Genomic DNA, 60,948 nt, shown 5'->3' with positions numbered 1-60,948 from the left:
TTCTAATAACATTTTGTACATTTTAGACATCACTTTAACATTAGAATTTAACAGGTCTCTCTCTAATTGTGATAGTTGTTCCTCAATCCCCCGCTTCATATCCTTTTAAAATGTTTCCTTCAAATGATGATATTGTAACCATGTTGTTAACATTCCTGGTAAATCCTTAAACTCTTTTAATTTAAATTCTCCACCTTTCTCTCTTAGTAAATTTCTAAAAGTTGCCCAACTTTCCACCATATTTTTCTTTTTCATTACTATGGCTTCCAAAGGTGAAAGCTAAAGTGGTATTTTAGTTTCCAGTAATTTTTTATATTTATCCCATATGCTATACCATTTTTTCACAATTATATGGTTTGTAAAACCTTCATGTACTTTCACCTTTTCATACCACAAAGAAGCATGCCTACCAAAAATATTATTGTGAGCTTCTAAATCTAAACAATGCAGATTCTACATCAGCAACCGTTCCTTCAACCAGCACAGACAAGATGCTTCATAATATAATCTCATATCTGGCAGGGAGAAACCTCCTCTCTCTTTCGTGTCTATCAGTATTTTATATTTTATTCTTGTTTTTCCCCCCTTGCCAGATATAGTTAGAAATATCTTTTTGCCATTTGCTGAAGCAATCTGTCTTGCCAATTGGCAGTATTGATTGAAACAAAATTAACATTCTTGGTAATATATTCATCTTTATAGCCGACACTCTACCCAGCAACAAATGTTTAATTCTACCCCATATTTGCAAATTTCTTTTGATATTTTCCCAGGTATTTTAAAAAAACATCTTTATATAGATTTATTTTCTTTGCTGTTAACCATGCACCTAAATACTTAACCTTCTTTTTGATCTTTAGACCTGATATATTTTGTAATTTATTTTTACTTTCATCATTCATGTTCTTTACCAGGAGCTTGGTTTTATCTTTATTAATTTTAAGCCTTGCTATTTCTCCATTTTTAAAATCTCTTCTAATGCTTTCAGAATCGACTCTATTGGTTCTTCTACAGATATGACCACGTCATCTGCAAATGCTTTTAATTTGTATTGTCTCTGTCCCACCCTTTCCCCTTTAATTTATTGATTACATCTTATTCTTTGCACTAAAACTTCTAAAGCTAATATAAACAATAAAGGTGACAGTAGACAACCTTGTCTAGTACCTTCAGTAATCTTACAATAGTCAGTATGTTATTTACTATCGATTTTGCTGTGATTCTATATATATATTGCTTTAACTCCTTTTATAAAAGTGTCTCCACAGCTCATATAGTCCAAAACTTTAAACATATAAAATCCCAGGAGACATTATCAAATGCTTTTTCTGCATCTAAAAACATTAATGCTGCTTATTTTTCATTTCTCACTGCTAAATATTCTACTACATCAATTTTATTTCTGATATTATCTTTCATTTGTCTTCCTGGCAAGAATCTGGCCTGATCTTGATGGATTACCTTTTAATACATCTTACAACCTGTTGGTTAATATAACTACAAAAAGTTTATAATCATTATTCAACAAAGATATAGGTCAATAGTTTTTAACCAGCTCTGGATCGCTATCTTGCGTAGGGATCAAAGTTATATAAGGACGCTTCTAGGATTCTGGCAGCTCCCCTGTATTTCAGGTCATATTCATAATTTCCTTTAAATTATTAATTAGTATTAATTAATATTCATAATTAATTAATTATTATTAATACATTTCCCCCCTTTCTTTATTTGCCATACTAGTAGTTTCCCTGGCTTATTAGCCTGTTCAAATTGTTTCTGTTTTAAATATTTAATTTTCCATTCTGTTTCCTGTTTTATTATAATTGAATATTGTGTTTGCAATATATTAATGTCCTGTTTCACTATCTCTTTTCATGGGGAAATTATTAATTCTTTGTCTTTTCTTTTTATTTCTTGTAAAATTTCTTCTTTTTTATCTCTCTTATCTTTCTTTGGTACACTCTTTGTTGTATAAAGAAACCCCGCATTACCGCTTTACTCGTCTCCCAAACCACCTTTAAATCTGCCTCTTGGTATACCTTAATTTCAAAGTAATCCTTTAATTTTTTTGCCCCTTTCCCTAATATTTCTTGACCATTTAATAAATTTTCATTTAGTCTCCATCTCATTGGGAAACTTCCCTGTTCTTAATTCCACTATTATAGAGTTGTGGTCAGACAATGTTCGTGGTAGAAAAATCTCTAGATTTTAAGTCCTTTTACCGTATCCAGATTGGTCCCAAATCCTTTTCTTTTAGAGAGGTTGCCGCTTTAATGACGGATCTCAAGGCTTCTTGCTGTAGGGTCTCGGTCATGCCATGTGTCTGTGCTCAATCTCGGAGCCTCCCACAGCTCTTGCTGGAGCTTCAGGAACTCCGTGAGAACATCTACCGACACCGCTGGACACTCCAGAACCCGAACTAAAAACCTTTGGACTTTTTTTAGAGAAGATGTGTTGCCCTCGCTACTTTCCTATCTCCTCACAGCAAGCGGGTCACTCAGTGCGAGCAATCTCTGCCATGTGCCATTGCCCACGACAGATCCGGAAGTCCTAAAGCAGTGTGATTTAAATACGCAACAACTCCCTCCAAGAAAAGCACATCAGGATGTGCAATCCACGCGCTTGTATCAGAGTGAGTGTACTGCCATTTCAGCTTTTAGGAAACTCTTCAATCACATTTCTCTGAACTACCTTGACCACAGTGGGGTGTCAAGGTTTTCTTTCAAATAATGGAAACAGATTATCCTAATGAGCTGATCACAAATCTTGCTTTCACAAAATCTCAACGTTTGAAAAGCCTTTCATTATGTTGTCAGACTCTTCATATCCATCGCTTTCTTTAGAGCTTTGCAGATTAAACAAAAGGGCAAAAAGGTTCTTTCTTCATGCTGGAGTGTTTGGAAAGAAAAAAAACCCCTCAACGTTTTGAAGCAATGAATGATTAGGCCTGAAGTTATGCTTAGAAAGACACATTTTCTATTTAGCTGCAGGTCTGCTTTAGGATTTGTATGTACTATATATACTAGGGACAAGGGTTGTGTTCCCCGTGACTCTTAACACCCCCTCCTTGCACAATTACACAGCCACACATAAGGGACACAAAACAAATAATGGCATCTGTTAATATGGGGAAGTGCTTCTCTTTTCTGCCATAAGAGGGAGCCAGGCCCACGCAGAAGTCTGTGACATGGGAAGTTCGTGAACACAGTGAACTGCAAAGAGAAAGTGGTGATGTATAGTGGGGGGTGGGGGGAGAGAGAAAGGAGGACCAGAAATAAACCAGCAGGAAAAAGATGAGGTGAGCGTTGATCTTTCAGCTGGGAGCAACAGCCACTACACTCTGCAACAGCCACGACACGGTGGTATAAATGACTTCTCTATGTTGGTAGGTCCATGCCAGAGGGCAAAGATGAGTTTCAGATCTTGGTGTCAGCTTGGATTATGTGTGTGTTTTCGTTCGTGGGAGCTGGGGTTCGTGGCAAGGCGGCAGAGTTCATTTGTGGTGTCTGCTTGTTATTTCTATAGCGCTCTGGTTTTAAATACAGAGGGTGACTTAGGAGAATTGAAATGCCTACATTCTTTTGTGCTCGGTATGTTTTAGATTATCTTTCAATATTCATAGACATGTGTGGCTGTGCACAGTCACATATAAAAGTGTATATGTATGCCAAATGGCATTGCTAATCAGGCATCTCCCGAGTCTTAGGTCTCAGGGGCTCGCTTGGTGTGCACTTTCATGGACTATTCCAAAATAATTTAATTTGTCACCTATGTCCGTTTACTGTCAGGATAAATCAGCACTCCTTGACTTTTGGGATGATTGTGAGATAGTGCTCCTGAGAGCAAGGTAGTATTGGAGAGTTTAAATTAATAGAGCATGCTCAAAATCTGAATATTTGGGTAATTAATCTCCCGGTGCTTCCTGTTGTGGCTGCCTGGAGAGTATGGGGAAGGAGTTTTGTGTTTTCCTCCATCCTCTCTACAGGGGAGGCTGCTTTAATTTTAAGGGCAGGCAATCTGAGGGGCTCCTACTTGTCAGTTTCTCTGCCTCATGCTTGGCTTTCCCTCCTCTGTGATTTAGGAAAGAAAGCTCGAATATACAGATCTTTTCTTGCATGGCAATGTTGCTGCTTGCCACCCTGGGCAGGAAGGATCGTGTGCCGTCAGGGTCCCTGGCTCAGCATGCTGAAGAAAGAGCACCTGGGATCAGAGATGTAAACCCGGAGGTGGAGAACAGACGACCCTGAGGAAGCTGCTGTTCCTGGATGTGTTTTTAAGGGAGAGGGACTGGCTATGATCTGATCTCTGGGATGCCACAATCTTGAGCTGTAGGGAGAAGGTGGATGCTCCTCAGAGAAACAAGAGAAAGTCACCCAACAGTGAAGGACCTCAGCTTCTTAACAAACTCCAATTGCACATAAGAGTCGGTGGCTGGGAAACTACATCAAGGGCCAAAGGGATCTGCACTCAGGTCTTTTCCCCTACTCCTTCCTTCCCTCCCTCCCTTCCTCCAATGACGGCTACAAGACAAGCTGAACTTTTCCCAGATCTTTGCCAGATAATTGGAAATATTGTGCCTTTGCTTGGGATGATTTCATCCTGATGGGCCACTTCGACGGGATGTACAAAACGTGACTTGGGTGATGAGCACCCAAACAGGGACTGACTTGATGCACAGAGTTTACACATGAATCGCAAGGGAGCGCTGAAAAGGAAGGAGCTTGTCCACATCCTCAGAAGACTAATTTAGAAGGAGAGACCTCGAAAGTTAGGGCTGGTGGATTTTGCTAATAATAATAATAAAATGCACACCTGCAGGTCCACATACCTGCCTACCCTACATAACGTCAGAAGATTATACCTGATGCAATGCAGCCCGGCAGCTGCGATTGTTGTCTTTTTTGCTTTGCTATGCAATTCAAATTCTCAATAAAGTAGAAAGGAAAATGTTCTTCCCTGGACAACACTAGAGCATCAACAGTCAAAAAGGTAGGACTTGGAAAATTTCTACTTTTTTATTTTTTTAAAAAGACAAATAAATTGTGATCTCTTAGGTACTGAATGTCTTAAAATGTAAATTTATTTTCTTTGCCTCTAGGACTGTGAATCTTAAAAACAATGTGGAACAGTATGAGGAGCTGATTTCTGAATCTACTTGTAAAGACAGAACTGACATTTTAAATTTTGGTAGCAGAAAGGGACAAAGTCTGAAAGAGTATGTATATAAAAATGTCCCGCCAATGGAAGGGATGGAAAATTAAATCGGAAACAAAAGCACCTAATGTGTTCTGCTTCAATAGAGCTGAAGGGCTAGTTAAATGGACACTGGACAAACTGAATCAATAGCCTATTTAAGGGAGAATCCACGTAGGCTGGAGAGTGATTGTGCCCCTGGGATGCTGAGTTTATTTGTACAGGACTCTGAGGATTTTTGTACTGGCCTGTTCTGCTTAAGAGTATTCCATTTTAGGCTGAAATTCAGGAAGGATTACTGGAGGGGGAAAACCATGACTGTGACAGTCAGTTTCAGATACTTGCCACAGAATGCCTGATGTTTCTTAATGAGATTCCTAAGGATGATGGGATCCCTCCCGAGAGCGAAGAGACTTTAGCACAATCCTTAGTGGGGGTCTGCCTGGTGGTGAGTAATTAATGGACACCTGATGTCTCTTTTGCAAGCTCTGCAAGGACATGAGCTGATGTCATCGCAAGCCCCCATGATATGATCTTGCCTTGGGAGGAAACATGATTTGGAACAACACCACTATGGACGGGGAAGGGATGCTTGTGAAAAGGGATTCCTGCTTTCGGATCCTCACCGGCTGCTTCCTTTCCTTGCTGATTCTTTCCACGCTCCTAGGGAACACACTGGTCTGTGCTGCGGTCATCAGGTTCCGCCACCTGAGGTCCAAGGTGACCAACTTCTTTGTGATCTCTCTGGCAGTCTCAGACTTGTTAGTAGCCGTCTTGGTCATGCCTTGGAAAGCCGTGGCGGAGATAGCTGGATTCTGGCCTTTTGGGTCCTTCTGTAATATTTGGGTGGCATTTGATATCATGTGTTCCACAGCCTCCATCTTAAACCTGTGTGTCATCAGTGTGGACAGATATTGGGCCATCTCCAGCCCATTTAGGTATGAGAGGAAAATGACCCCAAGGGCAGCCTTCATTATGATCAGTGTGGCATGGACTTTGTCTGTGCTGATCTCCTTCATCCCTGTGCAGCTGAACTGGCACAAGGCTAAAACCACCAGCTTCTTAGACCTGAACTCCACTTTCCAAGGGGTAGCTATGGACAACTGCGACTCCAGCTTAAACAGGATGTACGCCATCTCTTCCTCCCTCATCAGCTTCTACATCCCAGTGGCCATCATGATAGTCACCTATACGAGGATATACAGGATTGCTCAGAAGCAAATCAGGCGCATTTCCGCCTTGGAAAGAGCAGCCGTGCACGCTAAAAACTGCCAAACCCCCGCCGGCAATGGAAGCAGCATGGATTGCCAGCAGCCGGAAAGTTCCTTCAAAATGTCCTTCAAGAGAGAAACTAAAGTCTTGAAGACTTTGTCGGTGATCATGGGGGTGTTTGTGTGCTGCTGGTTACCCTTTTTCATACTGAACTGCATGGTGCCCTTCTGTGAGCCCACCATACAATCCAAGGGAGCAGAACCATTTTGTATTAGTTCTGCCACTTTTGACGTCTTTGTTTGGTTCGGATGGGCCAACTCTTCGCTGAACCCAATCATCTATGCCTTCAACGCAGACTTCCGCAAGGCATTCTCTACTCTCTTGGGATGCTACAGACTCTGTCCCGCTTCCATCAATGCGATAGAGACGGTTAGTATTAACAACAATGGGGGCATAGCCTTTTCCAGTCAGCTTGAGCCCAGAGGGTCCAGCCCCAAAGAATGCAATTTAGTCTATCTGATCCCCCATGCTGTTATATGCCCAGAAGAAGACGACGTGGCAAAAAAGGAAGAGGAGGGGGAACTGTCTAAAACGTTGGAGAAAATTTCTCCAGCCCTATCAGGTATCTTGGATTTTGAAGCTGACGTTTCTTTGGAAAAGATCAACCCCATCACACAAAATGGTCAGCATAAAACCTGAGGTGTGAAAGAGCTAGCAGCCCATCAAAATGCAGAAGGAAGATTTGTAAGGTGTTTCTCTCTCTTTTTCTTTTGTAAGAAAGTGTGCTATCGCGAGAGTTTAAAGCCATCACACAAAAGCCCAGAGCTCAGTTAGCTGCTGTTTGACAGAAGCATCCAATTTAAAACAAAGAATTCCAACTTGCATAACATTGTATTTAGAGATTGTTCTATGTTGTTCATCCTGAATTTGAAACAGATCTAAATTGTAGATACTGCACAGCTGCGAAGGAAATGGAAAATCAGCTTGTTAAATGTTTGCAGAAACAGAACTGGGGGGAGGCTAATGAATTTTATTTATGAACAAAATGTATTAAGCTAAGTATGGGGTTCCTGTTTGACTTGCATAGTTGTATTTGAGTGTTCATAGGTTGCAAGTAAAGTTTGGTGACTTTTGCCAGGTTAGGTGGAGGCCTTTCTAAATGATTTCTGAACATCAATAGAGCCTTATAACAAGAGTGGAATATTTTTAATAGTAGGAAGACAATGTGTCAATACTGGCTTTATTTATTTATTATTTAAATGGCTATTTTTTCATATGTTAAGAAATCTAGCTTTATTTATCTTATTTTATATATGTCTAAATAACGGGATATTTCTGGGGTCTCATTCACTGCATTTTTGACAAGTTTACTAGTCAGCACTTTATAAAAAAAACAAAGGAACAATTTTGGGAGTGAGCTTTGCCTGGATAACTATGTAACACGTAGTTGTTCGAAACACAGGAGAAGCTGAAGAATCGACAAAGTTGTGTGATGGTGATGATGCAGTGTTCTTGTGGGGCTTTCTGTACCAAAAATATAGGACCAGAGTTGACTGAATGGCAAGATACAAAAGTTGTGCCCTTATAAGAAATGAAACAAATTGCCATAAATTTATTTTGGAATTTCCTGTTATGTTGACTTTGCTTGAACGTCAGCATGTGAAACTGTATATAGTCCACCTTATATATGAATACAACTTATAAGATGAATTGAGCTAAGAAGAAAACCATCTTAGTTAACCAACCGTGGGTATTTGTCATTTTGTAAGATAAACCACCCCTCTCGGACTTTTTTTTTAATGTCAGATTTTGACTATTGTTTCTTGGGGGGCGGGGCGGAGAACTCCCCCTCCCATGTAACCAGTGAAATGGAGAATAGATCTATCAATAGCTATTATCCATGTCAGCTAGAGCCTCCATTTTCCGAGGCAGTATACCTCTAAATAAATACCAGATGCTGTTGAAGAACCACGAGGGAGGGCTCTTGCCCTTGGGCCTTGCACATGGACTTCTTGGAAGCATCTGTTTGGCCACCATGGGAAACATCCCACCCTCACCCTGGTCTGGCCTGTTGAGGTTTCCTTTGCTCTTATGAAACTGGTAATAAAAAATGAAGAGATAAATAAATATTGATGTCATCTGAAGCTGCACGATTTGCTACTGTACCCATTCAGATTGTCGGAAGTGAGATACTGCGATATAAATTTTAGCTGTCTTGGTTGGCTTCCCTCATGTAGAAAATAGTGCCTCATTCCTATTCTGGATGCCGACACAGTGAATGGAGAAGCAAAATCCCCCACTAACCCACAAGTTCCCCAATATTTCTTTTTGACTACCTACGTAGAAACCAAAATTCCTGTGACATTCCCTTGAAGATATAAACTAAAAACAATGATGATGCCAATCCCACCAACAGACACCAGCATTGACATACAAACACATTCCAAGAGAATAATCTGGGGGGTTCCTTTTGAGAGGGGAAGGGTAAGAATGTTAGCAAAACCCAGACTTTTGCAGAAACATACTCCTTATTATAGCATTCATCCCGAAGTGTAGTACGCAAAAGAGGACTGGGAGAGATCAAGTAGAAGCCTAATGAAAATATACACCCTGAATCAGGTCTGTGTTATTTAAGTATTGTGAATGTTTTCATAATTCTTATTGCCTGTAAGCTGCTTTCATACATATAATAAAAATTATTTTGTGAACATAAGGTCAAATAAAGCAATTTACATTACGTTTATTAGATAAATCATTGTGTTTTATTTGTCATTGTGTTTTTAATAAGAACAACAATCTCTTTCCTCCTTTTTTGCCTTTGTAACCTCTTGCTGCAACAACTATTGAGACATTTAACTGATGGCGTCAGATTGGAACATATCCCATTGAAATGTTTATTTGTTTGGTGCCCGTGGAAACTTGAATTCAGATTGGACTGATTTCTATCCTCCTTGAAATGGTGTGAGAATAGTGGCAGAGGATCTACTTTGTATGCACAAGGTCCCAAGGTCAGTCCCCAGCTTTTCCAGGTAGGGCGGGGAGAGACCCCTACCTGAAATTTTGGAGAGTTTCTGTCAGTCAGTATGGACAATACTGAGCTACATGGACCATTGATCCGACCTGGTATAAGGCAATTTCCTAGGTTCTAAATAAGAAGAAACCCTATGGGTTTGGCAGAAAGAGCTGTTTGTGGTTTCTTCTCCCACAGTTATTTATTATTGCAATTATATCTATAAGCGAAAGAGTAAGCACAAAAACACCTTTAAGGTGGTCATTTAAGATGTCCACACTTTTATGCCATCACCAGTGTTTATAATCCAGCCACTGCTTCATCTCTTTGCTTGGAAACTTCTCCCATTTTGTGGTTTCTGGTCTGTAATATCTCAGAGGTGGAGAATAAATGAAGAATGGCTTCATTTTTTCAGAACCTGATTGCCAATGCCAATTAAATGGATGCTGAATTTCATCTTCCAGTGGGTCAATCTTGTAATTCCAAGATTCATAATCATAGAGGGCATTCTGAATATGTGATTGGTTGTATAGTTTAGGTGTCTCAAGCAATGGACAAATCTGACCTCCCCCTGAGAGTCTTCTTTTGTTGGAGTTGAATTGAGAAATGCTGTGTACTTCTGTTAACCTGTGATCCACTGAAGTATCAGTGCTGTTGAAGAATATTTGAGTCCTTTGAAACATTGCTTTGATGTTAGTGGGAGAACTAGTTGAAACCTGCAAAAACCTTGTTGTCATCGTCATGGAGGCTGTAGTCTTAAGAAGTTTGCTATCACAACATGTGAATATGACCACTAGCTGAAGGTATCTTTAAAAGGGGATTAGACGTGCCCATGGAGGATAAGGCTACCCATGGCTACTGGTTAGGATGGCTATATATTTCACTCCATATCAGAGACAGTGTGCTTCCGAATACCAGTCACTAGGGATCATGGGTAGGAGAGTGCTGTTGTGTATATGTGGACTTCTCATAGCCATCTTGTTGGCTGTTGCTGGGAAAGAATGATGGACTTGATATAGACCTTTCATCTGATCTAGTAGTTTTTGTTATGTTCTTATGTCTTTAGTGCCTTTCCCTGACAGTTAAAATACAGTAATAACAAATTAAAACAATAACAATTTGTTACCCTTTAATGACACCCAAAATCAGGCAGTTGATTTTGCCTAATGGTAGGGCTGGTCCTGAGTGAGCCCTGCTTGCTCCTCAGGCATCTGGTTGGCCAGTACTGTATGGGATTCTTCAAGAGGATGACTACCTGCACACCCCTACTGAGCAGCAAGCCCAAGTTTACCTTGGTGTACAATGTGAATAACATCTTTTCCCTGTTACTCCTAACTATAGGCAATACTAGCTAGATGGCTATAAATACGGTATCAGAGGTGGTATGCAATTGTGGGATTTTCTGCCTCAGGAGCCAGTTTACTTGGCCAGTCTTGGGTGGGGATTTGGTATTCTGCCTCAGGCAGCAAAATATCTTGGGCTGGACCCTATTTGTAGTCCTTTCCCTATGTGTCTTGAGATTAACTTGTGAACAGAGCTCATGCGTGTATGACCTGTTTGTGCATAGGCTCTGTACGTGTGGCAGGACCTTGCTTTCCACAGTTTCTGATCAGATGGGGCCTACAGATGGAGAGTTTAGATCACATAGGGTCTGTCCAGATTTCATACTAAATACCTGTATGAAGAAGAGGTTGCTCTCTAAGGTAGTGCACCAAGTTTGTTCAGGCACAGCCCTGCTGCAGTCAGTCATTTTTGACCATACAATAGGATACTTGTCTGGCACCCATATCTGACATTATATTGTGGAAATAATAACACAGCAGTGGGATTTCCTGGCTGGCTTTTAGAGTTCTTGAGCTTTGGCTGGGTCACCAGCTCAGTCATTAATGAAGGGAAAGAGCCTGGCTACTTTGCCATGTTCTACCTCCACTCTCAGAAGCAGTATACTTCTGCATACCATTGAGTTGCGCTCAAATCCTGCTGGCAGGCTGCCCATAGACATCTGGTTAGCCACTGTGAGAACAGGATGATGGACCATTGGTCTGATTCAGCAGGGCTCGGTCTTCTGCCCCTAATCTTTTGGGCACCACTCAAAGACCTTTATTTCATTCTGTATTGGATTTGAAAATGTTTGTCTATAGTACCTGGAATTGTTTTTTATTGTATATATGGAACATTTGCCAATGTTTTTACCATGAAATATTTTATGGGAAGTGATTAATAAATGGAATTGATCAGTAAAACGAACAAGCAATAGGCTAGAATAGATTACTGTCAAGCACTCTTTATGGGTCTGCTCTTGACAAGTATTTGCAGTTCAGTAGCTGCAGCAGGTCCAGAACATGGCTGCCAGAAATTGGAATGGTTTAGTCAGCAGGAACCTCACAACACCAAGTCCAGAGAGTCTACAAAGCCTAATTCAAAGTGTCCACATTGACATATAAGTCACTAAATGACTTGGGATTCAATTATCTGAAGGAACACCTATCTCTGTGCCATCCTGCCAGGGCTTTAAAACCGGCTGGCAAGGTATTTCTTGTTATACCATCTCCAGGTAAAGCATGTTGCTCACTTACCTCAGAGAGGGCCTTCTCAGTGGTGGCACCCTGGTCTTGGAATTCTCCCCCCACCAGCTCAAGTGTGACTGACACTTTCTTTACTCTGTTTTAGGTGCCAGTGAAAACTCAACTCATTACTCAGGCTTTTGGTGGGGAGGGACCTTGAGCAGGGACAGCCAGTACTGGTTATGTTGCTGTAGAAAAAATTAGGTATTTTGTAGGGAATTCAGTTTCATTTGTGTGATATGATAGATATGTATAGCGTGCATTGATTTTATTATGTGATCCACCACCGCTGTGCGATGAACAGCAGCATAGAAATTCAATGAATAAAGAAATGAAGAAATATAATTGTGATGGCTATGTTTTACCTCAATTGTTAGAGATAGTATGCTTCTGAATGTTGGTTCTCATGGAGAAAGAATGCTTAAGCCCTGCTTTGGGGCTTCCCATAGGCATCTGGTCGGCTACTGTGAGAACAAGATGCTGGACTATATGGGTCATTGGCCTGATCTAGCAAGTTCTTCTTATGTTCTACTTTATTTCCTATTGTGCTAGATGTTGGAGAGCTGAGTAGGCAGTACGGATGGAGGAGAAATTTGCTTCAGTACCATATTTAAAGCTGAATATGTCAACTTGGCACTTTCCAAAATGCCACCACCATTCAAAATTTGCAGGTATTTCCTTCAAGCAAACGATGCTTACAAAATTACATATATTTGGGGAAAGAGTGCATAAAAATGAAAATATTACACACAGAAATACATTATATTAGGGGAAATTGCTTGTAGAAACGAGTACATTAGTCAAAGCTGCACAGAAAAATGTGTGTGTTGGGAGAAAGTTGCACTGAAATGCTGATAAATTTTCAAGAGGATTTTTCATTAAAAAATGAAGATGTGCAAAATGTGGAGATTTGAATGTAAAAATGAGAAATGGAGAAAAATGAAACTCCTGGTAGGGAGTGAAGGACTCTTGGCTTAAACAGAATAAAAGGGGTTCAGCTCCACTTGGTTTTCTCTCTTCTCCTTCCTGGCTTACTTTTCAGCCTCGTCGTTGAGTTTTGAGGGAACCTTCCCTGGCCTGGTTGCCTCAAATCTTTAAATGCTGCCTTCCAACCAAACCTAAAATCTTTATCTCTCCCACAGCTTCATTTGAAGGGATGGTTTTGGTTCCTTGTTTGGGCTAAGGAAGAAACAGAAAGTTGAGTTTCAGAAGCAGGAATGGATGTCAAGAGTCATCCAGCAAGTTAGGCTGGTATAAACCACCGCTGAATATTTTTCTGACCATAATCACAATGTGTTTCTAGGGCTTCTGCGTATGCTATGTTGAGCCTAATTGATTTATTTTCTTTTTTGTGGAAAAAAAAGTGAAATGTATTTTGCTTCATTAACATGTAGTCTACAGTGATAAAAATAGAAGGAGTCACTTTGTGGATGGTTAGTGTTAATTTTATGACTGGCAGCGCTATTGCATCCCCAAAAAGCAGAGAAGGAAATGCTTCTTGGCTGTGATATGCCATTTTACAGGCCATGGCCAAACTGTCACCCCTCCCATGAAGACCAGAAGGCTCTTGGCCATTCTTCTATTCTGCACTGCAGCCTGTGAGTAACCAGCTTTGACGTCACTTGTGACAGGTGAAGCTGTGTTAAGCATAGGCGATTCCAAGTGGAAGCGGAAGAATGGCAACAAACCTTGGATTCAGCCTTCATCATGTGAATATATGTGACTGGAGTCAAATGCAGTGTTTTGGTTCAATCTTTTTCGAGAAACAGGGTCAGCTTTTGTAAAGGAAAGATAACACACAAGGTCAATAGCTGATAGTTTGAGGGCAATAGTTAGGGCTAAGCTAGGCAAGGTCCCACTCATGAAATTAGCAATCTTCTATTGCTGTGCCTTAATTCTGAGCTACTTTGAGGACATCTATGTGTAATGAATGAATGAATAATAATAATAGATTGCAAATTATTACAGCTGTTGTATATTTATAATTATTTTTATTGTTATGTTCTTCTTTGGTTGATTTTTTGTGATTCTTGTGCATCAGAGTTCATGGAAGCAATAGCGACGTCAAAGATTACTTGAATGTGCAGAAACCAAGAAACTGGAGCAGTTTGTGTTTCCTGTTCCCTGCACTTCTTTGTAATGTGATGAAAAAACTGAGAAAAACCAAAATTGCCATATTGCCCACCACTTTGCTGAAGCTGAGTAGCTTTGGGTATGGGCAGGAAAACCCCCTGAGAACAACATGCATGGCACCTTGGGTTCCATGACGAAAGAACGATGGGATATAAATGTAAGAAAACAAGTCAATACCTATAATTTGCTTTTGGACCGTTCTCTAATCTTGTGGCTAAAAGTGAGAAGGTAATAAATTGGAGATCGGAACAATTTCTTCGTGAGGTAGGAAGTGGAAGATTCACTTGAACAAGGCTGTGATGACTCCTTAGATTATTTATTAGAGATTGATATAAATAGCATATTATCTTCTTTGTTATCCTTCCATTGTTGGAGGAAGAATGTTTCTCAGTACCAGTTGCTGTGAATCCCACGTGGGGTGAGCCATGGTTCATTTAAGTCCTACGGTTGGGCTTCCCATTGGCTTCTGGTTAGCCATTGTGAGAAAAGGAAGCTGAACTAGATAATTCTTTACTATGACCCAGCAGTGCTGTTCTAATGTTTCGGCATACATGAGGTTTCCAGGTGGTCATTCATCCCGACCATAACCCTCCTTAACTTAAACCAAGTGACTACATCCTATGTCCTTAGACATGTCCTGGGGGTAAACGTATGATTTAGACACAATTTGCTCAGTTCTTAGCCAATCTTATGATTCTGCATATCTTGCTATTTCCTCTCAACCTCTCTCTTAACATATAATGAATTTTATCACCTTGCTCTAATGTTGCCTTCCTTGACGCTATAAAAAATATTTATTGCCTGATCCAAATATGCACTTATTAAAGAGCCAATAACATATTTATGGTGCAATTATTCCACACAAACCCCAGCTCTGCTTTTTCTAAAAACGACTCTTAAAAATCATCATGATACATTGTCTGTTTATTCAGGTCTTCATTTAAACCAGGGAGATGTAAATTACAGCCCACATATTAAAGTTTGGTACATAAACTGAAGAGGTTACTTAATATATGTAGTGCAGTTCCCAGTGATTTTCCTAGATTAAAAAACAAATGAAACACAGCATCCTAAGAGTCAAATATGATGCACTTTGTTTAAGCCTCGCCATAGGGAAACTGGAAGGCATATTTAGCATGCTTAAATGTAATGTAATGAGGCTAGACTATGATTTTCCCTAACCATTGTTTAAAATGGTCAGGATTAATAAGCCTCTTTACTCGGGATGTCAGATCAGATCAGTTTTGTTTTTTGTTTTGTTTTTTACTAAGTGATCCAGTGTTTTTGATAGCTGTAAAACAACAACAAATTCCATAGATGAAACTCTCTCTCTTCATCCCCCCCCCCCTCTTCGGAATGGAAATGCAGGGAGGAAAAAGCCAGACAAAATCCTTAACAACAGCTGCCAGAATGACCTTGTGGTGGTTCCTGATAAGGGAAGGAAGAGCTGTTTAACTTGAAACTGTTAGGAAGAGTAAAACCATCCTTTTAAAAGCTGATTTTTCACCTGCTTTTACTGAACAAGGAAAGGGGGGGGGGTGAACTAAGAAGGTAGAGCTGAAAGGCAAATATCTCCCGACTGCAGAAACACATAAGTTCTTGAACTTTTGTGAGAATCGAGTGCTTACTTTTTAGAGGGATTCTCACCCTAAAAATTATGTGGCAAGAACATGACCGAAGGCTCCTTCCCGGGCCCCATTCAGTACCAACCCTCTTAGAAACAAGGGCAATGCTTGTCTGGGAAGAAGCTATAGTGCAGGCTCCTCTCAAGGGCTTTCCTGACATTAGCCCAAGAGGGAGCCATGCTGCAGAAACTCCAAAGGAGGGTGTCCATGTGTCCTACTATTTCAGAGTGGACATGATCCCTGTTTTGAGGCATCCTGTATTTGAAAGGCTGTCTGGTCCAAGAGTTTAGAGAGAAGGAAAGAAGCCTAGGAAGGGAGAGCAGGAGCCCATCAACAGTTTGCCTCATGACAACAGGCACACACAACCTTCCCCACCATAGTGAGATATGCAGCATTTCTGACCCGTGATCCTCGGATGAAGGGTGGCATAGGAATTTAATAATTAATAATTACAATAACTTCTACTGAATTTATAATCATTTTAAAATGTGCTTCTGTGCATAGGGACCAGCGTATGCAGAATTCATGCTGTTGTATAAGTGGCCATCTTAGACTGCAAAGGTCCCTTCATGACTTTGCAAAGGGAATCCACTGTGTGAGGAAAGGCTCTGATACAGGAATGTGAAGACACATGGCAAGAGCTGGGGGGGAAAATGCTGGATATGTAGGAGAGAATAAGATCCCTGTGCAAAGGTGCTGCTTAAAATACAAGACCAGATCATTCCCATATTTACTGGAGCATAGGTTTTTCTCATGGTTGCTTTTATTCATTTAGAGAACTGAAATCAGGCCACTAATATTGCCAGAAGCCATCCTTTCCCCTGGTTTAAATACACAGACTATATATTTTTAATGATGCACTCTGCCAGTGGGGCTGTGGAACTCTTGTCCCAGTTTTGGAGCAATGCACAGCAGGCAGGGGGAAAAGAACAACAAATAGTAATAAAACAAACAAATGAACAAAAAAGAGAGCAACATTCAGGGCACACACACACACACTGTGTGGGAGTTTTTTCAGGACGGCATGGAGTTGGAACAAATGATAGGGTGAATATGGGTTCACTTGTGATGGAATTGAAATGTGACATCATAAGCTAGTGACGATTTTACATCATCGTATTTCAGTTCAGAAAATAACCTTATGTATTTATTTTTAGGGTCTTTGCATTTTCTTTGTAACTATCAGAGCCAAATTTTGGGTAGTCTCTTGAATAGCTGACAGATATGCAAAAACAAACAAACAAACAAACAAACAAACAAACAAACAAACAAACAAAAAAACCCAACAACAACAAAAACATGAATCTGTTTCAGTTTACAATTTTCCGTTCTGGAGTATCTTTTTGGAATCCATGGATGTTTGAGTAGGAATGTCACTGGCAAGTTTCTATGATGTTGCCACTTTACCTTAAACTATAGCTGCATTTTCATGAGGTTTGTATTTCAATGAAAAAGTAGCCATTTTATGGTTGTGCTGGTGGTAAACCCCCTATCTTCCACTCTTTTATTCGCTTTTGTGCCTATTTGCAGCTCTTGTTTCCCTCACAGTGGCCAACCAGATGTCCACAAGAAGCCCTCCAGCAGGACATGAGTGCAAAAGAACTCAATCCACCTGTGTTCTTCAGCAACTGGTGTTTATACTGAAGTTGGTACACAGAAATCATGACCAGTAGCCATTGATGGCCTTGTCCTTTGTCTAATTCCCCCTTTTAAAGCCATCCATGTTGGTGACAAATCACCGTGGTGGCAAATTCCATATTTTAGCTATGCACCGTGTGAAGAAGTACTTCTTTCTGTCTGTCCTGAGTTTCCAACTTTCCAACTCATCAGATGAGCCTAGGTTCTAGTATTCAAAGAAACAGAGAAATGCTTCTCCCAATCTGCTTCTTGTTCACAAGGTTATCCTAGCTAATCAGGAATCACATGACATCACAAACCACATTGAAATGCGGCAGCATCATTGTGGACAGACAAAGCCACTTCCATTTTCCATATTCTGAAAGAGTGGTGGTAAAGAGGCAACCTCATTTCCTCCTTGTGCTGCCCAGCAGAACTGGAACCAGCTGTGGCCCTCTGTCACATCCAAATACACAGTCAAAGGAACATCCCATTAAATGTAATGCATCGCAGATGGGTTACCTCATCACCTAGATGATATTCTGTTGCTCTGCATTACTTTCTCTACAGTTCTGAATGTGCATTGCCATTGGCAATGTTTGTAAAATAACACTGCTCCCCCAAATTTTGGGCTGGCTGTATTTTGACACACCACTATTATTGTGATGCTGTTCTGTGTCCAAGTAGAGGGCATCCCTGGAATACAAATGCCCTTCCATAAGAAGGGTTTATAACTTGTCCCAGAGGTGCCACTCAAACCCTCTCAAAATGTGAAATAGAAAAAGGAAAGTGCAGCCATTATTTTGATGGATTTTTTAAAACAAGAAACCTACTCTTATATTGACAGATCTTCCGCAGTAGCTCTGAGGTATTTTACATTGCTGATGAAAGAAATATGGCATTTAACTCTGCTCAACCTCCCTGCTTAGGAGTTGGCTGCACATCATGATTCTCCAATCAGAGCAACAAGGTTAGAGATGCGGATTAGAGATTAACAGCTCTGTCTGTGAATCATAAACCCAGCTGGGAATATGATAAGCTAAACTGTGAAAATAATACCTGGTGTATTTTTCTGTTCACTAAAGTAAATGAAATCCATTCATTCAAATCGAAAAAGATATGTATGATATAGCCATATTCAGAAGGTTGCTTCCACCTTTTTTTTGGGGGGGGGGGAGACCACTATGGTTGCTCTTGCCCATGAATCAAGAGTGTGGTGTTTCTGTCCTGACAGCTGCAAAATGTCCCCAAAAGGGAGCCTCTTTGTGGACAGATGTGCGTATGTGTGCAGGCTTCTGTTTTCAGTCACATCACCACATAAATGGGCATCAAGGGGGAAAGGATAGTGGGGTTTGGAAAGTTGGAGTGGGGCCAGCCGGCATTCCCCCCCCCCCTCCGCCCCGTTAGTGTATGAATGGAATTGACCTTCCGTAAAGGCTTGTGTCCTTAAATGTTCAGTTCTGCTGCCTGGGAGCCAGCTTTCACTAAAAAAAAACCCCACACCCCTCAAAGTCATGGTATGATAATGTCTTTATTAGAATGAACCGAAACATCCCAATCCTGAGGAAGCTTTTGAGTTCTCTGGAAATAAACGAGGGAACGGAGCGGGGAAGAAAAAGCTGGGCAAGGTGTCGTTTGCTTGAAGCTTTGTCGTTTATATAAACAGTCTTAAAAATGGAACACAGAGGAAGTTGTGCAGACATAATTGGATTAGCATCGCTAGGTGCAAGACAGATTGCAGGATGCACCCAGGGGTGCTGGGACAAAGAAGACGTCATGGCTATTCTCCCATTTGTTTATTTTTTTCAAAACCCCCACATGAAATATAGTAAAAGCTAGAAATTTTGTAAAATACAAAAATACAGCTTTTATTAAAAACAACAACAGTTGGTCCTACCCAGATGCTTAGAAAGGCTGGTGTGAATTTTAATCTGTTTTAGTATTTTAACTCTTGTATGTTTTAATGTACCATTATTTTTTCCTGATGTTAGAGTGTGTGTGTTTTTTCCTAAACTGCTTTGAGGGTTTTTTGTTTTTGATTTTTTACAATCAAGCAGTGTATAAATCTTATGAAAGAAGTAAATAAATAAACGTTTTTGCTCTCTGCCTAACCAGGGACCTATGTTTCACTTAAGGCATAGGGCAGGCCTGAGAAATAATGTGGCTTTGCTTTCAAAATTCCTTCTTTATGCTGGAATACCAGGTGGGTAATCTGAGCTTTATTCAGCTTGCAATACGCACCTTGGAACTGGGGGTAAAAATTGATCTTACGGCTGCAGCATCCAGACTAATTTTTGTATCCCCCCCCCTTATTTTTCTTCATTTTCCCACTCCCTGCTTGCCTGAGGAGCAATTATGGAGACCTCCACTATTTTCTGACATTTCGCTTGGTCCCAATAAAAGTATTGTCTAGTGGCAGCTGGGTGGAGCTGCCTTGCTCTCCCAGCTTCTTAACACTGCATGCAGCTGCTACGTACTGGGAGGGGGAGAGGCAAGGCAGCAGGAAACTCAGCACAGAGTGGGTGCAGACTGATTCTGCCCCAAGCCCACACCTGCCAAGCTCTGAGCTGTCTTGCCCCTTCCACCTCTTCCTCCCTGTAAGCAGCTGTGATATGTGTTGTTGGGAAGCCAGGAGAGCAATGCAGACCCATCTGCACTGCCCCACGGGCTGCTGCAGGAATTACCCAATTGTGGTATTTGAAGTTGTCGTCCCCCCCCCCCCATGGACCACAATGATTATCTGCGCTCATCATATATATAGCAACCTGGAAAAAATTGACAGAGGAAGATTTTTATTAGGGATAGGGACAGTTTCAGGTGGCACCAAACCATGATGATGGGTCAGTGGAAGATGCTTCCATACAGTTTGTTTTGGACTTGGAACTACTCCTGCATGGTTTCCAACATGACATTGTCCTCCTCAAATTGGTATCCCATATTATTTTACCATTTAATTCAGGATTCACCCTTTTCATAGAAAATATGCCAAGTAACATGGAGATAAATTGGTAAATAGGAATTAAATGGGGGGGGGGGATGATGTCATGTGGATGCTGCACAAAGCTCAAATCCATTGCAAACTGTTGCATGGAAGTATCTGCTGTCATGGACCATCAGTGTGATTTGAAGTGCAAAACCTGTATACATACTGTATGTAACACCAAATCCAAAGCAAATTGTCGTATGGAAGTTCCCTGTGAGGATGGCTATGGCTTGGAGGGGTGTATTTAAAAAGACCATTGATGCTTAGTGCTTCTTTTTCAGTGCTGTAAAAAGTGGATTGGGGGAATGGAGGAGTGCTGCAGGACTCTGTTCGACTTTCTGTGTCTAGCATGCTGAGTTCGCTGAAGCACCACCATCTTCTTTGTTCCGTACTGCAGTTAAAGGCAGTATAAAGGCTCTGCATGCCTGGATGGTTATCATAAAATACTTCTTATATCTGTAAGAACAGATGGAAGATGGAAAAAATGATAGGGTAAGCTGAAAACTGAGTCCACCTGGGCTTTTAAAAGAGAAATCTTATAAACTGCAAGTCCAAGAAAGCTGACTGGTGTTATTGATTGGCCTCTTTATCAACTGTGGTCACAGGATTTCTCTTGCTCTTGTGAGAAGCCATTCAATGGCAGGAAGTTGGAGTGAATGGGTTATGTCACAAGAGCATCAATTTCGCCATATGTGATTTTTTTAAAAAAAGCATAAAGAAGATTCTATGTTTGCAAAAATACCCTCTACGCCCCACCCCCCAAATAAATTATGTAAAAAAGACGCAATGTTCTCAAATCAGGCAAGATATTGCAGTTAAGAAGTTTTGCAATAAAAGCACAGGCCGGTAATGACCTGCAGCAACAAATTCAGTTGCTTACACATCTTGCTCCTTTGGAGAAGCCCAAATAATCATGAATCTATACAGTACTACCAAATTTCCAGGTCCTCTGTGGATGTGAAGCTACAGAAGATGCTCAGTCACAGAGTATGTTTATGAAGATGATAAACCAAGGACAGTATTTTGGAAATGGTTTACTAGTTACTAGTTATTGAATGCAAAGAAAGCCGCCTTCTATCAAGTCAGTATTGCCTACCCTCTCTACAGAATTGCCGACACTGACTAGCAGTGGCTCTTCTGGGTTTCAGACAGGATTGTTTTCCTGGCCCTACATGCTATTTAACTCCAGTGCTATTCAACATCTATATGAAGCTATGGGGAGCAATTATCAGGAGGTTTGGGACACAATCTGCTGATGACTCTAAGTTCCACTTTTCTGTTAGATCTGAGTCAGGCAGGCTGTGCATAAAATGAACTGGTGCCTGGATGCAATGGTGGAGTGGATGAGGGTCAACAAACTGAAGCTAAATCCCATCAGTACTGGCATTCTGCTGGCTCCTGGAGCCATATGACCTGTTTAAGCAAGCAATTCCCAGAACCTGAACTTCTCACCTTACTGTTTCAACTATTTTAACTGCTTTCTCATGCTGTTCAGCTGCCTTGTTTTACTGTACATTTTAATTAAGGATGCTTTAATGCTCTGGGAGAAATATTATTGTGTGTTTTAATTACGTATGCATTTTATAATTGATTTTATTGTTATATGCGCTTAGAAGTCATTTTGGCATATAAGAGGTACAAGAACTGAACCAGGGACCATTTGCATCTAATGGACCTTTGTTTCTCCCTTTGTTTCTTCAAAACCTGTGGCCAGGAGGTATGGTGAACACTGTTGGAACTAGAAGATTGTTGATTAAATCATTGCTGTTTTTCTTAATGTACATCAATTGATGTAGGCACCAATGAACTCACCTTCTGCCAGTAGTGGTCTCTGGGGCTGTGCTGTTTAACTGACTCCCAACCCTAAGGTTTCTGCTGGTTACCATAAGGGAGAGGGAGGTTGGCACAGTGCAAACTCAGTGGCAGGAGGCTCTGGCTTGGTTCCACCACTACACCTGCACCTGACCTTCTCTCCTCCTCAGTAACTGGTGGCCTGCCTGGGGCTGGGAAGCCAGGTAAGGAGTGCAACCCCACACTGCCTTATCCCCCGACTGCTACTGCCCTCTGCCCTATGCACATGTCTGACCCTGCTTAAAGCAGATGGCATTCTGTCCTCAGGTGGAAGCCACTATCAAGGGGCAGAATCTAAGAAAGCTTTGTATTAATTGCCTGTGATCAGCTTCATGAAGTCCTGAAAGACAGATAGGGAAAATCCATTACTTCTTACCTCTCAAGACCCAGAGCTAATGGAAGCAAGACCTGGGATTAAGATGCATCACTATTCACTAGCAATACCACACAATGCAAGCATATCAACACTAAACTACACCCTTTCAACAATTCCAGACCTCACCCCTAAGAGTCCTCATGAGAAAGAATAGTGTGTTATACAGAGAACGGAAGCAGCAGCAAGATGCATTTACCTTGAGGAAAGCTTTTTAAGCACTTATGGCTTGTTTTAACACAGATGCTTTAAAAGGGCTCTCGTCTCTAGTGGTTTCTATCGAAGCCTGAAAATGAACAACACTGACTTTCTAACTCTGTCAATTGGCTCAGGTCCCGGCTTCTCAGCCTTCTACTCCTCACATTGCAGTAATGAATAGAACTGATGGCTTTACATTGTGAACAGGATACCCCCCCCCCCGCGGCAGTCACTAGCTAGACAGGCAAAGAGTCTGCAGAAGTATTTCCATTCAAGTTAACATAGTGTGGAAAGAGAAACAAAGTAAATGGAAAAACAACCCCCCACCAACCAACCAACCAACCAACCAACCAATAAACCCCCAAACCAAATTGAAACTGGAGGAAGACTGCAGTTTGCTGATGTTGATGTACAACCTATTCTATATTCTTTCTTAGGTGACTCATAAATTGAATAAAATAAATGAGTTATTCCATTCTTTACCAGAAGAGGCACACAACCCTGAACACAGTCTCATGTAGCTCACTAGATGAAACTGCAACCTTGGGTCATGAGGTGGCTGGTTCAGATCCCAGAGTCCCTGACAATGCAGTTTTGGGCTCAAAGGCATTCTTTAGATCTTTGCTTCCACTATCACAGCCACCTTTTTCACTGAACTGTGACATTTTTATCCTCCCATGACAGTGGCTAAGCTTCAGTGAAGCATCCAGTACTTGCATCAGGACAACTCATTGTATTGCTAAAAATTACACCCACTTACCATTGAACCCAATAAGACTTCTGAATTGTTATAAAGAGTATGGCACCCCTTCCTCACTGTTAGCGTCACTGGAACAAATGACACTGCCAAGCCAGCCCTCCCTACCAGTTCATGTCAAAATTCTCCTTGAGATGAGATCAACTAGTCCACATCTGCTCTAGATCATTGGGTATTCTAAACAAAATTTGCATTATTCTTCCCTATAAAGCCACCAAGTGCTGGGAATGATGCTAGAAAACAAATTCAATCTACTGCAAGGAGCTGAAATTTAGAAAACTGGAATCATGTGGCATCTTTGAACTATGGATCTCTCGGGGAGCCAATTAATCAGTCAATGTGATTTACAGCAGTCCTTGATAGGACTCTGGAGTTACTGATTTTTATTCTCCATTCAGTGACTTTGTAAAAGAAAGGTTGGGAAATCATTCACTGGGTGAGAGTTTTGATTCATCATTCATTCATTCATTCATTCATTCATTCATTCATTCATTCATTTCATTTCATTTTTGTCCCGCCCTTCATCCCATATGATGTCAGGGTATTTTTCAAAAGCAATCAAATAAAATGCAACATAGCACAGAGTATTTTTTTTTGAAATCTTCAAACCAAATACTTCACAACTATAGATAGTTCTAGAGAAGCACAAAGAAAATATTTATTGTTGGCCTCCAGGGGTCTCATCTCCCAAAGGCCCCAAAGGACAAATGAGTATTTAGCTGTCACTGTAAAGTTGTCAACAAAGGTGATAGGTGACAATTCATCCTAATTCATCCTACTTACAGCCTCATTCTAGAGTGTCACCATTCCCATCCACATAATTCTCAGATCCACTGTTGGTGATAATGTTGGCCTCAACTTTGCCAGCTCTTCGATGACATTCAGATATAGGGAAGCTCCCTTCTCATAAAAGAAATGAAGCCCATTTACCTTGTCCTTCATCCTGGATTATTGATGGCAAAGCTGCATTGCTTGCTTTGTCTCCAGAGAAGACTGAGGAAAAGGCAATCCAGTCTTCTGGGTCCAGGAGATCACACAAGTCCAGTCTGAGAAGTCCAATATTTAATATCAACCACAGCAGTGTATCCCACCCCCAGTGGGTTACCTTTCATGGGTACCAGGGCAGGACTTTCCTCTCCCCTGTTCTAAAGAGATTTCTATAGCTCCTTCACACACACTGTAGCTGTGGTAGCAGGACTGGGGAACCTCAGGCCTGGGTGCCATGTGTGGCCCTCTGTCTGGTGCTTGGGATTGCACTCTGGCTACACCCTCTCTTCCCAGAACACACCCCTCATCGAGCTTGAGTATATTTACTTGGGTGGAATGTGCCCTTGAACTCCTGCTTGCCTGGATTGAAAATAGAAAGGAGAGTGTGTGTAGAAACTAGCTTACACTTCAATGGCAAAAATTTACATTAATTGTTCCACCTAGTTTTACCTCACCATGGGCATGTGGCCCCTGGAAGGTGGCCCAGAAGGGAATGTGGCCCTTAGGCTGCAAAGGTTCCTCACCCCTGCATTTTGTAAGATCAGCCATCTAAACATCATGTTCTTCCTTTTCACTTACACTAACAAGCTTTGACCAGGGACTAATGAGTTCTGCTTGCAACTTAGCACACACTCCCAGGACCAAACTATATGTGATGTGACAGATCTATTATCTAATCTCTTTGATTTTGATTTTTTTACTTAAATGTGGCTGCAGGGGCTTGCAGCTCCAAACTGGACCATAGCTGTGGTTCTGGTCACCCTCACTCTGTGATGTTTTCCTGATCTGAAGCTTCTTCCCCAAGGTTTGTCCAAAGAAGAGGAAGGGGGAAATCAGGTGAAATCTGTTTCCCCTCCTTGACCCCACACAGCTAACTCTTGGAATGGATTTAGCTCAGAGAAACGGTGAGACAAACTTACTTGGCTACGAGCGATCGCCAAAGAAGAAGGAAAGGATTTTAAAGGGTTCCCTCTTCCAAAAGTGCCATTTGGAACCCGTGCAGCTGCTTTTCAGAAAAACACATTAAAATGTTGGGTGATGTGATTCCATGCACACTGGCCTTAACTCAACAAACTCTTCGACTCGCTCACTTGACATATTCATCCATCAAAATGAAATGCAATGTAATATAATGGAACAAATGTTGCAGCCCACATTCATTCTGCCTCTCTACAGTAAGTATTCTGCCTATCCCAAAGATTCGGCAAATGAAATGCTGTGTTCTGCTAGCATCCATTCCAGCCCCCTAATGTGATTCACTAAGTTGTAGCCAGTGCTAGCCCTGTTCAGAGCAAACCCAATGAAAGCAATGGTCACGACGAATTTGGGCCCATTCATTCCCATGGGTCTACTCTGTGGAAGATTTACCTGGAGGCAACCCACTGTTTGCAATGTTCAGTGCCAACAATGTACCCATAGGCAGCCTGCTGCTATGGCTTCAGAATTTGGCACCATCAGGCATCTTGCCAACCCAAAATTGTTGCTACAGATGTCAGGGCCTGGCACTCTTCTCCATTCCAGGAGATGCTGTTTCCCCTTCACCTCATTCTGGAATCTAGGTTGAGGTTGGCTGCAGCCAGCATTTTAAACAACAGTTCTACTGCACTGCCCCTCCTACTTTGATGCTTCGACTATAGTGAGGTTGGCTAAAAACAAACAAACACCTGCCCTACCCCAAGTCACACGTAACCACCAAGGTCATGGAAGGGAGGGAGAAATGTGATTCAGTTTGCATTTAAAGGTCAACCTAGATCCAGTGGAGGGCGAGAGAGGAGGTCCCCCTGGCTGCGTCACAGATTAAATTTCATGTGGCCACACCCCCTACTGGCGGTGATTGGTCAGCGAGGTCACCCCTGGGTGGGATCTTGGCCTGCACCAATGATGCAGCTGGGATGGCACAAGGGGGGTGTCAATCTCCACCCCCCAGGTGGATCACTGCAGTGGCCAACGCCGCCCAACAGAAATGGTGAGCGGTCTTATTTGACTTTTCCAGTGCACTTCTCCAGTCAACTAATGTGTACAAAATGCATACAGTAGGACAAACTGTGCACAAAATGCACATTTCCATAAAAAAATGTATTTCTAAAAACACATTGTTTTAGGGAAAACTGCTTGCAAAAAAATGTTTATATTAGCCAAAACTGCATACAAAAATGTATATTAGGGGGAAATCACACAAAAATTCTGGCAAATTTTTAGGAGGATTGTGAATTGTTGCAGAAATGTGGATAGTTTTATTTTAGATTGGGGGAAAATAGGAATCTGGGAGAACTTAAACTGGCAGATTTGTCCATCCCTTGACTAACCTGGAGCTGGCCTGGCTGTGACTCTCCTCAGTTTAGACCCATGAAAACAGGTAACGAGAGACAGAGAAACCGAATGGTGCTTGGAGTGGTAAGTAGACTGCTTTTTGGTTATGAAGGTGTGGAGCTGCAGATACAGTAGAACTGACAGCCAGCAGATGGTTGGAATGTCACCTCATAAAATGGAAATAACATAGTATGAACCTAATGGATGATTTAGGAAGTCAAAAGGGAAGATTTCCAATATTTCCATAGTTCTAAGGATCAGCAGAGGCACCGTTCTGGATTCCAGCATTTGCTACTTAATCTTAACTAGGAGGGCTTCTCATGCACAAGTTCTCCCATTATATATATGTATAGCTGCTCAGGTCACAAAGCTGAAACAAAGAATCTCCCACTGTTAGTTAACCTTTGCTCTCCCAATTAAATAATAATGAAGCTGCTCTGCTTTTTACCTTCTTCAGATAGATTGCTCTTTTAATAAGAAGGAATGGGCTGCCTTTAGCACTGCAGACTCCAGCAACAAAATAAATGATCAAAAGAAGTAAAAGCCCTACCATGAAATATCGCTAAAGGCGCAGTCAATGGTGCATGAAGTTTAATTTTCCTCACCAGCCCTTGGTTGAACAACTCAGAGCCAGACCCTCAGCTGATTTTGCTGACGTAGTGCCAGCTCACTCTGTCTGAACATCTGATCCTCAAGGGGGCATCTGCACCAGCAGAAAACCGCAAGTTGGCTTAACATTAGCTGCGCAGTGCATTAATAAGATCATTTTCAGTCAATGGTTGGTCATGCACTGGTTTGAAAGCAAATCACTGTGTGAGGGTCTGGGCAGCTTATAAGAGCGGGATGATAATGGTGACCCCCTCAGTAGAATTCAAGGGCATTAATTAATTAATTAATTAATTAATTAACTAATTACATTGATAGGGATCATATTTACAGATGGCATGCTTAAGTCAGGGCATCTGAGGCACCACAGATGTTTTGGATTTAGGAGTTCCAAGAAAGTGGTTTCAAATGGTAATAGCAATCTTATTCCTTTACATCTGTACCTGCTGTTTTCATGTGGATAGTCCTAGTGTTCCTTATCACAATATGAAACTTTACACAGACCCTTGTATGGGCATAAGAGGCGTTCTGTGAGCAAGGCACTTAATTTCCTTTAGCTCATCCTTTGCCATTATGAATGCCAAATGGGGTCCAGTGGTATTTTGAATGCTAACCCCTGCCAATCATCTTTTTGACTCTACGTTCAGATTTCTGTTTCTTGACTCCTTTCTCATTTTGTAAGCCTTTTAACACTTTTCAAGCCATCAATCTATTATTTAGGTTGCTGTAGTGCCCAAGGTGCACTCCTCTCACCTATTTCTTTCAGGTCTATTGATTTCTTGAAGAAGCTTACTTAGGGCTGGAAATGGCAAATTCTGCTATGCTCTCAACAAAAGATGCAGAAAAATCAATACGAGGCTGGTGTGCGGAACCCTGAACAAGGGAGACAAGCCTGGAGCATAATGTACTGTTTAGAATTCTAAGCCTGCTTTGTTCAAAAGTATTTTGATTAATGCAGAGTATGCAATCAACCTCATGTATCTGAATGAAGGATGGGGGAAGGATGGAGAACATCGGCAATGTTGAGATAATTAGATGTTCACATAAATCAAAGTGATGCTAACACAGAGTTAGGTCAGACATTTGCCATTGGGATGCCATTGGGGGAGAAATGGTCTCCACATGGCGGGGCAGTGATAACACTGTAGAGTTAACTTACCCTGCATTTTTTCACTGGCATCTGATGATGAAATGTAACATTTACTTAGGCATATCGTTAGGAAACCTTTATGAGAAATGGGGGTTCCAGAACAACTCAATTCAGCTGTGTTGGTATTACTATGATTGATATTATTTTCATTCATTCATTTATGAATTGCTTCCGATGAAGCATCTCAGAGAGATTTCGCAATAAAAACTGTATACAAAACAACTGCATGTAAAAGAACAATTAAAACATTTTCAAATATATGCAGAAACCACAGGAATAAAAAAGCTATGCTATTTAGAAAGCTTGTTGGAAAAGTTGTAAGCAGACAGTGAAAAGACTGTAAAGATGGCACCTGCTTGATACGTAATGGGAATGCGGTCCATAGGGTGGGCCTCACAACTTGGCCACCACAGTAAAGGCCAAGTTGTGAGGTTGTGTGGAATGGTCCCTCCTGGTAAAATGGTATCTGCAGGTTGCCCTCTCCTGCAGAAAGCATTGATTGGTTGGGTATATAAGGGAGAAGGCAAAATTTTATGGTGTATTATTATTATTCCTTATCAGGGCAGAAATATACACTATTAAACACTAATGCAACAATAAAAGCAATGAACAGTACAGTACAGTGGTGGCTCGCAAGACGAAATTAATTCGTTCCGCAAGTTTTTTCTTCTTGCGAGTTTTTCGTCTTGCAAAGCACGGTTTCCCATAGGAATGCATTGAAAATCAATCAATGCATTCCTATGGAGACCGTCCGGGGACAGAGGGGAAGCGCCGCGCGCCTTCCCCTCTGTCCCCGGACCTGTTTTAAAACAAGGGAAGGGGCAGCGGGGAGAATCTGTCCCCTCTGTCCCCTCTTTTGAAGCAAGGGGCGGAGGGGAGAAGATCGCTTCTCCCCGTTGCCGCCCCTTGGTTCAAAAGGGGTCTGGAGACAGAGATTGCGGGGCTGGCAACGGGGAGAAGCGATCTTCTCCCCGCCGCCCCTTGCTTCAAAAGAGGTCCGGGGACAGCGGGGAAGACGCGCTGCGCTTCCCCGCTATCCCCGGAGCTTGCGGGGCAAGCTTCGTTTTGCGAAGCAAGCCCATAGGTAAATGCATCTTGCGAAGCGGCTAAGAAAACGAAAAACTCCTTCGTCTAGCGAGTTTTTCGTCTTCCGAGGCGTTCGTCTTGTGGGGTACCACTGTATTGCACAGGTTTATTGTATTCACTGGGGCTTACTTCCCAGAAAGAGTGCATAGGTTGCAGCCACTGCAGGCTATAATAGTAGTAGCAAGAAGACATTTTCACCCCTTGATGCAAAAAAAAAATCACAATGGGATGTCTTCTCTAGTGCAGAATTAGCTCATTTTAAACAAAGAAACAAGAGGCTGGAGACAGCGTGGAAACAGTGACTCCTTGAATCTGCTGCCTGAAGCAACTGTTTCACATTGCTTCATGGAAAGGGCACTCCTGACCTCTTAGGACATTTAGTTTTTCATGCAAGCGGAGAGGTGATTTTACAAGAGATTTCACGCCAGCTTAAACTGGGTTTCTGAACTTTAAAACGATTCTCTTTGCAGAGAAAGCTCTGTATAAGAAGATGAAATTTACCAGGAGGAAAGGTTTTCTCCTGAGGTATAAATAGCAAAGAACAAACTACAAATGTGTCAGTTGTGAGGGACATATTTGTTTATTGTCACAGTCACAAATATGCCAAATGTGCTTTCCCAGCATGTTGGCATGGTTCATGGAGCGTACATACCATCTTCAGACAACAGGCGGAAGCTTCAGCAGTTGAAGCAATTGTCGCAGAATGTCTCCAAACTGTTCTCTAGCAGTTTGTCTAATCGCAATATGTGATAGGAGTTCTGCTCCCACAGGAGACAGCGAGGGCCACCAGTTTAGATGGCTTGAAAAGAGGATTAAAGAGATTCATGGTGGATAAGCCTATCCATGGTCATGAGCTGCAATGGCTAAGCTCTGTCTCTACTGCTTGAGGCAATAAGCTTCTGAGCACATGTTTTTGGGGAGGTCAAGTTTCACTCTAGTACTGCATCCTTCCCATGGGCATCTGGCTGGCCACTGTGATGCCAGGATGCTGAACTAGATGGGTTTTTGGCCTGATCCAGGAGGCCTCTTCTTATGTTCTCGTGTGCTTAAATGCTCGTGAGCAAGACTGAGCTGAGCAATGTATCTATTTGTGAAAATAACTGTATTGCATTAAGGGAAATTGCTTGCAAAATGTGTATACAAAGATGTAGAGAAAATATGCAATAAATTCCTGATGAATATTTGTGAGAACTTTTTTTTTTAAAAGCAAACCAAAACTGATGCAGAACTGAACTGAACTTAAGAGTGGAAAAATGAGAAACAGAGACAAATAAAAACAGATGCATCTTTCTCTCGGAGTCTTGAGCAAATTCTCTGTTTTGATTATTTATTTATTTTTTAAACCACAGACTCCTAAATCCCAGCCCACTTAACTGTCAGAATTAAAATGAGGCCAGGCCAAGACCTTATGGGAAACACACTGAGGCTGGATCTAGACACATCAAAGAAGTGTTTCAGTTTAAAGCGTTGTACATTTAAACAGGGAAAACAGGTAGAGAAAAATGGGACTCCACATTGCCATCTGGTGGCACAACGTTATATCACACATGCAACACATATAAATGGCTTTTTCTAGCTGAGTCCTGAGTGAGGGTGAATAAAGAAGCAAGGTGCAGTTATCAGAGATTCTGTTGTATACAGCACACCATCTTTTACTGTGAGAAGGTTTCTTCTAACCAAAATACGGCATAAGGGCCTTCTTATTTTTCTGGGTGCGTATTAGTCACAATCTCTCTATCACCCACTCTGCATAGAAAAGTACCTGTTAACATTAAGATACTGTAGTCAGATCTATTTTAAAATTCTTCTGCAGTATCAAAATTATTTGAAGGGTGTTTTTTTGGTAAGAAAAAAAAGTGCAATGAATTTCAAAGAGAACATGATGTGTTATATAATAGCTGTTATTTCTCATATATTAAAAGCCACTGGGGAAAATGTGTGGGTGTGTAGGTGATACATGTATGAATGATGATTGGAAAAAGTCCTAAGCATCAGATGTGATCTGTATCTCTTTTCCTCAATCAACGGCCAAGAGACAGAAGAACAAACTTATTGGTTTTGTACTCAAGCTGGCAGTTTGTTCTATTTCCTGGTATCACCACAGCCAGACTTCCCGTGTGTGTGAGTGTGTGTGTGTGTGGGGGGGGGCGTATTTTGGAAAATCCACACTCTCTTGTTTAGAGTGAGAAATTTATTTATTTTCTTTGAGTCTGAGACTTTGAGTCTGAGACTTGTTGCAATAAAATGCAGTGATTTGTTTTTTAAAGAACCCTCTGGAATTGAGAATAAGCTTGGAGAAAAAGACTTGACTGAAATGAGCTGGTCTGAGTGTTTATTTGGAGGACGGAGCAAGGGAAGGTTACATTAGGGAGACCATTTGAAGGCTTACATTGGCAATAGCACTGCCAGATTTATCCTTCCCACTGCTTTCGTTAATTCTCCGTTAACCAGTTGAGAGGTGGTTTGTACTGCTTCCATGACTACAAAATGGAAACGGGACACACACACACAGAAGACCCACCCACACATGGAAAATATCACTTAGGCCCCCTTGATAATGTGCCAATGAGTACACTTGTGTGATCTTCTAACCCAGAAATGGCTAATCCTCAGCTCAGGGACATGACCTGGCTCCTCAAATCAGACCCCACTGATTTTGAGAGTAGCTAAAAGAATGCAGATGTGGTGCTGGGGCAAGGGGACTAGAGAGGTTTGAGCATCTTCATGCAGCCCAGCCCCCTATTGGGGATGCAAATCATCTCCTCTCCTGCCATCAGCTTCCCTCCCATCATGAGCTGGAAGCCCCCTCCACAGTTGATCTGCACAGATACTCAGAGGGGCATTGTGTGTCTTGTGTGTGAGTGAGAGAGCGAGAGCGCATTTGAGAGTGGGGGTAGCCACCTCATGACTTGTATGCAATCCCCACCCCCACTGAAGGTTGGTAAAGGGTGAATGCTGAAGGTTATCAACCCCCCTTGGATACTCAGAAGGACATCCTTCTTCCTGGGCTACAGAGCCTTCTTTGTCTGCCTCTACACTCTCTTCTGGCTTATCCTCAATTGTTTTGGAATCCCCTGCTTCCAGCAGTGCCTCCATAATGTAATTTTGCTTCCAGAAAGCAGGCAAAGTCTCTCAGCTGTCTAGAAAAAAGAAGGAAGGGTTCCCTTTCTGGCATGCCTGGTGAGTGCCTCCCCACTTTCCCCCCTTAAAAACAAAGGCAGAAAGTAAGTTGAAGCTGGCACCCACTGCCAAGCAGAGCTGCAGTCCTGTGTGCCACCTGCATTTTCCTGAGTACTTCTCTTGCACCAAAGGAGGACAGTCTGGCAAAATGAAGATGGTGGACTTAACTGTTGTTGCGCTGGGCATGTCAACCCCCTGCCCTCAACCTCATCTGCTTTGCAAAGATGTGTATACCAGGCAAAATTGCATGCATATATATGTATGTTAGAAGAACTTTGCACTAAAATGCAGATGAATTTTCATGATGTTGGGTTTTATTCAGCGAAGTTCTACTCAGACTAGACTTAGGCCTGATAATAATCTCCATGAAGTTCAATCTGTGTACTGTTAAGTAGGACCTAGCCATGCTGGCTGAGGCTGAACTTGAGTCCAGCAACATCCTGAAGGGTTGGAATAAGCCATTTTATAGGTATTGCAGGGAAAGTGCCATGCATGTCAAGAAACTTGAAATATAGGTAATGTCAAGAAGTGGAGAATGAAATCAGTTGAAGAGAAGCACACACTTTTACCAGTTTGAGACAGTGGGTGCTCCCTGACTGTTGTTATTTCTGAGCTGGGTTCAATCACATAGCAGAAAATTCATGTTGCACAATTACAGTTGTTTGGGAGACAGTGTGCTTTCTCCAAATATCTGAATTTTTGTGAAGGGAATATGCCCTGAAAACCGTGGAGTAACAGTTTCTTGCTGCACCATTGTGTAACTTCCCTACAAACAAATCAAGATGAATTTCCAATAAACAGGTTGTCTGAATGAATTAAACTATTTGGGTCAGAAGACTGGGAAAATATTGTCTAACACAGAAAGTAGATCTGTTGGGTGTCATTCTAGAGTGAATATTTCAAATAATTTATTTTATTTAACTGACAGGTGGAAAATCTGAAGTCCTTTTTATTTTTCTTCTCTTCCCCCCTTTTCTTTTTTGTTTTTCCTTTGTTTTTCCTTCTTTTTTATTTCTCCATTTTTATTTTTATTTAGAAGAGTTTCTTTTATCTTATTGCAATATGAAAAGCTTTAATAAAATCATATTTTAAAAAAGTAAACAGGTTGTTTGGAAGCACCCCGTTTGACATAAACTGATGAACTCTGCAGTGGGGAGCGTTATACCTGATCTGTGCTGACATTGACAGCCCCCCTTTTCCATCCTGAATAAAATGTTGCCCACAGAACACCATCACATTGAGTTCCCTCAGCTGCACAGATAAATGAAACCAGAGGATATCCACGGGGGACTCCAAAGCTTTCAATGTTCAGCAGAGTGAGAATACGGAGAAATATATTTTTGGAATTAAGGAATTCCATTTAATCACAAGCATATGTGAGCTGCAGTTACTGAGGCAAAGGCAAAAGAACGGTTCTTTGCATTAAAATGGAAGGCGCTGGTAATTCCAAGAAGGCGGTGTGGGGTAGAGTGAAAGAGAACAGTAAGTCACTGAGTATTTTATTTAATAATAATAAAAGGGGGGCCCCTGGTATTTCTTGCAAGAGAATTAAATACTGGTGGGAAGAAAAAGGGTTTTCTATACCCTGTGACAGCCCACTCTGTTCAACCAGAAAGAAATGAAACCACATGTTGTGATTATACCCCGTGAGCTCTAATGAGGCATGCTGGGGGCATGATGGCATTGCTGACATTTTTCAAAGAAAGGCATCTTAGCTTTGAGAGTTAAGTTGCTCCCATTTTAACCAAGGGCAAAGGGGAGGAAGACACAAAGGAAAGACAAACCACCAAATTCAGAGGCCCACCGGGCTCCTTGAAAATGGAGTGTGGACATGTTTTTCCTCCCCACTCAATTAGATGCCCAACCATGATCTCCCCCTTCCCACTGATTGCTATTAGGAGGGGGGGAGGGAGAAATACACCATCTCCAAGGTTAGCATTTTCTCCCCACCCATTCTGGGGGCATTCTAGGGATCCAGGAGAGCCAATGCTTCCCTTAATATCCCCACAGAATGCCCTCTTTCTGCCCACTCTGCCATCAGAACACTGTCAACAGAGGAGAGAAAGCCTCAAAAGAACCCAGAGTATTGGTTGGCCCCTGAGACGCCCTCTTCGGGACCGTAAAATTCTAGACTTACAGAATCTTAATTAGAAGTCTCTCCCTAATGCTCCCAGAAGACAGAGGAGCTTGCAATCCAGTGCTGAAGTTGAGTGAATCTGGGTCTGATCACTTACCCAGATGGGATTGCTATGTATGCAAAACACCACCACCCATTTTCAAAGAGAAGTAAAGGAGAAATCTGCAATCAAATGTTGATGAATTTTTCCTAATTCATATCAATTAATTAATAAATCAGAAATTGATGTGGAAATGCGGAGAACTGAATTTAAGAGTGGAAAAATGAGAAGCAGAGGAAAATGTAAATTTATCCCTCCCTAGTAAGGGCAAGCGGATGTGGTTCTGATCCCCCTTTCATGCATTCACATCCATAAAGATGGTCAGACAATCAATCAATCAATCAATCAATCAATCAATCAATCATTAATTAAATTTGTACACCACCCTTCCAACATAAATAGGCTTAAGTGAGTATAGCTTCAGTCCTATGCACGCTTGTCTAGAACTACGTCTTAATGAAGACAGTTAGACTTGCTTGCAACTAGGGATGGAGGAGAAATTTGATTCAGTGCATATTTAAGCTGAATCTATCAGATTCGCACATTCTGAAACAAGATGTGAACCAAAACACAGCCATCCTTCAGGATTCGTATTTATCTGAATTTTGCAATGCAGCTCTCCCACCAAACTATGCTTCTGAAAAGGCATCTGTTAGGGGCAAGCGTCCATAAAAATGAAGATGTGACAGAAAATAGAATATAAACATTCATTATATTAGGGGAAATTGCTTGCAAAAATGTGTACAGCACTCAGAAAAAATGTTGATTAGGAGAAATTCACCCTAAAATGCTGTTCCATCTTCATAAGGATTTTTTTTTTTAAATTGGATATTGCTGCAAAATGTGGAGAACTGAATTTAAGAATGGAAAAATGAGAAACCAAGAGAATCAAAATGGACAGTTCTTCTCATCCCTAGTTCCAGCCAAGTGTGTGTACATCCTACACATTAATTTATTGTGGGAATATTGAAGCTGTATGTATTTTCAGTACTGTGTTCAAAGTTCACAATGAGTTCAAAGCAGCTACTTTCAGAGCAGTGGGGAGAGGGGAGTTTTGGTGACAAACTCATAAAAGGAATGTGCACTTTGGCTTGTGTTTTAGGACTAATGGACTCTGCTCCTAAGAGTTTCACAGACTCATAGCGCAGCAGGTTATGTGAGAACTGAACTCCTTTTTCTCTCTGACAAACTCTACCCTTGTTTACGAACATGGCTGAGGAAATATATTTTCAGAACTAAGTATACATTTGCTTGAGAATTATTCAAAAGACCAAACTGAATGTCATTTCAGAGAAGCACTTGGGAAAGCTCCCTATAAAAATAGTCTCAACTGTGAGAGATTGATGGGCCAAATACAAAGCAAAACATTACTCCCCTCCTCTCACAAATAAATCCCCTACCTGCTTCGCAAAGTGCACCCAACTTTAAATCAAGTTCAGACGTCACACTAGGGCCAAGGATGTTTGGACTTTGGCCTGAAAAACAACAACATACAGTAATGAATGTGGGAAATAAAAACAACAACAACAAAAAGGGATTAAAATGCTAGAAATCATTTTGACATAGAATGTGACCTCACTTCTCGCAGTGGCAGTTCCCTCACTGCAAGGAGTGAAGTTACAGGGAATTAGCCAGAGGACCTCCTCAGCAGTGGCATCCTCTCTGTGAAACGCCCTCCCATCAGATGTCAAGGAGAGAAAGAACTACACAACTTTTAGAAGACATCTGAAGGCAGCCCTGTATTGGGTAGTTTTTAATGTCTCATGTTTTATTATGTATTTATATGTACAGTGGTACCTTGGGTTACAGACGCTTCAGGTTACATACGCTTCAGGTTACAGACTCCGCTAACCCAGAAATAGTACCTCAGGTTAAGAACTTTGCTTCAGGATAAGAACAGAAATTCTGGTCCGGCGGCACGGCAGCAGCAGGAGGCCCCATTAGCTAAAGTGGTGCTTCAGGTTAAGAACAGTTTCAGGTTAAGAACGGACCTCCGAAACGAATTAAGTACTTAACCCGAGGTACCACTGTACTGTATTCCACATGACAACAAGCCTGAAATAGTAAGTTTCACCAAAGATTTGTGGCTTACAATGCGTCTGCACCAATAAAAAATAAGCAGGAAAAGTGACCCCTCTTGTCTCTTTAACCCAGAAATAGTACCTCAGGTTAAGAACTTTGCTTCAGGATAAGAACAGAAATCGTGCTCCGGCAACGCGGTGGCAGCAGGAGGCCCCATTAGCTAAAGTGGTGCTTCAGGTTAAGAGCAGTTTCAGGTTATGAATGGACCTCCAGAATGAATTAAGTTCTTAACCCGAGGTACCACTGTACTGGAAGTGGCTGGGGAAACCCAGCCAGGTGGGCGGAGTAGAAACAAAATATTATTATTATTATTATTATTATTATTATTATTATTATTATTATTATTTCTTTCCCTGACCAAGATAGAAGAAATAGATATTGGACATGAAGAGCAGTGGTTGCAACTTGCAAAAGAATGAAACATTTGAATGATAAAGCATACGAGAGAAGGCATCAAGGCATATGAATGCATATAATGTTGACTATGCAATTTCCCTCATATATTTTCTCTCTCACTCTTTATCTCTCTAACTTTTGCAGTAGACAGAGGAAGAGAATTGAGCAAACTTAACACCTTCACACTTGCCCCCCCCCCCATGACTAAAAGCTATTCCACGGAGGCAATCTAGATCAGGGTCCTAGATCAGGGGGTTAGTGTTAGACCTCATCCTTCCTCCATGCTGCAGTTCAAATTGGGATCCCATACAGCTTCTTTCATACAGAAAGAAAGTTGTGCTATTATGTAGCTCAAAGGACAAACCATTGGTTCCAGAGCCAGTGTGGTGTAGTGGTTAAGAGCAGTGGACTCATAATCTGGTGAACCGGGTTTGATTCCCCGCCCCACCACATGCAGCTGCTGGGTGACCTTGGGCTAGTCACACTTCTCTGAAGTCTCTCAGCCCCACTCACCTCACAGAGTGTTTGTTGTGGGGGAGGAAGGGAAAAGAGATTGTTAGCTGCTTTGAGACTCCTTAGGGTAGTGATAAAGTAGGATATCAAATCCAAACTACTACTTCTTCTTCTTCTTCTTCTTCTTCTTCTTCTTCTTCTTCTTCTTCTTCTTCTTCTTCTTCCAGCTGACATCTGCAGTAGGTAAGATCACAAGCAGTTCATTTACATATTTGCTTCTTACAAGTGTTTGCAAGAAGTAACAGTTCTGAAATTAGAAATCCAGGGCTGGAATGGACAAATTTCCTCAGTACCCCCTTGGATTGGCCCAGAAATGTGCCTATTCCTCTCTGAAAAAAATGGAGAGAAATCAGTAAAGTTCTCAAGCTGATGCTCATCCTCAAAGCAGGCTTGGAAATGCCCCGGGAGTTAAATTCACACACACACACACACACACACACACACACACACACACACACTGCTTAATATAATTTAAATCTCTAAGTGGTTCACACAAAATTAATATCTGACTCAGAGTCAAATGAATTCTCCTGAGACCTCTGTTCAGGACCATCTCTGACAGTCTGACAGAGAATGAATCTAGCAGGCATGGTTTTCACCAGTTCCTTAACAGAAGCCCATAGCATGGCTGTCAACTTACAGATTTGAAAATAAGGGATTTTAGTCAACCAGCTGAAATACGAAGTTAAAAGGGACCAGATAATTTTGGAGAGCAGTACCGGTTTTTAGCCCTTTGTTTCCAGAGGTTGCTGCTCAAGACACCAGCTGATGAAACACTGCAATTAAATAACTACAAGCAGCAACCACTTTTTGCGCAAAACGAAGTCCAAGCTATGAAGATGCTGCTGCAGTTCTGTATCTTTTCTCCCATGCTCCATCTGCAGCTCTCAGTTCCATCAGGCGGGGCAGGAGGAAGGGGGGGGGGGAAATAGCGCCCGAAGTAAACCTGCAGATCAGACCATCTATGCTAGTCTACCACTACAAATCTATGGGACTTGCGGTCCTTCCTCCTCTTCCCCCCTCTATGGTTAGCCCTTGGAACACCTACCCGCACCTCCTCTCTCTGAACTGCTTTCTCTATAGTTGCCCTCGCTCTCCTCTCAAGGCTCCTCAGCAATTCATCGGCTGCGCCAGGCTGCCCATCTCATCCGGGTCCTTCAGTGGCAAAGCTGCAGTACGGCCTAGCGGGAGCGGCGGCAGCGGGCAGAGGGGAAGTCCCAGGCAGAGACGCTCAGGCGGCCGTGAGGAGGATGGCAGTGGAAGGGCCCGAGGCTCCTGCCAGTCCTGGCGGGGAGGGGCTCCCGGGGTCCGAGGCTGGTGAGAGGAGGCCAGAGGGGGGCGGGCCGGGCAGCCAAGCAACCCAGTTGGAGCCTCCCTCCTCCCTGGCCGGCAGGGAGGGAGGGAGAGGAGCTACTTCCTTTGAAACCCGGAAAATTTAAGGGACATCATCAATAAGGGACAGCAACCGGACACGGCGCTGGGATAAGGGAGTTTCCCACCAAATAAGGGACAGTTGACAGCTATGGCCCATAGTCATTGCCTTAGTTTTGGGACAACTTGACTGTGCCCTAGGAAGCAGTAGCAATATGTGTGATGAGGGTGAAGCTGCTGCCCTGACACCAGTGTGACTGCTGCTTCCCAGCACTGGGCTGGGACAGTGGTGAGGTTGGGGCCTTGCTGTTGCACTGCTGAGAGCACCTCCAACCTGCCCCAGCCCTGTCCAGGTAAGCAGCAGCGGTGTGGCTTTTGGAGGATGACGCTGTGGCTCCAACCTACCATGTGCCACTACTGCTACAAAGGTCAAACAATGGACTTGAGGAAGTTTAGGCTTGCCCTAGTCAGGCGTTGCAAATCTGGATGTTTTCGTATTGTCTGGGGTTACCAGAAAAAAAAGGATTAGATCTATATACAGTCTGATCCATAGGAAACAGAGGTAATCCACTCCAGAATCAAAGTAATGAAAGGTAACTTATAAATCTCAGAAACAAACTCTGGACAATGAAGGCAGAAATTCATAGATTATTGTATGTGACACAGACAATTAAATACAGTATATTTTTAATTCTACGGGACACGCCTTATGTTGGTTTCCTGAATAATAAGATCTCACCTCAATTCTGTTTTTACCTCTGATATTGCAATTGTTACACAGTTAAGTCACAAATCTTTTCTTGTAAGATTTCCCCAACTTACTCAGTCTGCATTTTACTGATAACCTGTGCCCTCTTGACTTGAAGAAATTCCAGCTCATTTCTGCAATTCTTAGTCCAAGTCACCTTGCCAATTAACCTATACTACTCAAAACCTTCCATTTACAAACCAAATGGTCCTTTAAATATCTTTTATTGCTTCCCATAGCTTAATTATAAAGTCATACCTTTTACCCTCCCATTTCTCCCTCAGGACTTACGCTTCTTTGGCAGAACAACACTTGTTCAATTTATGAGTCATTATGTAGGTCTGAGATGAAAGTTCTTCAATGAATATTTTCAGTAGGGGGGGAAAACCCAGACACACATTTGAGTAACCGGAAAGTTTTCAGAATGTTTTGCTTGGTGTAAACAGCTTCTGCTTCAGTTTCCTACTTATTATTAATAGCATTGTTATTACCAAATAGGCTTCTAAGCCATTAAATGGCCCCTTAGATAGCCAATGAAGGCAAACTAAGCTAATTTTGAGTGAGTATTCTTACTTATTTAAGAAGCTTGTCCTTACTTTTCATTAGCTTCATTTACCTCCAGTGACATCACCACACAACCAAATCTGCTGAACTACATAACAGTAGCATGTTAGTGGTAAGAAGAACAAAGAGCAATTTGAAGGGGGGAAGAGCTGCTGAAATTACAGCCAGCTAGGGCTTCAAAGAGGCTTGCTGTGGAATGACATCTAGAGCCATTCCATGGTCTGCCTGCAGGAGTGTGGCAGGGCACAGTCAAATGCCAGGGGAATGCTTTCTTTCTGCCATTCCTCCTATGAAATAAAGCCTCTCAAAGCCACATTACAATCCCTATAAATTAGTGTTTTTCACAGGATTGGTGTGCCTTTTCTGAATGTCTGTGCTGCTCAAGACTGAGAAACTGTGATTGAGAAACATACACCTGGGGAGAGATGTACGTTTGATCTATGTATGGGAGGGGGGGGGAGGTACACATGTAAGCATGAGAGAGGGAGAGATGCATGTGATGTGTGTATGTATGAGACAGATGGGAGGGAGGGAGGGAGGGAAGGAGGGAGAGGGGGGCATGAGTGGCCGTGGTCTGCATGTGTGCAGTGAATGTGTGTGTGCATGCTGTGTGAGAGAGCATGAGTGTGGTGGGACCAGCTTGCACATTTCCCCTTACACTGGTGGATGCTCCCTATTGTTATTAGATAGGCTTGCCATACATCAGGAAAATTCCTGACAAGTCCGGGTTTTGGGGTATAAAAATGGTGTCCAGGGGAATTTTGCCAAATCAGCAAAATGTCAGGAAAAGCCCGGATGTATGGCAACGCGATGGAAAAAGCAATGGAAACAACTTTGCAAATGTCAGGAATTTTACTTTTTGAAATATGGCAAGCCTACTGTTAGAGAGCAACGGCATTGTGTAATCTCTGCAATCATGACCAGCAGGACATAGAGGACTTCCTACAGCATGCATGAGGATTTCTGGAGTGGGGTAGGAAGCAGCAATGACTGTACACTAATATACTGTTATGGTAGCCATTTTGTATTATGACAGGGTTATTCCCCCCCCCCCCCAAATCCTGTCTAGTACCAAGAACAATGCAAAAGGAGATTCTGACTAAACATCAGGAAGAACATTATAGCAGTAAGAGCTGTTTGACAGTGGAGTGGTCTCCCTCAGGAAGTTGGGAACTTTCTTTCGCTGGAGGTTTTTAAGCAGAGTCTGGATAGCCATCTGTCACAAATGCTTTAGTTGAGATTCCTGCATTATAGGAAGTTGGATTAGATGTCCTTTGCGGTCTCTTCCTTTTTTTTAAAAAAAAAAATTATTAAGATTTTCAAAGTATTACAAAATGAAAAAAGAAAAAAGAAAAATACAAAATAAAAATAGTTAAAAACAATTCCATCTTTCCATTACTTATCTTTCATTTGATTTGCTTGTTTCCCGGACCTCCTCACACCTCCCTTTTTTGTATTCCAATTCAATTTGTTAATTCAGCAAATCCTTTCCCTCTTTGTTTATCCTAATCTTTAATCTTAAAATATTGTAACCTTAAATTTTTACCTGTCAATAATCCATTTTTTTCATATTCCTTATAGCATTATAGCTAAAAACCACTTAACTTCTTATCCAACATCATTCTAACATTCATTAATTTTACAGTATTTCTGTAAGTAGACTTTAAACTTTTTCCAATCTTCTTCCACCGACTCTTCTCCCTGGTTGGGGTCTCTTCCAACTCTACAATTCTATGATTATTTGAAAAGCTTGAGCATGGGTATCATTTCTACACGTTTTCTATTCGCTTTCTATTTGGGAAGATAAAAGGTTCTTCAAGTAGGCAGTTAATCCATTTTTCATCACGTTGAATGTTTAGGTTGCATTTATGCCAATGGAATAAATTGTTATTCACAGCTCCCATTATTTCTAACAGGCCTTTAGATAAAGCCCTATTGTTTTCAATGGAAATTCTCATCATTCATTCTAGTAAGACCCCTGCTTGTGTGGTTCACTGAACAATACATTTTGGAGATGGCAATATGGAAAGGAACTTGAGGGGGAGTTTGAGTTTTTTGAAAAAAACAGCAGAGGTTGAGTCAGATGGGCAGAGGTCCAAAGGAACCCATGGGCTCATATTTGTGGGAATAGTTCACTGTCTTTTTAAGCCCTGGAGAGAGCAAACATTGAGCTACACTTCCCAGAGATCCCTGTGAAGATTGATTGACTGTTAAACCACTCTGAGAACGGTAGCTCTTTGTAAAAGGAAAAAGATTGCTTCTAATTTAAGTGACATAATTATTCTGTGATCAATGTGCTTCTTATTCATTTTTCTTTCATTTCTGCTAAGAGGTGGCTTGCTTAAAAATATAGTGATCAGAAAACCAGCCTTGCCACTGAGGTTACCCGAAGCTCAAGCTTCAGTAAATGATCCAGCAGTCCCCTCAAGCTACGTACCTGCTCCTTCAGAGGGAGTGTAACCCCTTCAAGAGCCTCCCATCCATCTGGTCTAGGGAACCACCTCAGTCGTATCTGGATTGAACTTCAGTTTGTTGGATCTCTAATGTCATTCTAATTTGTTGGCTGATCACTGCTGTTCTGTCTGCTGAAGTTGAAGGGAAGGGAAGCTGGATGTAGGCTATTCAATTCCTCTGCCTCTCCAAGCAGGTGGTACATTTGCAGATGCTGTCTCTGGCTGGCCAGAAAAGGAAGATAGCAGTGGCTGCAAGGAGGGATGGGTGAATCAAAGCATTTAGGTTACTCCCGGTTCCTTATTTCTCCATTCTAAAGTTCAGTTTGCTCCATTTCCAGTTTGCATTCAAAAGAGAAGCCAGCTTGAAAATTTCTACACATTTTAAATACTCATTTCTTCTAGAATACTCATATTTGAGTGAAAGGTGGCCTAAGAACATTTCCCCAAATATATGCATTTCTGTGAGCACCTCTTCCTAATATTTGCTGTGTGTGTGTGTGTGTGTGTGTGTGTGTGTGTGTGTGCACGTGTGTGTGCATTTTTTCACTTAAAAGCTACACCATAAAATTCGGCAGAGTACAAATTTCAAAGGGTAGCTGCCTTTTGCACTGGTTTGGAAATTTCGAAGGAGGAAACCCTGCATTAAAGTGAAAATCGAATGGCTTTCTCTTCCACCCTAGTTGCAGGCAGATGGAGAGACCCAGCATCTCAAAGGGTTTGCTCCCCTCCTGCCATTTTTGGAAAGCATTAATAGTTTTTGCCGCTCAGGAATATGCACTTTTGAACTGGCTAAACGCCTCTTTTCCATTCCAGATTTTTTAGCACTGTACATATGCTTATCATAGCTCCTATTGCATATATATGTCCTAGAATAGGTGTAGGCATCAATGACACATATAGATCCATATACATTTAGTGGGTCTTAAACCATGAATATATAAAGGGACTGCAAGTGTTTGCCCAAAGTAAAAAGTTTTACAGTCCCTCTAGAAGAACTTCAAGTGAATTGGTACCTTTGAGACAATTGCAAAGAAAAACTGCATTGTCCTTGTTCAGACTTGGCACAGGGAATTATGACTTAGTTGATTTTGGAGATTGCAGTGGGATTTAAGCAGACATGCAGGCAGAAGATATGTACATTTGCATGCTATTACTGCTGAGCAATTTCACAAATGCACCTGCTTGTAATTAGAAAAGAGGCCATGAACTCTATAAAGGGAGTGATTTTCTTATCACTAACAAGGTAAGGGGGGGAGATAGCCCTCCCATGTGCTTATGCAATCACTGGAACCTCAAAGTATAGAGTCATTGATTGCAGGTCTATGGAAACTAAATGCTTTGAGGATTTCAGCTTTTAACTTTATAGGTTCAGATGACCTTCCCATTTATACACAATGCAACATTTACCCGCAAAAAGATCACACTATGTAAATTGCTTCAAATTTACTGAAAGTGCCTTAGTAGCTGTGGTTAATAACCATGCTATAAAACAAAAGTCCTTTGGGTCAAATCAGAAATGCGGAGTCTGTTTTGTTTTCATGCTATTCTCCTTCTCCCAATTACCAGCTCATTATTGTATTGCCATAAATGTTTCCAGAACATATGACAGGCACAAAATAGCCCTCATCTATCCCTCTCAGAATATAAATATCATCACCAGTCAATACTTCCCAAACTGACTCCCATCAGTTGGCCGCATGAACCTGTCAGCATGCCCGAGGACAATTTCCTGCTGAAAACCCCATAAAGTCCAAAACAAATAATCGAGTGGTGGTGATGTCCTTTGAAAGTTAAACCACCATGGCTGATTAAATGTCTGCGAGAAGTCATAAGCAGAATTATCAGACATTTAGGAAACAAAAGTACCAGGACACATTCCATATAATTAGTGCTTTGTTTTGGCAGGATAGGAAGGGAAAGGTTAAGTTGTTGGAAGAGAATAAATTATTTGCTGTGTTGATATTCTCAGTTTAAAAGGATCTAGAGGGTTCACCTTTGGACACTGGAAGCATGCCTAGTCCCCGACACATTAGTTATGGCAGAATGTATCAGCTTATTTGTCTGCTGGGATCAGAGGTAGAACAGAAATACAAAGGACCAGAAGAGGCACAAAAAGTAGAGGCAGTGTCTAGGGATGCATAGATGGAACACTCCTGCCTGCGTCAATTTCACATGTGCTCATAATGAAGTGTGTTTTCTCTTGTGCTAGCTTTTTCCAGTGACATTATATATATATATATATAATCTATATCTATCTGTACTGAAGTTTGTATTTAAATACATATTTTATAACAAAATATGTATTTTCTCTTAATGTACAGGCGTCTAAACATTTTATCCTAAAACATGCTCTTTTAAACACATTTTGCTTCTCTTTTTTGATACATAAAGTGCATCACAAAATCCGGAGAAGTGAAATCCGGAGGATAATTATATTGTAATGTGTGAAGTAGTCTGGGAGGTGCAAATCTGATAAATTCGCCTAAAAATACAGAGAACGAAATTTTGCATTATTCTTCTGCTTCTATCTATTCTAGTCTATCTTTTTATAGTGCCTGTAAACCTTTAATCTTCTAAGGTTTTTTTTTACCCACCCTCTCTTAGTATTGGAATTAGAGTAGTTATAGCTGTTTGAGTAAAATGAATATGCTTACAGAATAGTTTTGTATTGGTCCCATTTTACGGCTGCTACCAGATAAAACATATGGGGATCTGGATTCAGTCTTTGGAAAGCTATTTAGAAAAAACACAATGGTAATTTAATATGTGCGTGTCACTTAATACAAAGGTCTAAGCAGCTTACAAAAAGATAACAAATGCAATGAAAAATGAAAGACTAGAATGCCAGACGAAACATCAAAATCCCAAGAAAGTAAAAACACAGCACAATTTGAAAAATATATGATCCTCAGCTACCTGGAACTCCCCTCCTTCAATCATATGCTCCCCACTGTTCTCCTAGTGGTGCAGCAATAAAATTGCTAGCACATTTGCAAAGCTAAGCAGGGTCCTGTACGGTTCCAAATTGGATGGGGAACCATGTATTGAGATAATTGCATTGAAGGGTTCACTTGGAGTACCTTCTAGCTTTACGATTCTATGCCGCCATACTGTCTCCTGCCCACAGCCATCTGAATAGGAGCTATTCCTTTCCTCTTCACTCTTTCTCTTGTCAAGGCACATCCTGACTCCCCAGATGCAGCACTCGCCCTCCAACAGAAGCTGATGGTGTGCTGATACAGTGGCACTCATCTGACCTTGTGGCTTACCAGGAGGCAGAAGGGGCTGGGCAAGGTGGTGGTGAGGTAGTTGCAGTACAAATACACTGTCACTGATTGGCTTTGTCACTGGCTTTGTATTGCACCAGCCTCATAGCCTCCTCCTCTTCCTCTGCCTTCTGGTCAGCAGCAGCAACATGATGGACTGTAGGACAGGCAAAACTGCAGCCCCACTATTTCTATCTGCTACTGCCCACTAACACATCCACAGCGTGCCCAGTTCTGTCTTACATGAACTTGGTTAAGTTCCTTGCACTCTTGGTACAGCCTTGACGAAACCAGAGGTGTAGGACTCCTGTGCCAAAGGCATCCATCTAGACTAGGGAGGGAATCAGTGAAAGACCCCAGGGAGTTTTCAGAGACTGGAGGCTGCCAAGTGAATTCTATCCCACCCATACTCCTTTGCACATAAAATAATTCAGGGCTGCCCAGTTGTGGGAGAGCTAATGGATCTCTCTTTCATTGTACATGTGTTCATATTATGGTGGATAAAATCCTGTTTAGTCTTTAATACATACATCTAGCTTGACACAGGAGGGAGGAGGGCAGGAAGAGCATGAAAACTACTTAAAGATGCTGACTCTGAGGACAGGAATACACATGTATTATAGCCAGCCAGTTCGGCTTAGCAGGAATCCTTTACCAAGAGCTGGTATCAACAGGTCTCCACTGTTGTCAGACAAATTTACTGGGTTTTTATTGCCCAACACAACTGCATGGCGTGCTGCTTTAGAGTCACTAGAAACCCACAGAGCTTTGCTATAAATATTGACATGCCCACGCAATTGCAGTTCTGACTCATTCTTCACTCTTTCTCCTCTCTCTCTCTCTCTCGCCCCATCCTTGGCTTCACTTTCATGGGAACATTTCAGCTCTTACTCACAAATGGCTAAGAGTCACGGCTGCATTTGAATCCCGCTCTTTGGAGGAGGTTATTGCTTGACATGCCAGACTTTCTGATTTGCATGGCCTAATCAGACAGTCCTGTTAGGAGGTGGGGACTTTGGCATAATTTTGGTGTTATGTATTCTAGAGATAATACAGAATTGCCAGCCCAATGTCCCGAATGTCCCTTTCCTCCCTCAGGAGTGTGATGTCCTACCTGTAGCACCACCAGCTCACTGTGCCATGTGGGACTTGCCTTTCTGGCTGTCTCCTCACATCTTATATGAAGAGTTAAAGAAAGTAATCTCCATCTATGCCTTTTCCTGAATCTGAACTGGACAACACACTGCCTTTTACATGGAGCCAGCAAACAACAGCAGCGAATCAGGGGCCGGGAAATGCTCTTTCTCTTGAATGCCAGTCTCCTTGACAGGGTTTAAACTCAGTTTATTGGCCCTTATCCAGAATCACCTTTTTCCAGCTACAAACTGCACAGTATCAGGGATAGGGGAATTCAATAGGAATTCAATTCAATTCCTATATAGAGAATTCCCTATATAGGAAGCAGCATTGCCAATCCGGACCAATCCAGCTCATTGTTGTCTGCAGAGGTCCTTCTTGGTAGTGGCACCTGCCCTGTGGTACACCCACCTATCAGATGTCAAGGAGATAAGTAACTATAAAACCTTTAGAAGACATCTGAAGGCAGCCATGTATAGGGAAGCTTTTAATGTTTAATGTTTTATTGTGCTGTTATACATGCTGGAAGCTGCCCAGAGTGGCTGGGGCAACCTAGTCAGATGGACAGGGTACAAATAAAACAACAACAACAACAACAACAACAACAACAACAACAACAACAACAATAATTACACAACCAGCAGTAGCTCTCCAAGGCCTCAGGTACCCTATGTGGAGATACCACTGAGCCATGGCCCTTCCTCCTTTGGCAGAGCATATGCTAGTGCTACCCTGGAAGGGCATGGGGCATGGAGGGCACCCTCCTGCACACCACAGTTCAGGGAAGGAGAGGAATGGGGAAGCTGCTGCCCATTCTCCCCCTGCTCTCCACTATTGGGTCAGGTCTGAACCGGCAGCGGAGGTGAAGCTGCTGTGGCTGGATGCACCTAACTGTGCCTGAGGTAGGATGCTCTCCACCACCGAGTCAGATGTGACCCGGTGGCAGCCGGGCGTGAGGCACCATGCAGCCAAGGAGGGTGGGCAACAGCACTGCAGCTGACTCTCCTGCTCTCCACTGCCGGGTCAGACCTGACCCGGCATTGGAGCTGCTGCAGCCAGGCCTGCCTCGCCACGGCCGAGGTGGGCTGCTCTCCACCACTAGGTCAGAACAGCTGCCACCACCAGGGGCAAGGTGTGCCATGGCCGAGGAGGGTGGATGGCAGCGCTCTTGCCCACTTGTCTGCTCTCCTCCCCCAGGTCAGGCCTGAACTGGGGGAGAGGGATCAGAGCTGAACCAGTGCCGCAGCCAAGCCACAGCTCCTTCTGGAGCAGAGCCTGCTTGGGGGATGCCTATTTGCAACCCCACTCAAAATTGTGCCCAGGGCCATGGCCCCCACGGACCCCCACACTACGCTTCTGCCTTCCACTGAATAGGCATCCCACCCCCAGCACAACCATTTGGGAAGACAGATAGAGAGTCTATGAATAGCAAATATGTATCAAGCACACATTTATTTCAGAAAGCTCTCAAGAGTTCCCCCCCTCCTTTGCAAGAGATAAAAGACAAAAGGCAGGGAAATCAAACAATAGCATGGCAGTAATTTGTTTTCTGCTTTTCCCCAGGGACTCTTTCTTCAGGTATTTAAATGGTGCCTTTTGGTGTTCAGGGCTGTGGATGCAGTATCTCACAGATGTGAAAAATTTCACTTTCAAAATGTAAAACTATGCTGGGGAAAATGTATTCTGTTCGCATATGTTGTTTTCTTGTTACTGATGGAGACTGTGAGAAGAAAAAAGAAAGCAAAGCAAAAACCCTTCGTGTAATTTATATTTTCATACAAAGCCACATTTCAATGGAACTTAATCACCACCTTATGCATTTAGGGTGGGTATAAACTTTTATATTTTCTGTGTTTGGTCTTATTATATATATAAATATATTTGAAAAGCAACATAGTTCACTGTTTATTAGCCATGTGTAACTATAACTGAGCTTTATATTTTCTAGTTTTGCTTGTGTACATATAATTTATTCTCTAACAGACACGCTTATTTTTGCTCCACTGAAATCACCAGGTGCATGAATTTACTATTGCGTTGCTGCATTATTCTAGCCAGGACAAGTGGTGCAAAGTTATTTGCTACAATATTGATGTAGCAACCATTCATTTCATATGGAAATTACAGAAATCACTGTAGAAAATAAAGAGATGAAAAAACAAGGGTTGATTCCCCCTCCCCCCCCACATTTATAACAGTTGTGAGTGGACTCAGGAAAATTGCTTTGACTGTTATGACTTGCAGGGGGAAGTGAAAGCCAAAGTGACTCTCTTGATTTAAGGATATTTCAAAGGTGGGAGTTCTTGCACCACACCACGGAGATACAGTATGTGTATAGTTCTGCTTCAGAAGAAGTACAAACACGAGTTACTTGTACATCTCATTTCCCACACAATTTAGGGCACATTCACAGCAAACATTTAAAGCACTTTGATACCACTTTAAGCAGCCGGGGCCTCCCCCCCAAAATTGTGGGAACTGTTGTTTGTTAAGGGTGTTGAAAGTTGTAGGAGACCACTGTTCCCCTCACAGATCTATAATTTCCTGAGTGGCTTAATGGACTATCCATCTTCACAGGGAACTCTGAGAACTGTAGGTCTGCGAGGGAAACAGGGATCGCCTAACAACGCTTAGCATTCGTATCAAACTACAGCTCCTGGAACCATGCTGTTTACCTCAGGGGGCAATTCATCAGTTCTTCATCAGATAAACTACCCACAAAGCATATAGAAGCAAGGGCAACTTGTGCATGAACTGATTTTCCCAAGGCATTTACTATCTGCTATGTCTTGCTTCAAAACAACTGGGTACACATGCACTGAGCTGAAAGTATGAAACAGACGCATATCAATCAAAATGGCATCGTGCCTTTTGGTGGGGGGTGGGTTTGCCTCCCTCTTGGGGGAAAGCAGACTTGAGTTGGTTTCTGGGTTGATCTAGGGCCATGTAGGTCTGTGGACATTCCTATTTAAGGTTGCCCCACCTCCTCTTTTCCCTTTGCAGCTTCCTCCCTCCCTTTATAACAGACTTTCTCAACCATGGGTCCCCAGATGTTGTTGGACTACAACTCCCATCATTCCACTGGCATGGCCAGTGGTCAGGGGTGATGAGAGTTGTAGTTCAATAACATCTGGGGACCAAAGTTGCACTGTAATGTGGCCATTGGCTACCTGCATTTGGTACTTGGGGCTTCTTATTTCCACTTACTTCACACTGTAGAGCATCTTGGGTCGATGTGGTATTATTTGAATGTTTGGCATTCAGTGTGGACAGGTAAGGAAAGGTAAGATCTGACTTTTATGCCACCCTGAAGCGTTATGGGGATGGGGGGCACTGTTATCACCGAGAGCTGGTGACTTGTGAAGTTCTTAGATGTTCTCTTGGGGCCACAGTGAATGCTGGACAGTGGGGTACAGGTACACAGGTTGGCATTCATATACACAAATTGGAACAGTTTCTCTCTATCCATGTCTGCAGAGCACATAACCCGATAGTTTACATGCCGATGGGTGAGGGACAATTCCCTCATATAAAAGCATGGATCCCCCTGCCCACACTTATTTGTTTGCTAATTGGCAGATCCTCTAATTGGTTATATTTTAATATGCATAACCTTTCCCCCACATAATAAGGTGTCTTGAGTCTTCTTTCTGAAAGTGAGGGAAATAAGTGTTTACCTGCTCACCTAGTATGAAAACAGCTGTTGCTGTGTTTGTTAATTAATTGCTGCTAGAGCTAATCCATCAGTAAAAGTTATTGCCAAACCCATCAATACAATTTGTCCCAGGCCTTCATTTCAACCACTGGCTACAAAAGCAACAAGGCTTGATTTTAGTAATTGTTTAATTTGTTACTTCACAGATACAAAGCCATTCCATCTAATAATGAAATAGCCCCATCAAATCAATCAATCAATCAGAGCACAACTGAAGTTGTGGGGTTGTACACCTGACAGCAGACCAAATGGCACTTAGTAAATTCAATCTTACATGCAAATTCTTGAAGGGGTGAAATTACTTTTCAAGACTGAAATATACTCAGAGTCGCAAAGTGATTTCATGCTCTTTATTCAGCTCATAGTGGTGAGGAGGAATGGAAGTCCCCTCAAAGTATTTGCTTTATATACATTATTTACACAATGGGCTGCACGTGATTGGCTAATTCCGGACTTCTCCTGTAGGCCAATCAGGCTGTAGATTCACTTCTATCTGGAGCTGGATTGGGTGGCTCCTGCCGACCAATCATACTGCTGCATTGTTCTAGGACCAATCAGACTGCTGCATTCTGAATCCTATTGTTCTAGGACCAATCAGACTGCTGCATTTTGGATCCTATTGTTCTAGGACCAATCAGACTGCCGCAGTTTGGATCCTATTCAACTCAGTACATAGCAAAGATGGACGGTTATTAGTATGGTGGGTTGTAGGTGTATCGCATTACAATTTGATCTGTTTTGGGATTGCACAGTAGAGGGAGATTGGGGGAATCAGATTCAGTGTTTCTTAAGGGTGAATCATCACCAGAGATAAGGTGTACCACTCAGGGGCAGGCAAGATGAAGTACATGTGACTTAAGAATATATAAAGAAAACACAAAGCACAAAACAAAAGAAAGCAGAGAAGTAAACCTCAACACTACTAAGGTAAGTAGGTGTCATAAGTCCTGTGTAGGTGTCATGGTCAGGCCCTGAAAAGGAGTGGGAGTGTTTTGGGGAGTTAGAGCAGGAGGATATTGAGGAGGGGTCCACATGAGGTGGTGGTAGCAGATTCAGACCCCAAGAGATGTTGGATTCTGGGGATAGTTCCAGTGGGTTAAGGGCTGGAGGTCTGGCCACGGAAGAAGACTCAGACAAACTGTCAGAAATACCTCCATTATAGAAATGCTTCACTTAGCTTCTCTTGTCTAGAAGCTGCCTCTGGCACCTTCTGATGCTACACAGAAACCTCACCCATTCAGGGGAGGCAGCTGAAAGTAAAGGATGGAAAATGCAAGGTAACAAGATAGCAAAAAGAGGGGAGAGTAGGAGAGGAAAGTATAATAAAAAAGCTATAATAATAATAGATCAACCTACCACAAAAGGTTATGAGGATACAATGTGGGCAGGCATGTATGTGACCGTGAGCTCCTTGGAGGAAGAGCAGTATCAGATATCTTAAATAATAATAATAGAAATGAGCATGCACCATTTAAAACAGTCATCTTGAAACAGCACCATTGCAACAGTACTGCTGGCACTGAAAGTTAATGACTAAAAATGGTGGCAGAATGGACGTGGGTTGGGTGTGTCAGAACCCACAGCATCTGATCCTGGTCTGTGTTAGAGAGACGTACATCTTGGCTAACTCTGCTTAGAGCAGAAATGAACAATGATTCTAAAATGCATTGATCAAATCAAAGCCATTCTTTTCTTGAATGAAGATTCACATCTGCACCAACGGAATGGCTGCAATTTGTTCAATTTCAGATTTGCCTTGAAAATTTGCCATTCTCTAGTCATACTTCTTCACAATTAGTGTCAAAAATTAGCAGTATCTTTGCTTAAGGGACATAAACTCAATTTCATACAATTAGAACAGCACCAAAGCTCTCCTCAACCCCCTCCCTCAAGTAAATGCTTTTGAAATGCTTCAGGCTTTTGACATGGCATCAGGATGCAAGAATACAAATAAGTTATTGTAGGGAATCTTGATTAAAGCCAAATGCCGTCCAATTATTTATCTGTTGCCCAAATCCTGTCCTTAAATACTTGGCGATGCTTTTGTGTTTCTGCTGACTGTGATTAAAATTCGCTATAGCGATGCCTGAAAGAGCTTGAAGCATTTATTTTAAAGCTCAGTGACATATTTTTGATCACAAATAACAAAGGTCTCACAAAGGAATCGTGTGCATTTGGAGGGTGTTAATTGCTCTTCATCAATCTCTATCCTTTTTTTACGCTCTATTGTCTCCCTGTGAAATGTGCATCGGTGCAAACAGGCAAGCACAAAGAGAGAAACTGCACCACTTCTAAATTTTCTTTCTGGGTAAATGATGTGGCAAGTCTGGCTTGAGCTCACACATTTGGCCAAGACTTTTCAAATCCAGACGCGAGAACTACAGTGGACCTTGTGTTACTCCAGCAATGAAGGGCGTGTGTAGATACCACATAGTAGGAGGCAGGCAAAGATAGCGGGAGGACTAGAAGGAGCAACATCTTACTGACCTCCCATGAAATCTCTGCTGGATTCCACCAGCTAGCAGCCATATCATCTACACTCCACCTGAAGGAACAGGTTCATTGTCTGGCAGTGCTCCTGGATTCCAGCTTCTCACCAGAGTCTCAAATGGTTTCTGTGGCTAGGAATGCTTAGGCTGATTCACCAGTTACAGCCTTCCTGCAATTGGGATAACCTGGCCTCAGTTGTCCATGGTCTGGTGAACTCTCACCTGGTTTTGATTTTAGTCATTATTAGACAGAGTGGCTGTATATATTTGAAGTACCGTATTTTTTGCTCTATAAGACTCACTTTTTCCCTCCTAAAAAGTAAGGGGAAATATGTGTGCGTCTTATGGAGCGAATGCAGGCTGCGCAGCTATCCCAGAAGCCAGAACAGCAAGAGGGTTTGCTGCTTTCACTGCATAGCGATCCCTCTTGCTGTTCTGGCTTCTGAGATTCAGAATATTTTTTTTCTTGTTTTCCTCCTCCAAAAAGGAGGAGTGCATCTGGTGCATCTTATAGAGCGAAAAATACGGTAAATTAAAAGTGAGACTTAATGGTGCTAAGGTAAGTGGAATAATCAGAGCCTAGCACTACCGAATTGGATCCTCTGTTCCACTAAAAACAGGAGAAAAGAGTCAGTGTTTCTCATCCAGCCCTTTTGGAGATGGGCACAACACTGTGGTTGATTGTGGCAGACAGAGACAGATGGTATTCCAACAGTCTAGGCTGGGCCTGTGGAAGGGAAGTGGGATGATCCTCCCACCTACTTGTATTCCATGTGCCGCCTGTGCCTTGAAGCACAGAATCTCCAATCTGTCCTGTGGCTCCAGATTGTGGCCCCACATGCAGAGAAGCCCTTGAGCAGGAGGAGCAGCCAACATCCCACAAGATTGCGTCCTCTGCTAGTAAGCATGGTGCTCTTTCAGGGGCAGGGTATTGGAAGGAGAAGCCAGGGAGGAAAGCCCACAGCCTGTAACCAAGCCCAAAGCCCTGCCAAAGGCACCCTCCACTCCTATCTTCTCCCAGAAAGTTGCAGCTGGTAAGGTAGACACCTCCAACTTTTTTGAGATTTCCCAGATAGGACTTAACCCCTCCAAGACTGCCATTTTAGGGGGTGCTATGGCCTAATGACTCTATGATGGGCATCTAGAAAGCACCTCCCCTGGACTCCTTTAATGGAGTAGCCTCAATTCCCTGAAGCAGGGGGTGGGTGGGCTCCCAACCCTGCCCCTGCCTAGACTAAGGGCTGAAACCAATGCATTATCTGCCAACAAGTTGTGACAATTGCTATGAGGTAGGCAAAACTCTCAATTTGCCCGCAGTCAAATTCTTCCCTGGCCCCAAATATGGCAACTGAATATTTCCATAGCGAGGTCATACACAGAATCTGCCTGCCCACCTGCGGGCAGGGCCATATGCTACACTGGATGGGAGGGTGAGGAATTCAGCTTTGACAGAGCTGGCAGGCCCATCGAGGCATCTTTATAAGCCCAGTGAAGACCAAGAGCAGAAGTCTTCACTCAGGTCCACCACAAAGACCTGCCCAGCCCCTGACTGCCTGTGATAGGTTTGTTCAAATGCAGCTTGCCTGTGATAGGTCTGTTTGAATACAAGTCTCCCAGCAACCTGCATGGCCAGAGCAGGATGGAGTGTTGTGTCCCAATGGTTGTGCAGGGCTGGAAGTTCATCCTGGGCTCAGACAGCGGTTGTGCAAGGCCGCAATAGTCACTTGCCATCATATGAAGGAGGGATGCGGGTGGCGCTGTGGGTTAAACCACAGAGCCTAGGACTTGCCGATCAGAAGGTCGGCGGTTTAAATCCCCGCGACAGGGTGAGCTCCTGTTGCTCGGTCCCTGCTCCTGCCAACCTAGCAGTTCGAAAGCACGTCAAAGTGCAAGTAGATAAATAGGCACCGCTCCGGTGGGAAGGTAAACAGTGCTTCCGTGCGCTGCTCTGGTTCACCAGAAGCAGCTTAGTCATGCTGGCTACATGACCCGGACGCTCCATCAGCCAACAAAGCAAAATGAGCGCCGCAACCCCAGAGTCGGTCACGACTGGACCTAATGGTCAGGGGTCCCTTTACCTTTTATTATATGAAGGTAAGAGGTCCTTTTGCCTTGGAAAGTGTTTTGGTTTGTTAGATGAACTTATTCCCCCTCTCTTCTCCCTGTATGCTGTTCTGCGGGTTCTTCAGACTGCTCCCCCCATGCCCAGGGCTAATTTTGGGGTCACAGTGGGAATAGAGGGTGGAAAGCCCCATTGCACAAACAAAATTCCTTGTACAAGGCTTCCCCTGATGAGACTCATTTGTTGAATTCTGTCCCTACTCTTTGGATACAGTGCCCAACTTGGCTTTTGGAAAACATGAGGGTCATGGTTTTGGATTATGGAGTGCGTATGAATAGGGATGAGGTGATACAGCATCTATACGGTTCTGCCTTCTTGCTTAGCCTCAGTGGCAGACTATGAACAAATGGACTATACCTCCCTCCTCTCCTCAATAACTTTGCAAAATATATTTTGGAATGCAGCTTGCTTGCTGCAAAATTGTCTGAAGCTGAAGTTTTGGAGCTTTGGCTAAACAGAAATATTTTGAAGCAGGAAGTTAGGTTCTGTTCAAGTGTTAGCACTTTAGTTAGCTTTTTCTGGCTGAAGATACTTTTAAGCCTTTCCGGTTCCCCCACTTACAAGCTGCTAACAACCATTTAATGCCTGAGCAGCTTTGATGTTCTGTTAAACTCTGATAATATGTGTCCACATTCACCCACCTTCGTTTCAGTACGTTCAGTCTTTTCCAATCCCTTAGGCTTGTTCGCTGGCTGAGTGCACCAACAACTTTGCCACTTTGATGCCTCTCTTTGAACATAAAATATATATTTGCTTGAGCATTCACTAGACTGCAAGGAAGGATTGGGGAAGTTCTCTTTCTTAAAAAAAAAATAACAATCTTGAATTCTCTTTATAGATTGAATGAGCTCAGAAAAGCAGACTGAACTAAATTTAGGCAGGAAGGTCTTAAAACACAGAGGCAGGGCAATTGGGACTATGGAGTGAAATAACCACAAAATTTTGGGGGCAGAGGCACTTTCACAGACAGAGAGGCTTCAGCTTAGATAAAATTAATACAATAAAAATGCACAGCCTGGTTGACTTGCTGGATGTTCTCTGTGTACTGATCCTTGAACATGGGGGAGATATTAACATGCTTGGAGACACCCCAAAGTCTGCAGAAGCACAACAGCCCAAAATAACCCATTGAGGACTGAGCACGCTCAGTTGTCACATAATGCTGACTGCCTGTTGGATAAAAATCGAGAGGGGAGGGAATAGAAAGGAGTATCCTGGAAGAGGATGTGGCTGGCGAGCCAGAACATTCCACACGGCAACATTTTGTTGCAGGTTCCATTGTAGGTAGGCTGTGTTGAGATGGACAGTGCTGTCTCCAGATTTTTGAGGATCCTTGAATAAGACACTACTTGTGCCCCCCTCCGACATACTTAGGGAGTGTACCTCCTCACTGAAGCCTTTAAAAATAGCAGATTACTGTAATGTGGAACCAGGATGGAATAGATTTCTGAATGAATACATGCAAAATTTACGTACATTGGCTGGAAACAGAATCCCTTCTTGAGAGGACACTGTCCTATAAAGCATTGCAAAACTATTTAAATAAATAAGTAAATAAAAGCTTTGTGTTCCTCCTAATTAACTGCGGCCAGTGGTATGGGATATTTTTCATCCATGGTCACACCCGCCTATTTTCTCTTGTATTCTCATGGTGCATTTCCCCATTTATTTCCAATGGAATAGAAAATACTCTACCTATCTTGTATACAGCAGTGGGTGGAAATAGTCCTGACAGTGTTCCGTGTGAGCTCTTTTGTGGCTGCTTTCTTTACATTGCAAGGCCAGCTTCATTGCCTTTTGTATGGTGAGCACGGGGATTTTCATAATATTATGTCTTTAGGGATTGTAATTTCACAGCTGAAATACAAAACTGTAAAATCCAGAGCTAAGTGGAAGCTAATAAACCATCTCTGTTAGCATCACCAGGTTTTTAATTCTTCAGTGCAAACATTTGTACATTATTTAGAAGGAGTGGGAGGAATAGGCTGATTCATTATCCACTTCAGCTGAAGGTGCCGTGGAAGTTCTTTTAAAAGGCAACAGATTCAGCACTGGCGATGCAAGTGAAAGTCTATTTTCAAAGCAGTGCTGAGAGGATGCTAGACTTGAATCAATCAGAACTTTTAGTCAGATTTAAACTTAGTCCCATCATTTAATACTTAAAGCCAAGGAGTGGCAGCATTGTAATTTCCTCAATTTAATACACACAAAGAGAGGAAATCATATTTATTTATTTCAAACAATTTATATACTGCTTGATTGTAAAAAGCCTCAATGCAGTTTACACAAAGAATAAAACAGCATTTATTAGTAAAAACAATCAAAACTTTCAGAAAATTGAAACCAGCAATAAACTAAAAACACACCAGCATTTTAGCTATCTATTTGAACAAAAATGTTTTTAGCAGGCCTCAAAATGAATACAGTGAAGGCACATGCCTGATAGCAATATCAGGGCTTTTATAACTATGCATACAAGAAAGCAGTTTTTGTATACAAATAGGTTCCATTTGTGTGATCACAAATGATCACCACTAGTGCATAGTGTTAAATTTTGAAGTTCAGGAGCTCATTGTGACAACTCTCGTAGTCATACCTACAAGCAGAGTCCATTGCCTTCGAACTAAGGAGTCTCCAATAATTCAGGCTGCTGTGTTGATCCATTATCTATATCCATGTTCTACACACACACACACACACACACACACACACACACACACTGCCTGATCTCATATTATCAGTCCCACTACGGGTATAAATCATGCTTTGAAGCATTTTGACACACATTATTCCAAGTGGGATCCAGTCAAAGTGTAGTCATAGACTTTTCAGAACCTTTGCAGTAGGACACTTTATTATTTCCTTGTTTTCCTCACCACTGTTCATATAGGGTTGGGTTCAGCCTTAGTTATGTTTAGAATAGACTCCCTGAAATCAATGAAACTTAATTACTCTGACTAAGCCTTGATCCGGCCCTTAGTTTTTACAAGTCATCAGAGTTCAGTAGCTGGAGTAATTAAGACAAAGGGTGAGGGGAGAAAACAAAATTACTTTGCTTCACAGGAGATGTGTCATTATTTGTGATGAAAAAATAATGCCCTAAAAATAAAGAAAGGAAGTGTCAAGAAGTAAAAATATCTTCATACCAGTTGCAAAATTTATACTGGGGATATCAGCCTCCAAGACAAAAGAACCTGTGAATGCAGCAAGTGCATGGACAGATTATCCGATGTGGCTGCAAGCCTAATAGTAGTAGTAGTAATAAATAATAATAATAATAATAATAATAATAATAATAATAATAAGCTGTATCCAGTGAAGACTTGAATGAATGGGAGGGGGAAAGCAACCCCAGGGCAGATAGGTTTCCTCTGCCAGATGTGGGTGGAGATCTCTCAAGAATGAAGACCCTTAGAAAGGCATCACTGCATCCAATGCGATATTAATAACAAATAATTATAATGAAGAAAGGGGATTAAAGAACCAATAATAGGGGAGCTTTATTAGGACAACCAGTTGTGTTTTTAAATCAGCTGTGTTCTTATTATGTCCTATTATGCAGAAATATGGCAGGTGAAGTCTTTCTTCCCTTAGCCTACACTACGGAAGGGATACCGTAAGTTGAGTTTGGCTTTAGAATGGACCTTTAAAGGGTCCCAGGACTTCCTGCGCAACAGAATCGTTTGGTCGGTGACAACTGTGTACATAATAACTGAAGAGCAAGTCTTCTCGGTTAGCAGCACAATTCCAGTCATAACTACTCAGAAGTAAGTCTCTTTGAATTCAGTGGGATTTATTTCATTGCAAGAAGCAAAGCTACAGGGAACCAGGCAGAGGGCCTTCTCGGTAGTGGCACCCGCCCTGTGGAACGCCCTTCCAGCAGATGTCAAAGCGATAAACAACTACCTGACATTCAGAAGACATCTTAAGGCAGCCCTGTTCAGGGAAGTTTTTAATGTGTGACATTTTAGTGTATTTTTGGTCTCTGTGGAAGCCGCCCAGAGTGGCTGGGGAAACCCAGCCAGATGGGCGGGGTACATAATAATTATTATTATTATTATTATTATTATTATTATTATTATTATTGGAGTTAAGACTGCAGCCTTAACTGTTCCCTTACCACCCACAGCTGCATACAATGAAAGGGAAAATGACATTGTTTCCTCGTGCTCCAGAGGGCAGGACCTGAACTAATGGCTTCAAGTTGCAAGAAAGGAGATTCTGACTAAATATCAGGAAGAACTTTCTGACAGTAACAGCTGTTCAAGATTAGAACTGACTCCCATGGTGGTGGACTCTCCTTCCTTGGAGCGTTTTAAGCAGAAGCTGGGTGGCCATCTGTCTTGGATGTTTCAGCTGAGATTCCTGCATTGCAAGGGGTTGGAATAGATGACCCTCAGGAACCCTTCCAACTCAACAATTCTATGATTCTATTATTAACAAACAAAGCAGATGAGGGATTCACGATTTTGTTCAAAAACATATGCTACAATGAGAGGCAGCTATTCAAACAAGAAAACATCTTCAAAATGTCATTGAAACACTTGGGAATTTTTTTAATGAAATGTTTGGCAGAATTTGGCATGTATCCTGCTACCAGTAGGAAGTCTTATACAAGGATTCAGAAAACCCAATGCCATCTGTGGATGGTGGATTTAACACTTAATTAGTTATGGTTTATGCTTGCACTGAACACAGCCAGAATGTTTTAGCAGATGCTGTACCCACACATAAAGGCAGAAAGATTTCCTCTAGCTGCACCTCCATTAGAGCCAGAAGATTTCTTCATCCTAGGCCAAAGAGTCCACACACAACTAACAGCAGTTTATGGAAGAGGGAGCAAATGGGGACAATATCACCACTGGCTGATAATTTGATAGGAAGCTTAAAAATAAAAGTGTGTGTGTATCTGTCTGAAGAAAGCCACTTTCCAGCATTCTACCTACAAGCTCCCAATCCTTTTTTTTTTAAATGTTTGAAGTTTTATTCTGTTTTTAGTGTTCTGTTGGAAGCCACCTAGAGTGGCTGGGTAAACCCAGCCAGATGGGCAGGGTATAATAATAATAATAATAATAATAAT

General features: G+C 42.1%; 1 protein-coding gene across 1 annotated transcript; it reads left to right on the top strand.

Moving 5' to 3' along the window:
• The first annotated feature begins 3,254 nt into the window (after positions 1–3,254).
• Positions 3,255–9,148, top strand: DRD1 (dopamine receptor D1). The gene is made up of 3 exons (XM_028717872.2): positions 3,255–3,385; positions 4,082–4,989; positions 5,099–9,148. Exon 3 carries the CDS (start codon positions 5,746–5,748, stop codon positions 7,102–7,104), a length of 1,359 nt encoding a protein of 452 aa, XP_028573705.2. The 5' UTR covers positions 3,255–3,385; positions 4,082–4,989; positions 5,099–5,745; the 3' UTR covers positions 7,105–9,148.
• Positions 9,149–60,948: the final 51,800 nt, after the last annotated feature.

The sequence above is a fragment of the Podarcis muralis genome, chromosome 2 (assembly GCF_964188315.1).
Source record: "Podarcis muralis chromosome 2, rPodMur119.hap1.1, whole genome shotgun sequence".
NCBI classification, from domain to species: Eukaryota; Metazoa; Chordata; class Lepidosauria; order Squamata; family Lacertidae; genus Podarcis; species Podarcis muralis.
Note: the sequence above shows the minus strand (reverse complement) of the source record. Positions and strands in the feature narration are given on the sequence as shown.

Excerpts from the sequence above, each read along its gene's own strand:
- DRD1 (XM_028717872.2), top strand. The coding sequence starts at position 5,746 with ATGATTTGGAACAACACCACTATGGACGGGGAAGGGATGCTTGTGAAA.